At 48.6% G+C, this 70,312-nt stretch overlaps 2 protein-coding genes across 2 annotated transcripts; one reads left to right on the top strand and one right to left on the bottom strand.

Moving 5' to 3' along the window:
* Positions 1–46,864: 46,864 nt before the first annotated feature.
* On the top strand, positions 46,865–52,642 carry LOC142917875 (gap junction beta-1 protein-like). The gene is made up of 2 exons (XM_076062210.1): positions 46,865–47,294; positions 50,115–52,642. Exon 2 carries the CDS (start codon positions 50,200–50,202, stop codon positions 50,887–50,889), a length of 690 nt encoding a protein of 229 aa, XP_075918325.1. The 5' UTR covers positions 46,865–47,294; positions 50,115–50,199; the 3' UTR covers positions 50,890–52,642.
* Positions 52,643–55,496: 2,854 nt separating this feature from the next.
* LOC142917896 (cell division cycle protein 20 homolog) lies at positions 55,497–62,796 on the bottom strand. Its single transcript, XM_076062239.1, has 8 exons — positions 62,664–62,796; positions 62,144–62,275; positions 60,574–60,683; positions 59,980–60,069; positions 59,470–59,619; positions 57,783–57,956; positions 57,521–57,638; positions 55,497–56,765 (listed from the first exon to the last, which is right to left on the bottom strand). Exons 1-8 carry the CDS (start codon positions 62,743–62,745, stop codon positions 56,584–56,586), a joined length of 1,038 nt encoding a protein of 345 aa, XP_075918354.1. The 5' UTR covers positions 62,746–62,796; the 3' UTR covers positions 55,497–56,583.
* Between the last annotated feature and the right edge of the window lie 7,516 nt (positions 62,797–70,312).

The raw sequence follows: 70,312 nt of genomic DNA, 5'->3' as shown, positions 1-70,312 counted from the left end.
CAGCAGCATCAGTGCGTGTGTTAATCTGTCTGTTTGCGTCTGTGTGTGTCTCTGTGTATGTGTGTGTGTACAGAGTCACAGCAGACCCAGCTATACCAGCAGCATCAGTGAGTGTGTTAATATGTCTCTTTGTGTCTGTGTGTGTCTCTGTGTGTGTGTGTGTGTACAGAGTCACAGCAGACCCAGCTATACCAGCAGCATCAGTGAGTGTGTTAATCTGTCTGTTTGTGTCTGTGTGTGTCTCTTTGTATGTGTGTGTACAGAGTCACAGCAGACCCAGCTATACCAGCAGCATCAGTGAGTGTGTTAATCTGCCTGTTTGTGTCTGTGTGTGTCTCTGTGTATGTGTGTGTGTACAGAGTCACAGCAGACCCAGCTATACCAGCAGCATCAGTGAGTGTGTTAATCTGCTTGTTTGTGTCTGTGTGTGTCTCTGTGTATGTGTGTGTACAGAGTCACAGCAGACCCAGCTATACCAGCAGCATCAGTGAGTGTGTTAATCTGTCTGTTTGTGTCTGTGTGTGTCTCTGTGTATGTGTGTGTGTACAGAGTCACAGCAGACCCAGCTATACCAGCAGCATCAGTGAGTGTGTTAATCTGCCTGTTTGTGTCTGTGTGTGTCTCTGTGTATGTGTGTGTACAGAGTCACAGCAGACCCAGCTATACCAGCAGCATCAGTGAGTGTGTTAATCTGTTTGTTTGTGTCTGTGTGTGTCTCTGTGTATGTGTGTGTGTACAGAGTCACAGCAGACCCAGCTATACCAGCAGCATCAGTGAGTGTGTTAATCTGTCTCTTTGTGTCTGTGTGTGTCTCTGTGTATGTGTGTGTGTACAGAGTCACAGCAGACCCAGCTATACCAGCAGCATCAGTGATTGTGTTAATCTGCCTGTTTGTGTCTGTGTGTGTCTCTGTGTATGTGTGTGTACAGAGTCACAGCAGACCCAGCTATACCAGCAGCATCAGTGAGTGTGTTAATCTGTTTGTTTGTGTCTGTGTGTGTCTCTGTGTATGTGTGTGTGTACAGAGTCACAGCAGACCCAGCTATACCAGCAGCATCAGTGAGTGTGTTAATCTGTCTGTTTGTGTCTGTGTGTGTCTCTGTGTGTGTGTGTGTACAGTCACAGCAGACCCAGCTATACCAGCAGCATCAGTGAGTGTGTTAATCTGTCTCTTTGTGTCTGTGTGTGTCTCTGTGTATGTGTGTGTGTACAGAGTCACAGCAGACCCAGCTATACCAGCAGCATCAGTGAGTGTGTTAATCTGTCTCTTTGTGTCTGTGTGTGTCTCTGTGTATGTGTGTGTGTACAGAGTCACAGCAGACCCAGCTATACCAGCAGCATCAGTGAGTGTGTTAATCTGTCTGTTTGTGTCTGTGTGTGTCTCTGTGTGTGTGTGTGTGTGTACAGAGTCACAGCAGACCCAGCTATACCAGCAGCATCAGTGCGTGTGTTAATCTGTCTGTTTGCGTCTGTGTGTGTCTCTGTGTATGTGTGTGTGTACAGAGTCACAGCAGACCCAGCTATACCAGCAGCATCAGTGAGTGTGTTAATATGTCTCTTTGTGTCTGTGTGTGTCTCTGTGTGTGTGTGTGTGTACAGAGTCACAGCAGACCCAGCTATACCAGCAGCATCAGTGAGTGTGTTAATCTGCTTGTTTGTGTCTGTGTGTGTCTCTGTGTATGTGTGTGTACAGAGTCACAGCAGACCCAGCTATACCAGCAGCATCAGTGAGTGTGTTAATCTGTCTGTTTGTGTCTGTGTGTGTCTCTGTGTGTGTGTGTGTGTGTACAGAGTCACAGCAGACCCAGCTATACCAGCAGCATCAGTGCGTGTGTTAATCTGTCTGTTTGCGTCTGTGTGTGTCTCTGTGTATGTGTGTGTGTACAGAGTCACAGCAGACCCAGCTATACCAGCAGCATCAGTGAGTGTGTTAATATGTCTCTTTGTGTCTGTGTGTGTCTCTGTGTGTGTGTGTGTGTACAGAGTCACAGCAGACCCAGCTATACCAGCAGCATCAGTGAGTGTGTTAATCTGCTTGTTTGTGTCTGTGTGTGTCTCTGTGTATGTGTGTGTACAGAGTCACAGCAGACCCAGCTATACCAGCAGCATCAGTGAGTGTGTTAATCTGTCTGTTTGTGTCTGTGTGTGTCTCTGTGTATGTGTGTGTGTACAGAGTCACAGCAGACCCAGCTATACCAGCAGCATCAGTGAGTGTGTTAATCTGCCTGTTTGTGTCTGTGTGTGTCTCTGTGTATGTGTGTGTACAGAGTCACAGCAGACCCAGCTATACCAGCAGCATCAGTGAGTGTGTTAATCTGTTTGTTTGTGTCTGTGTGTGTCTCTGTGTATGTGTGTGTGTACAGAGTCACAGCAGACCCAGCTATACCAGCAGCATCAGTGAGTATGTTAATCTGTCTGTTTGTGTCTGTGTGTGTCTCTGTGTGTGTGTGTGTACAGTCACAGCAGACCCAGCTATACCAGCAGCATCAGTGAGTGTGTTAATCTGTCTCTTTGTGTCTGTGTGTGTCTCTGTGTATGTGTGTGTGTACAGAGTCACAGCAGACCCAGCTATACCAGCAGCATCAGTGAGTGTGTTAATCTGTCTCTTTGTGTCTGTGTGTGTCTCTGTGTATGTGTGTGTGTACAGAGTCACAGCAGACCCAGCTATACCAGCAGCATCAGTGAGTGTGTTAATCTGTCTGTTTGTGTCTGTGTGTGTCTCTGTGTATGTGTGTGTGTATACAGAGTCACAGCAGACCCAGCTATACCAGCAGCATCAGTGAGTGTGTTAATCTGCCTGTTTGTGTCTGTGTGTGTCTCTGTGTATGTGTGTGTACAGAGTCACAGCAGACCCAGCTATACCAGCAGCATCAGTGAGTGTGTTAATCTGTTTGTTTGTGTCTGTGTGTGTCTCTGTGTATGTGTGTGTGTACAGAGTCACAGCAGACCCAGCTATACCAGCAGCATCAGTGAGTATGTTAATCTGTCTGTTTGTGTCTGTGTGTGTCTCTGTGTGTGTGTGTGTGTACAGTCACAGCAGACCCAGCTATACCAGCAGCATCAGTGAGTGTGTTAATCTGTCTCTTTGTGTCTGTGTGTGTCTCTGTGTATGTGTGTGTGTACAGAGTCACAGCAGACCCAGCTATACCAGCAGCATCAGTGAGTGTGTTAATCTGTCTCTTTGTGTCTGTGTGTGTCTCTGTGTATGTGTGTGTGTACAGAGTCACAGCAGACCCAGCTATACCAGCAGCATCAGTGAGTGTGTTAATCTGCCTGTTTGTGTCTGTGTGTGTCTCTGTGTATGTGTGTGTGTACAGAGTCACAGCAGACCCAGCTATACCAGCAGCATCAGTGAGTGTGTTAATCTGTCTGTTTGTGTCTGTGTGTGTCTCTGTGTATGTGTGTGTGTACAGAGTCACAGCAGACCCAGCTATACCAGCGGCATCAGTGAGTGTGTTAATCTGTCTGTTTGTGTCTGTGTGTGTCTCTGTGTATGTGTGTGTGTGTACAGAGTCACAGCAGACCCAGCTATGCCAGCAGCATCAGTGAGTGTGTTAATCTGCCTGTTTGTGTCTGTGTGTGTCTCTGTGTATGTGTGTGTGTACAGAGTCACAGCAGACCCAGCTATACCAGCAGCATCAGTGAGTGTGTTAATCTGCCTGTTTGTGTCTGTGTGTGTCTCTGTGTATGTGTGTGTGTACAGAGTCACAGCAGACCCAGCTATACCAGCAGCATCAGTGAGTGTGTTAATCTATCTGTTTGTGTCTGTCTGTGTCTCTCTGTATGTGTGTGTGTACAGAGTCACAGCAGACCCAGCTATACCAGCAGCATCAGTGAGTGTGTTAATCTGTCTCTTTGTGTCTGTGTGTGTCTCTGTGTATGTGTGTGTGTACAGAGTCACAGCAGACCCAGCTATACCAGCAGCATCAGTGCGTGTGTTAATCTGCCTGTTTGTGTCTGTGTGTGTCTCTGTGTATGTGTGTGTACAGAGTCACAGCAGACCCAGCTATACCAGCAGCATCAGTGAGTGTGTTAATCTGTCTCTTTGTGTCTGTGTGTGTCTCTGTGTATGTGTGTGTGTACAGAGTCACAGCAGACCCAGCTATACCAGCAGCATCAGTGAGTGTGTTAATCTGTCTCTTTGTGTCTGTGTGTGTCTCTGTGTATGTGTGTGTGTACAGAGTCACAGCAGACCCAGCTGTACCAGCAGCATCAGTGAGTGTGTTAATCTGTCTGTTTTTGTCTGTGTGTGTCTCTGTGTGTGTGTGTGTGTACAGAGTCACAGCAGACCCAGCTATACCAGCAACATCAGTGAGTGTGTTAATCTGCCTGTTTGTGTCTGTGTGTGTCTCTGTGTATGTGTGTGTGTACAGAGTCACAGCAGACCCAGCTATACCAGCAGCATCAGTGAGTGTGTTAATCTGTCTCTTTGTGTCTGTGTGTGTCTCTGTGTATGTGTGTGTGTACAGAGTCACAGCAGACCCAGCTATACCAGCAGCATCAGTGAGTGTGTTAATCTGTCTGTTTGTGTCTGTGTGTGTCTCTGTGTATGTGTGTGTGTACAGAGTCACAGCAGACCCAGCTATACCAGCAGCATCAGTGAGTGTGTTAATCTGTCTGTTTGTGTCTGTGTGTGTCTCTGTGTGTGTGTGTGTGTACAGAGTCACAGCAGACCCAGCTATACCAGCAGCATCAGTGAGTGTGTTAATCTGTCTGTTTGTGTCTGTGTGTGTCTCTGTGTATGTGTGTGTGTACAGAGTCACAGCAGACCCAGCTATACCAGCAGCATCAGTGAGTGTGTTAATCTGTTTGTTTGTGTCTGTGTGTGTCTCTGTGTATGTGTGTGTGTACAGAGTCACAGCAGACCCAGCTATACCAGCAGCATCAGTGAGTGTGTTAATCTGCCTGTTTGTGTCTGTGTGTGTCTCTGTGTATGTGTGTGTACAGAGTCACAGCAGACCCAGCTATACCAGCAGCATCAGTGAGTGTGTTAATCTGTCTCTTTGTGTCTGTGTGTGTCTCTGTGTATGTGTGTGTGTACAGAGTCACAGCAGACCCAGCTATACCAGCAGCATCAGTGAGTGTGTTAATCTGTCTGTTTGTGTCTGTGTGTGTCTCTGTGTGTGTGTGTGTGTACAGAGTCACAGCAGACCCAGCTATACCAGCAACATCAGTGAGTGTGTTAATCTGCCTGTTTGTGTCTGTGTGTGTCTCTGTGTATGTGTGTGTGTACAGAGTCACAGCAGACCCAGCTATACCAGCAGCATCAGTGCGTGTGTTAATCTGTCTGTTTGCGTCTGTGTGTGTCTCTGTGTATGTGTGTGTGTACAGAGTCACAGCAGACCCAGCTATACCAGCAGCATCAGTGAGTGTGTTAATATGTCTCTTTGTGTCTGTGTGTGTCTCTGTGTGTGTGTGTGTACAGAGTCACAGCAGACCCAGCTATACCAGCAGCATCAGTGAGTGTGTTAATCTGCCTGTTTGTGTCTGTGTGTGTCTCTGTGTATGTGTGTGTGTACAGAGTCACAGCAGACCCAGCTATACCAGCAGCATCAGTGAGTGTGTTAATCTGTCTGTTTGTGTCTGTGTGTGTCTCTTTGTATGTGTGTGTACAGAGTCACAGCAGACCCAGCTATACCAGCAGCATCAGTGAGTGTGTTAATCTGCCTGTTTGTGTCTGTGTGTGTCTCTGTGTATGTGTGTGTGTACAGAGTCACAGCAGACCCAGCTATACCAGCAGCATCAGTGAGTGTGTTAATCTGCCTGTTTGTGTCTGTGTGTGTCTCTGTGTATGTGTGTGTGTACAGAGTCACAGCAGACCCAGCTATACCAGCAGCATCAGTGAGTGTGTTAATCTGTCTGTTTGTGTCTGTGTGTGTCTCTGTGTATGTGTGTGTGTACAGAGTCACAGCAGACCCAGCTATACCAGCAGCATCAGTGAGTGTGTTAATCTGCCTGTTTGTGTCTGTGTGTGTCTCTGTGTATGTGTGTGTACAGAGTCACAGCAGACCCAGCTATACCAGCAGCATCAGTGAGTGTGTTAATCTGTCTCTTTGTGTCTGTGTGTGTCTCTGTGTATGTGTGTGTGTACAGAGTCACAGCAGACCCAGCTATACCAGCAGCATCAGTGAGTATGTTAATCTGTCTGTTTGTGTCTGTGTGTGTCTCTGTGTGTGTGTGTGTACAGTCACAGCAGACCCAGCTATACCAGCAGCATCAGTGAGTGTGTTAATCTGTCTCTTTGTGTCTGTGTGTGTCTCTGTGTATGTGTGTGTGTACAGAGTCACAGCAGACCCAGCTATACCAGCAGCATCAGTGAGTGTGTTAATCTGTCTCTTTGTGTCTGTGTGTGTCTCTGTGTATGTGTGTGTGTACAGAGTCACAGCAGACCCAGCTATACCAGCAGCATCAGTGAGTGTGTTAATCTGTCTGTTTGTGTCTGTGTGTGTCTCTGTGTATGTGTGTGTGTGTACAGAGTCACAGCAGACCCAGCTATACCAGCAGCATCAGTGAGTGTGTTAATCTGCCTGTTTGTGTCTGTGTGTGTCTCTGTGTATGTGTGTGTACAGAGTCACAGCAGACCCAGCTATACCAGCAGCATCAGTGAGTGTGTTAATCTGTTTGTTTGTGTCTGTGTGTGTCTCTGTGTATGTGTGTGTGTACAGAGTCACAGCAGACCCAGCTATACCAGCAGCATCAGTGAGTGTGTTAATCTGTCTGTTTGTGTCTGTGTGTGTCTCTGTGTGTGTGTGTGTGTGTACAGAGTCACAGCAGACCCAGCTATACCAGCAGCATCAGTGCGTGTGTTAATCTGTCTGTTTGCGTCTGTGTGTGTCTCTGTGTATGTGTGTGTGTACAGAGTCACAGCAGACCCAGCTATACCAGCAGCATCAGTGAGTGTGTTAATATGTCTCTTTGTGTCTGTGTGTGTCTCTGTGTGTGTGTGTGTGTACAGAGTCACAGCAGACCCAGCTATACCAGCAGCATCAGTGAGTGTGTTAATCTGTCTGTTTGTGTCTGTGTGTGTCTCTTTGTATGTGTGTGTACAGAGTCACAGCAGACCCAGCTATACCAGCAGCATCAGTGAGTGTGTTAATCTGCCTGTTTGTGTCTGTGTGTGTCTCTGTGTATGTGTGTGTGTACAGAGTCACAGCAGACCCAGCTATACCAGCAGCATCAGTGAGTGTGTTAATCTGCTTGTTTGTGTCTGTGTGTGTCTCTGTGTATGTGTGTGTACAGAGTCACAGCAGACCCAGCTATACCAGCAGCATCAGTGAGTGTGTTAATCTGTCTGTTTGTGTCTGTGTGTGTCTCTGTGTATGTGTGTGTGTACAGAGTCACAGCAGACCCAGCTATACCAGCAGCATCAGTGAGTGTGTTAATCTGCCTGTTTGTGTCTGTGTGTGTCTCTGTGTATGTGTGTGTACAGAGTCACAGCAGACCCAGCTATACCAGCAGCATCAGTGAGTGTGTTAATCTGTTTGTTTGTGTCTGTGTGTGTCTCTGTGTATGTGTGTGTGTACAGAGTCACAGCAGACCCAGCTATACCAGCAGCATCAGTGAGTGTGTTAATCTGTCTCTTTGTGTCTGTGTGTGTCTCTGTGTATGTGTGTGTGTACAGAGTCACAGCAGACCCAGCTATACCAGCAGCATCAGTGATTGTGTTAATCTGCCTGTTTGTGTCTGTGTGTGTCTCTGTGTATGTGTGTGTACAGAGTCACAGCAGACCCAGCTATACCAGCAGCATCAGTGAGTGTGTTAATCTGTTTGTTTGTGTCTGTGTGTGTCTCTGTGTATGTGTGTGTGTACAGAGTCACAGCAGACCCAGCTATACCAGCAGCATCAGTGAGTGTGTTAATCTGTCTGTTTGTGTCTGTGTGTGTCTCTGTGTGTGTGTGTGTACAGTCACAGCAGACCCAGCTATACCAGCAGCATCAGTGAGTGTGTTAATCTGTCTCTTTGTGTCTGTGTGTGTCTCTGTGTATGTGTGTGTGTACAGAGTCACAGCAGACCCAGCTATACCAGCAGCATCAGTGAGTGTGTTAATCTGTCTCTTTGTGTCTGTGTGTGTCTCTGTGTATGTGTGTGTGTACAGAGTCACAGCAGACCCAGCTATACCAGCAGCATCAGTGAGTGTGTTAATCTGTCTGTTTGTGTCTGTGTGTGTCTCTGTGTGTGTGTGTGTGTGTACAGAGTCACAGCAGACCCAGCTATACCAGCAGCATCAGTGCGTGTGTTAATCTGTCTGTTTGCGTCTGTGTGTGTCTCTGTGTATGTGTGTGTGTACAGAGTCACAGCAGACCCAGCTATACCAGCAGCATCAGTGAGTGTGTTAATATGTCTCTTTGTGTCTGTGTGTGTCTCTGTGTGTGTGTGTGTGTACAGAGTCACAGCAGACCCAGCTATACCAGCAGCATCAGTGAGTGTGTTAATCTGTCTGTTTGTGTCTGTGTGTGTCTCTTTGTATGTGTGTGTACAGAGTCACAGCAGACCCAGCTATACCAGCAGCATCAGTGAGTGTGTTAATCTGCCTGTTTGTGTCTGTGTGTGTCTCTGTGTATGTGTGTGTGTACAGAGTCACAGCAGACCCAGCTATACCAGCAGCATCAGTGAGTGTGTTAATCTGCTTGTTTGTGTCTGTGTGTGTCTCTGTGTATGTGTGTGTACAGAGTCACAGCAGACCCAGCTATACCAGCAGCATCAGTGAGTGTGTTAATCTGTCTGTTTGTGTCTGTGTGTGTCTCTGTGTATGTGTGTGTGTACAGAGTCACAGCAGACCCAGCTATACCAGCAGCATCAGTGAGTGTGTTAATCTGCCTGTTTGTGTCTGTGTGTGTCTCTGTGTATGTGTGTGTACAGAGTCACAGCAGACCCAGCTATACCAGCAGCATCAGTGAGTGTGTTAATCTGTTTGTTTGTGTCTGTGTGTGTCTCTGTGTATGTGTGTGTGTACAGAGTCACAGCAGACCCAGCTATACCAGCAGCATCAGTGAGTATGTTAATCTGTCTGTTTGTGTCTGTGTGTGTCTCTGTGTGTGTGTGTGTACAGTCACAGCAGACCCAGCTATACCAGCAGCATCAGTGAGTGTGTTAATCTGTCTCTTTGTGTCTGTGTGTGTCTCTGTGTATGTGTGTGTGTACAGAGTCACAGCAGACCCAGCTATACCAGCAGCATCAGTGAGTGTGTTAATCTGTCTCTTTGTGTCTGTGTGTGTCTCTGTGTATGTGTGTGTGTACAGAGTCACAGCAGACCCAGCTATACCAGCAGCATCAGTGAGTGTGTTAATCTGTCTGTTTGTGTCTGTGTGTGTCTCTGTGTATGTGTGTGTGTATACAGAGTCACAGCAGACCCAGCTATACCAGCAGCATCAGTGAGTGTGTTAATCTGCCTGTTTGTGTCTGTGTGTGTCTCTGTGTATGTGTGTGTACAGAGTCACAGCAGACCCAGCTATACCAGCAGCATCAGTGAGTGTGTTAATCTGTTTGTTTGTGTCTGTGTGTGTCTCTGTGTATGTGTGTGTGTACAGAGTCACAGCAGACCCAGCTATACCAGCAGCATCAGTGAGTATGTTAATCTGTCTGTTTGTGTCTGTGTGTGTCTCTGTGTGTGTGTGTGTGTACAGTCACAGCAGACCCAGCTATACCAGCAGCATCAGTGAGTGTGTTAATCTGTCTCTTTGTGTCTGTGTGTGTCTCTGTGTATGTGTGTGTGTACAGAGTCACAGCAGACCCAGCTATACCAGCAGCATCAGTGAGTGTGTTAATCTGTCTCTTTGTGTCTGTGTGTGTCTCTGTGTATGTGTGTGTGTACAGAGTCACAGCAGACCCAGCTATACCAGCAGCATCAGTGAGTGTGTTAATCTGCCTGTTTGTGTCTGTGTGTGTCTCTGTGTATGTGTGTGTGTACAGAGTCACAGCAGACCCAGCTATACCAGCAGCATCAGTGAGTGTGTTAATCTGTCTGTTTGTGTCTGTGTGTGTCTCTGTGTATGTGTGTGTGTACAGAGTCACAGCAGACCCAGCTATACCAGCGGCATCAGTGAGTGTGTTAATCTGTCTGTTTGTGTCTGTGTGTGTCTCTGTGTATGTGTGTGTGTGTACAGAGTCACAGCAGACCCAGCTATGCCAGCAGCATCAGTGAGTGTGTTAATCTGCCTGTTTGTGTCTGTGTGTGTCTCTGTGTATGTGTGTGTGTACAGAGTCACAGCAGACCCAGCTATACCAGCAGCATCAGTGAGTGTGTTAATCTGCCTGTTTGTGTCTGTGTGTGTCTCTGTGTATGTGTGTGTGTACAGAGTCACAGCAGACCCAGCTATACCAGCAGCATCAGTGAGTGTGTTAATCTATCTGTTTGTGTCTGTCTGTGTCTCTCTGTATGTGTGTGTGTACAGAGTCACAGCAGACCCAGCTATACCAGCAGCATCAGTGAGTGTGTTAATCTGTCTCTTTGTGTCTGTGTGTGTCTCTGTGTATGTGTGTGTGTACAGAGTCACAGCAGACCCAGCTATACCAGCAGCATCAGTGCGTGTGTTAATCTGCCTGTTTGTGTCTGTGTGTGTCTCTGTGTATGTGTGTGTACAGAGTCACAGCAGACCCAGCTATACCAGCAGCATCAGTGAGTGTGTTAATCTGTCTCTTTGTGTCTGTGTGTGTCTCTGTGTATGTGTGTGTGTACAGAGTCACAGCAGACCCAGCTATACCAGCAGCATCAGTGAGTGTGTTAATCTGTCTCTTTGTGTCTGTGTGTGTCTCTGTGTATGTGTGTGTGTACAGAGTCACAGCAGACCCAGCTGTACCAGCAGCATCAGTGAGTGTGTTAATCTGTCTGTTTTTGTCTGTGTGTGTCTCTGTGTGTGTGTGTGTGTACAGAGTCACAGCAGACCCAGCTATACCAGCAACATCAGTGAGTGTGTTAATCTGCCTGTTTGTGTCTGTGTGTGTCTCTGTGTATGTGTGTGTGTACAGAGTCACAGCAGACCCAGCTATACCAGCAGCATCAGTGAGTGTGTTAATCTGTCTCTTTGTGTCTGTGTGTGTCTCTGTGTATGTGTGTGTGTACAGAGTCACAGCAGACCCAGCTATACCAGCAGCATCAGTGAGTGTGTTAATCTGTCTGTTTGTGTCTGTGTGTGTCTCTGTGTATGTGTGTGTGTACAGAGTCACAGCAGACCCAGCTATACCAGCAGCATCAGTGAGTGTGTTAATCTGTCTGTTTGTGTCTGTGTGTGTCTCTGTGTGTGTGTGTGTGTACAGAGTCACAGCAGACCCAGCTATACCAGCAGCATCAGTGAGTGTGTTAATCTGTCTGTTTGTGTCTGTGTGTGTCTCTGTGTATGTGTGTGTGTACAGAGTCACAGCAGACCCAGCTATACCAGCAGCATCAGTGAGTGTGTTAATCTGTTTGTTTGTGTCTGTGTGTGTCTCTGTGTATGTGTGTGTGTACAGAGTCACAGCAGACCCAGCTATACCAGCAGCATCAGTGAGTGTGTTAATCTGCCTGTTTGTGTCTGTGTGTGTCTCTGTGTATGTGTGTGTACAGAGTCACAGCAGACCCAGCTATACCAGCAGCATCAGTGAGTGTGTTAATCTGTCTCTTTGTGTCTGTGTGTGTCTCTGTGTATGTGTGTGTGTACAGAGTCACAGCAGACCCAGCTATACCAGCAGCATCAGTGAGTGTGTTAATCTGTCTGTTTGTGTCTGTGTGTGTCTCTGTGTGTGTGTGTGTGTACAGAGTCACAGCAGACCCAGCTATACCAGCAACATCAGTGAGTGTGTTAATCTGCCTGTTTGTGTCTGTGTGTGTCTCTGTGTATGTGTGTGTGTACAGAGTCACAGCAGACCCAGCTATACCAGCAGCATCAGTGCGTGTGTTAATCTGTCTGTTTGCGTCTGTGTGTGTCTCTGTGTATGTGTGTGTGTACAGAGTCACAGCAGACCCAGCTATACCAGCAGCATCAGTGAGTGTGTTAATATGTCTCTTTGTGTCTGTGTGTGTCTCTGTGTGTGTGTGTGTACAGAGTCACAGCAGACCCAGCTATACCAGCAGCATCAGTGAGTGTGTTAATCTGCCTGTTTGTGTCTGTGTGTGTCTCTGTGTATGTGTGTGTGTACAGAGTCACAGCAGACCCAGCTATACCAGCAGCATCAGTGAGTGTGTTAATCTGTCTGTTTGTGTCTGTGTGTGTCTCTTTGTATGTGTGTGTACAGAGTCACAGCAGACCCAGCTATACCAGCAGCATCAGTGAGTGTGTTAATCTGCCTGTTTGTGTCTGTGTGTGTCTCTGTGTATGTGTGTGTGTACAGAGTCACAGCAGACCCAGCTATACCAGCAGCATCAGTGAGTGTGTTAATCTGCCTGTTTGTGTCTGTGTGTGTCTCTGTGTATGTGTGTGTGTACAGAGTCACAGCAGACCCAGCTATACCAGCAGCATCAGTGAGTGTGTTAATCTGTCTGTTTGTGTCTGTGTGTGTCTCTGTGTATGTGTGTGTGTACAGAGTCACAGCAGACCCAGCTATACCAGCAGCATCAGTGAGTGTGTTAATCTGCCTGTTTGTGTCTGTGTGTGTCTCTGTGTATGTGTGTGTACAGAGTCACAGCAGACCCAGCTATACCAGCAGCATCAGTGAGTGTGTTAATCTGTCTCTTTGTGTCTGTGTGTGTCTCTGTGTATGTGTGTGTGTACAGAGTCACAGCAGACCCAGCTATACCAGCAGCATCAGTGAGTATGTTAATCTGTCTGTTTGTGTCTGTGTGTGTCTCTGTGTGTGTGTGTGTACAGTCACAGCAGACCCAGCTATACCAGCAGCATCAGTGAGTGTGTTAATCTGTCTCTTTGTGTCTGTGTGTGTCTCTGTGTATGTGTGTGTGTACAGAGTCACAGCAGACCCAGCTATACCAGCAGCATCAGTGAGTGTGTTAATCTGTCTCTTTGTGTCTGTGTGTGTCTCTGTGTATGTGTGTGTGTACAGAGTCACAGCAGACCCAGCTATACCAGCAGCATCAGTGAGTGTGTTAATCTGTCTGTTTGTGTCTGTGTGTGTCTCTGTGTATGTGTGTGTGTGTACAGAGTCACAGCAGACCCAGCTATACCAGCAGCATCAGTGAGTGTGTTAATCTGCCTGTTTGTGTCTGTGTGTGTCTCTGTGTATGTGTGTGTACAGAGTCACAGCAGACCCAGCTATACCAGCAGCATCAGTGAGTGTGTTAATCTGTTTGTTTGTGTCTGTGTGTGTCTCTGTGTATGTGTGTGTGTACAGAGTCACAGCAGACCCAGCTATACCAGCAGCATCAGTGAGTATGTTAATCTGTCTGTTTGTGTCTGTGTGTGTCTCTGTGTGTGTGTGTGTACAGTCACAGCAGACCCAGCTATACCAGCAGCATCAGTGAGTGTGTTAATCTGTCTCTTTGTGTCTGTGTGTGTCTCTGTGTATGTGTGTGTGTACAGAGTCACAGCAGACCCAGCTATACCAGCAGCATCAGTGAGTGTGTTAATCTGTCTCTTTGTGTCTGTGTGTGTCTCTGTGTATGTGTGTGTGTACAGAGTAACAGCAGACCCAGCTATACCAGCAGCATCAGTGAGTGTGTTAATCTGCCTGTTTGTGTCTGTGTGTGTCTCTGTGTATGTGTGTGTGTACAGAGTCACAGCAGACCCAGCTATACCAGCAGCATCAGTGAGTGTGTTAATCTGTCTGTTTGTGTCTGTGTGTGTCTCTGTGTATGTGTGTGTGTACAGAGTCACAGCAGACCCAGCTATACCAGCGGCATCAGTGAGTGTGTTAATCTGTCTGTTTGTGTCTGTGTGTGTCTCTGTGTATGTGTGTGTGTGTACAGAGTCACAGCAGACCCAGCTATGCCAGCAGCATCAGTGAGTGTGTTAATCTGCCTGTTTGTGTCTGTGTGTGTCTCTGTGTATGTGTGTGTGTACAGAGTCACAGCAGACCCAGCTATACCAGCAGCATCAGTGAGTGTGTTAATCTGCCTGTTTGTGTCTGTGTGTGTCTCTGTGTATGTGTGTGTGTACAGAGTCACAGCAGACCCAGCTATACCAGCAGCATCAGTGAGTGTGTTAATCTATCTGTTTGTGTCTGTCTGTGTCTCTGTGTATGTGTGTGTGTACAGAGTCACAGCAGACCCAGCTATACCAGCAGCATCAGTGAGTGTGTTAATCTGCCTGTTTGTGTCTGTGTGTGTCTCTGTGTATGTGTGTGTACAGAGTCACAGCAGACCCAGCTATACCAGCAGCATCAGTGAGTGTGTTAATCTGTCTCTTTGTGTCTGTGTGTGTCTCTGTGTATGTGTGTGTGTACAGAGTCACAGCAGACCCAGCTATACCAGCAGCATCAGTGAGTGTGTTAATCTGTCTCTTTGTGTCTGTGTGTGTCTCTGTGTATGTGTGTGTGTACAGAGTCACAGCAGACCCAGCTATACCAGCAGCATCAGTGAGTGTGTTAATCTGTCTGTTTTTGTCTGTGTGTGTCTCTGTGTGTGTGTGTGTACAGAGTCACAGCAGACCCAGCTATACCAGCAACATCAGTGAGTGTGTTAATCTGCCTGTTTGTGTCTGTGTGTGTCTCTGTGTATGTGTGTGTGTACAGAGTCACAGCAGACCCAGCTATACCAGCAGCATCAGTGAGTGTGTTAATCTGTCTCTTTGTGTCTGTGTGTGTCTCTGTGTATGTGTGTGTGTACAGAGTCACAGCAGACCCAGCTATACCAGCAGCATCAGTGAGTGTGTTAATCTGTCTGTTTGTGTCTGTGTGTGTCTCTGTGTATGTGTGTGTACAGAGTCACAGCAGACCCAGCTATACCAGCAGCATCAGTGAGAGTGTTAATCTGTCTGTTTGTGTCTGTGTGTGTCTCTGTGTGTGTGTGTGTGTACAGAGTCACAGCAGACCCAGCTATACCAGCAGCATCAGTGAGTGTGTTAATCTGTCTGTTTGTGTCTGTGTGTGTCTCTGTGTATGTGTGTGTGTACAGAGTCACAGCAGACCCAGCTATACCAGCAGCATCAGTGAGTGTGTTAATCTGTTTGTTTGTGTCTGTGTGTGTCCCTGTGTATGTGTGTGTGTACAGAGTCACAGCAGACCCAGCTATACCAGCAGCATCAGTGAGTGTGTTAATCTGTCTCTTTGTGTCTGTGTGTGTCTCTGTGTATGTGTGTGTGTACAGAGTCACAGCAGACCCAGCTATACCAGCAGCATCAGTGAGTGTGTTAATCTGTCTCTTTGTGTCTGTGTGTGTCTCTGTGTATGTGTGTGTGTACAGAGTCACAGCAGACCCAGCTATACCAGCAGCATCAGTGAGTGTGTTAATCTGTCTCTTTGTGTCTGTGTGTGTCTCTGTGTATGTGTGTGTGTACAGAGTCACAGCAGACCCAGCTATACCAGCAGCATCAGTGAGTGTGTTAATCTGTCTGTTTTTGTCTGTGTGTGTCTCTGTGTGTGTGTGTGTACAGAGTCACAGCAGACCCAGCTATACCAGCAACATCAGTGAGTGTGTTAATCTGCCTGTTTGTGTCTGTGTGTGTCTCTGTGTATGTGTGTGTGTACAGAGTCACAGCAGACCCAGCTATACCAGCAGCATCAGTGAGTGTGTTAATCTGTCTCTTTGTGTCTGTGTGTGTCTCTGTGTATGTGTGTGTGTACAGAGTCACAGCAGACCCAGCTATACCAGCAGCATCAGTGAGTGTGTTAATCTGTCTGTTTGTGTCTGTGTGTGTCTCTGTGTATGTGTGTGTACAGAGTCACAGCAGACCCAGCTATACCAGCAGCATCAGTGAGAGTGTTAATCTGTCTGTTTGTGTCTGTGTGTGTCTCTGTGTGTGTGTGTGTGTACAGAGTCACAGCAGACCCAGCTATACCAGCAGCATCAGTGAGTGTGTTAATCTGTCTGTTTGTGTCTGTGTGTGTCTCTGTGTATGTGTGTGTGTACAGAGTCACAGCAGACCCAGCTATACCAGCAGCATCAGTGAGTGTGTTAATCTGTTTGTTTGTGTCTGTGTGTGTCCCTGTGTATGTGTGTGTGTACAGAGTCACAGCAGACCCAGCTATACCAGCAGCATCAGTGAGTGTGTTAATCTGTCTCTTTGTGTCTGTGTGTGTCTCTGTGTATGTGTGTGTGTACAGAGTCACAGCAGACCCAGCTATACCAGCAGCATCAGTGAGTGTGTTAATCTGTCTCTTTGTGTCTGTGTGTGTCTCTGTGTATGTGTGTGTGTACAGAGTCACAGCAGACCCAGCTATACCAGCAGCATCAGTGAGTGTGTTAATCTGTCTGTTTGTGTCTGTGTGTGTCTCTGTGTATGTGTGTGTGTGTACAGAGTCACAGCAGACCCAGCTATACCAGCAGCATCAGTGAGTGTGTTAATCTGCCTGTTTGTGTCTGTGTGTGTCTATGTGTATGTGTGTGTACAGAGTCACAGCAGACCCAGCTATACCAGCAGCATCAGTGAGTGTGTTAATCTGTTTGTTTGTGTCTGTGTGTGTCTCTGTGTATGTGTGTGTGTACAGAGTCACAGCAGACCCAGCTATACCAGCAGCATCAGTGAGTACGTTAATCTGTCTGTTTGTGTCTGTGTGTGTCTCTGTGTGTGTGTGTGTACAGTCACAGCAGACCCAGCTATACCAGCAGCATCAGTGAGTGTGTTAATCTGTCTCTTTGTGTCTGTGTGTGTCTCTGTGTATGTGTGTGTGTACAGAGTCACAGCAGACCCAGCTATACCAGCAGCATCAGTGAGTGTGTTAATCTGCCTGTTTGTGTCTGTGTGTGTCTCTGTGTATGTGTGTGTGTACAGAGTCACAGCAGACCCAGCTATACCAGCGACATCAGTGAGTGTGTTAATCTGTCTGTTTGTGTCTGTGTGTGTCTCTGTGTATGTGTGTGTGTACAGAGTCACAGCAGACCCAGCTATACCAGCAGCATCAGTGAGTGTGTTAATCTGTCTCTTTGTGTCTGTGTGTGTCTCTGTGTATGTGTGTGTGTACAGAGTCACAGCAGACCCAGCTATACCAGCAGCATCAGTGAGTGTGTTAATCTGTCTGTTTTTGTCTGTGTGTGTCTCTGTGTGTGTGTGTGTACAGAGTCACAGCAGACCCAGCTATACCAGCAACATCAGTGAGTGTGTTAATCTGCCTGTTTGTGTCTGTGTGTGTCTCTGTGTATGTGTGTGTGTACAGAGTCACAGCAGACCCAGCTATACCAGCAGCATCAGTGAGTGTGTTAATCTGTCTCTTTGTGTCTGTGTGTGTCTCTGTGTATGTGTGTGTGTACAGAGTCACAGCAGACCCAGCTATACCAGCAGCATCAGTGAGTGTGTTAATCTGTCTGTTTGTGTCTGTGTGTGTCTCTGTGTATGTGTGTGTGTACAGAGTCACAGCAGACCCAGCTATACCAGCAGCATCAGTGAGTGTGTTAATCTGTCCGTTTGTGTCTGTGTGTGTCTCTGTGTGTGTGTGTGTGTACAGAGTCACAGCAGACCCAGCTATACCAGCAGCATCAGTGAGTGTGTTAATCTGTCTGTTTGTGTCTGTGTGTGTCTCTGTGTATGTGTGTGTGTACAGAGTCACAGCAGACCCAGCTATACCAGCAGCATCAGTGAGTGTGTTAATCTGTTTGTTTGTGTCTGTGTGTGTCTCTGTGTATGTGTGTGTGTACAGAGTCACAGCAGACCCAGCTATACCAGCAGCATCAGTGAGTGTGTTAATCTGCCTGTTTGTGTCTGTGTGTGTCTCTGTGTATGTGTGTGTACTGAGTCACAGCAGACCCAGCTATACCAGCAGCATCAGTGAGTGTGTTAATCTGTTTGTTTGTGTCTGTGTGTGTCTCTGTGTATGTGTGTGTGTACAGAGTCACAGCAGACCCAGCTATACCAGCAGCATCAGTGAGTATGTTAATCTGTCTGTTTGTGTCTGTGTGTGTCTCTGTGTGTGTGTGTGTACAGTCACAGCAGACCCAGCTATACCAGCAGCATCAGTGAGTGTGTTAATCTGTCTCTTTGTGTCTGTGTGTGTCTCTGTGTATGTGTGTGTGTACAGAGTCACAGCAGACCCAGCTATACCAGCAGCATCAGTGAGTGTGTTAATCTGTCTCTTTGTGTCTGTGTGTGTCTCTGTGTATGTGTGTGTGTACAGAGTCACAGCAGACCCAGCTATACCAGCAGCATCAGTGAGTGTGTTAATCTGTCTGTTTGTGTCTGTGTGTGTCTCTGTGTATGTGTGTGTGTGTACAGAGTCACAGCAGACCCAGCTATACCAGCAGCATCAGTGAGTGTGTTAATCTGCCTGTTTGTGTCTGTGTGTGTCTCTGTGTATGTGTGTGTACAGAGTCACAGCAGACCCAGCTATACCAGCAGCATCAGTGAGTGTGTTAATCTGTTTGTTTGTGTCTGTGTGTGTCTCTGTGTATGTGTGTGTGTACAGAGTCACAGCAGACCCAGCTATACCAGCAGCATCAGTGAGTATGTTAATCTGTCTGTTTGTGTCTGTGTGTGTCTCTGTGTGTGTGTACAGTCACAGCAGACCCAGCTATACCAGCAGCATCAGTGAGTGTGTTAATCTGTCTCTTTGTGTCTGTGTGTGTCTCTGTGTATGTGTGTGTGTACAGAGTCACAGCAGACCCAGCTATACCAGCAGCATCAGTGAGTGTGTTAATCTGTCTCTTTGTGTCTGTGTGTGTCTCTGTGTATGTGTGTGTGTACAGAGTCACAGCAGACCCAGCTATACCAGCAGCATCAGTGAGTGTGTTAATCTGCCTGTTTGTGTCTGTGTGTGTCTCTGTGTATGTGTGTGTGTACAGAGTCACAGCAGACCCAGCTATACCAGCAGCATCAGTGAGTGTGTTAATCTGTCTGTTTGTGTCTGTGTGTGTCTCTGTGTATGTGTGTGTGTACAGAGTCACAGCAGACCCAGCTATACCAGCGGCATCAGTGAGTGTGTTAATCTGTCTGTTTGTGTCTGTGTGTGTCTCTGTGTATGTGTGTGTGTGTACAGAGTCACAGCAGACCCAGCTATACCAGCAGCATCAGTGAGTGTGTTAATCTGTCTGTTTGTGTCTGTGTGTGTCTCTGTGTATGTGTGTGTGTACAGAGTCACAGCAGACCCAGCTATACCAGCAGCATCAGTGAGTGTGTTAATCTGCCTGTTTGTGTCTGTGTGTGTCTCTGTGTATGTGTGTGTGTACAGAGTCACAGCAGACCCAGCTATACCAGCAGCATCAGTGAGTGTGTTAATCTATCTGTTTGTGTCTGTCTGTGTCTCTGTGTATGTGTGTGTGTACAGAGTCACAGCAGACCCAGCTATACCAGCAGCATCAGTGAGTGTGTTAATCTGTCTCTTTGTGTCTGTGTGTGTCTCTGTGTATGTGTGTGTGTACAGAGTCACAGCAGACCCAGCTATACCAGCAGCATCAGTGAGTATGTTAATCTGTCTGTTTGCGTCTGTGTGTGTCTCCGTGTATGTGTGTGTGTACAGAGTCACAGCAGACCCAGCTATACCAGCAGCATCAGTGAGTGTGTTAATCTGCCTGTTTGTGTCTGTGTGTGTCTCTGTGTATGTGTGTGTGTACAGAGTCACAGCAGACCCAGCTATACCAGCAGCATCAGTGAGTGTGTTAATCTGTCTCTTTGTGTCTGTGTGTGTCTCTGTGTATGTGTGTGTGTACAGAGTCACAGTAGACCCAGCTATACCAGCAGCATCAGTGAGTGTGTTAATCTGTCTGTTTGTGTCTGTGTGTGTCTCTGTGTATGTGTGTGTGTGTACAGAGTCACAGCAGACCCAGCTATACCAGCAGCATCAGTGAGTGTGTTAATCTGCCTGTTTGTGTCTGTGTGTGTCTCTGTGTATGTGTGTGTGTACAGAGTCACAGCAGACCCAGCTATACCAGCAGCATCAGTGAGTGTGTTAATCTGTCTGTTTGTGTCTGTGTGTGTCTCTGTGTATGTGTGTGTGTACAGAGTCACAGCAGACCCAGCTATACCAGCAGCATCAGTGAGTGTGTTAATCTGTCTGTTTGTGTCTGTGTGTGTCTCTGTGTATGTGTGTGTGTGTACAGAGTCACAGCAGACCCAGCTATGCCAGCAGCATCAGTGAGTGTGTTAATCTGCCTGTTTGTGTCTGTGTGTGTCTCTGTGTATGTGTGTGTGTACAGAGTCACAGCAGACCCAGCTATACCAGCAGCATCAGTGAGTGTGTTAATCTGCCTGTTTGTGTCTGTGTGTGTCTCTGTGTATGTGTGTGTGTACAGAGTCACAGCAGACCCAGCTATACCAGCAGCATCAGTGAGTGTGTTAATCTGTCTGTTTGTGTCTGTGTGTGTCTCTGTGTATGTGTGTGTGTACAGAGTCACAGCAGACCCAGCTATACCAGCAGCATCAGTGAGTGTGTTAATCTGCCTGTTTGTGTCTGTGTGTGTCTCTGTGTATGTGTGTGTACAGAGTCACAGCAGACCCAGCTATACCAGCAGCATCAGTGAGTGTGTTAATCTGTTTGTTTGTGTCTGTGTGTGTCTCTGTGTATGTGTGTGTGTACAGAGTCACAGCAGACCCAGCTATACCAGCAGCATCAGTGAGTATGTTAATCTGTCTGTTTGTGTCTGTGTGTGTCTCTGTGTGTGTGTGTGTACAGTCACAGCAGACCCAGCTATACCAGCAGCATCAGTGAGTGTGTTAATCTGTCTCTTTGTGTCTGTGTGTGTCTCTGTGTATGTGTGTGTGTACAGAGTCACAGCAGACCCAGCTATACCAGCAGCATCAGTGAGTGTGTTAATCTGTCTCTTTGTGTCTGTGTGTGTCTCTGTGTATGTGTGTGTGTACAGAGTCACAGCAGACCCAGCTATACCAGCAGCATCAGTGAGTGTGTTAATCTGTCTGTTTGTGTCTGTGTGTGTCTCTGTGTATGTGTGTGTGTGTACAGAGTCACAGCAGACCCAGCTATACCAGCAGCATCAGTGAGTGTGTTAATCTGCCTGTTTGTGTCTGTGTGTGTCTCTGTGTATGTGTGTGTACAGAGTCACAGCAGACCCAGCTATACCAGCAGCATCAGTGAGTGTGTTAATCTGTTTGTTTGTGTCTGTGTGTGTCTCTGTGTATGTGTGTGTGTACAGAGTCACAGCAGACCCAGCTATACCAGCAGCATCAGTGAGTATGTTAATCTGTCTGTTTGTGTCTGTGTGTGTCTCTGTGTGTGTGTGTGTACAGTCACAGCAGACCCAGCTATACCAGCAGCATCAGTGAGTGTGTTAATCTGTCTCTTTGTGTCTGTGTGTGTCTCTGTGTATGTGTGTGTGTACAGAGTCACAGCAGACCCAGCTATACCAGCAGCATCAGTGAGTGTGTTAATCTGTCTCTTTGTGTCTGTGTGTGTCTCTGTGTATGTGTGTGTGTACAGAGTAACAGCAGACCCAGCTATACCAGCAGCATCAGTGAGTGTGTTAATCTGCCTGTTTGTGTCTGTGTGTGTCTCTGTGTATGTGTGTGTGTACAGAGTCACAGCAGACCCAGCTATACCAGCAGCATCAGTGAGTGTGTTAATCTGTCTGTTTGTGTCTGTGTGTGTCTCTGTGTATGTGTGTGTGTACAGAGTCACAGCAGACCCAGCTATACCAGCGGCATCAGTGAGTGTGTTAATCTGTCTGTTTGTGTCTGTGTGTGTCTCTGTGTATGTGTGTGTGTGTACAGAGTCACAGCAGACCCAGCTATGCCAGCAGCATCAGTGAGTGTGTTAATCTGCCTGTTTGTGTCTGTGTGTGTCTCTGTGTATGTGTGTGTGTACAGAGTCACAGCAGACCCAGCTATACCAGCAGCATCAGTGAGTGTGTTAATCTGCCTGTTTGTGTCTGTGTGTGTCTCTGTGTATGTGTGTGTGTACAGAGTCACAGCAGACCCAGCTATACCAGCAGCATCAGTGAGTGTGTTAATCTATCTGTTTGTGTCTGTCTGTGTCTCTGTGTATGTGTGTGTGTACAGAGTCACAGCAGACCCAGCTATACCAGCAGCATCAGTGAGTGTGTTAATCTGCCTGTTTGTGTCTGTGTGTGTCTCTGTGTATGTGTGTGTACAGAGTCACAGCAGACCCAGCTATACCAGCAGCATCAGTGAGTGTGTTAATCTGTCTCTTTGTGTCTGTGTGTGTCTCTGTGTATGTGTGTGTGTACAGAGTCACAGCAGACCCAGCTATACCAGCAGCATCAGTGAGTGTGTTAATCTGTCTCTTTGTGTCTGTGTGTGTCTCTGTGTATGTGTGTGTGTACAGAGTCACAGCAGACCCAGCTATACCAGCAGCATCAGTGAGTGTGTTAATCTGTCTGTTTTTGTCTGTGTGTGTCTCTGTGTGTGTGTGTGTACAGAGTCACAGCAGACCCAGCTATACCAGCAACATCAGTGAGTGTGTTAATCTGCCTGTTTGTGTCTGTGTGTGTCTCTGTGTATGTGTGTGTGTACAGAGTCACAGCAGACCCAGCTATACCAGCAGCATCAGTGAGTGTGTTAATCTGTCTCTTTGTGTCTGTGTGTGTCTCTGTGTATGTGTGTGTGTACAGAGTCACAGCAGACCCAGCTATACCAGCAGCATCAGTGAGTGTGTTAATCTGTCTGTTTGTGTCTGTGTGTGTCTCTGTGTATGTGTGTGTACAGAGTCACAGCAGACCCAACTATACCAGCAGCATCAGTGAGAGTGTTAATCTGTCTGTTTGTGTCTGTGTGTGTCTCTGTGTGTGTGTGTGTGTACAGAGTCACAGCAGACCCAGCTATACCAGCAGCATCAGTGAGTGTGTTAATCTGTCTGTTTGTGTCTGTGTGTGTCTCTGTGTATGTGTGTGTGTACAGAGTCACAGCAGACCCAGCTATACCAGCAGCATCAGTGAGTGTGTTAATCTGTTTGTTTGTGTCTGTGTGTGTCCCTGTGTATGTGTGTGTGTACAGAGTCACAGCAGACCCAGCTATACCAGCAGCATCAGTGAGTGTGTTAATCTGTCTCTTTGTGTCTGTGTGTGTCTCTGTGTATGTGTGTGTGTACAGAGTCACAGCAGACCCAGCTATACCAGCAGCATCAGTGAGTGTGTTAATCTGTCTCTTTGTGTCTGTGTGTGTCTCTGTGTATGTGTGTGTGTACAGAGTCACAGCAGACCCAGCTATACCAGCAGCATCAGTGAGTGTGTTAATCTGTCTGTTTGTGTCTGTGTGTGTCTCTGTGTATGTGTGTGTGTGTACAGAGTCACAGCAGACCCAGCTATACCAGCAGCATCAGTGAGTGTGTTAATCTGCCTGTTTGTGTCTGTGTGTGTCTATGTGTATGTGTGTGTACAGAGTCACAGCAGACCCAGCTATACCAGCAGCATCAGTGAGTGTGTTAATCTGTTTGTTTGTGTCTGTGTGTGTCTCTGTGTATGTGTGTGTGTACAGAGTCACAGCAGACCCAGCTATACCAGCAGCATCAGTGAGTACGTTAATCTGTCTGTTTGTGTCTGTGTGTGTCTCTGTGTGTGTGTGTGTACAGTCACAGCAGACCCAGCTATACCAGCAGCATCAGTGAGTGTGTTAATCTGTCTCTTTGTGTCTGTGTGTGTCTCTGTGTATGTGTGTGTGTACAGAGTCACAGCAGACCCAGCTATACCAGCAGCATCAGTGAGTGTGTTAATCTGCCTGTTTGTGTCTGTGTGTGTCTCTGTGTATGTGTGTGTGTACAGAGTCACAGCAGACCCAGCTATACCAGCGACATCAGTGAGTGTGTTAATCTGTCTGTTTGTGTCTGTGTGTGTCTCTGTGTATGTGTGTGTGTACAGAGTCACAGCAGACCCAGCTATACCAGCAGCATCAGTGAGTGTGTTAATCTGTCTCTTTGTGTCTGTGTGTGTCTCTGTGTATGTGTGTGTACAGAGTCACAGCAGACCCAGCTATACCAGCAGCATCAGTGAGTGTGTTAATCTGTCTGTTTTTGTCTGTGTGTGTCTCTGTGTGTGTGTGTGTACAGAGTCACAGCAGACCCAGCTATACCAGCAACATCAGTGAGTGTGTTAATCTGCCTGTTTGTGTCTGTGTGTGTCTCTGTGTATGTGTGTGTGTACAGAGTCACAGCAGACCCAGCTATACCAGCAGCATCAGTGAGTGTGTTAATCTGTCTGTTTGTGTCTGTGTGTGTCTCTGTGTATGTGTGTGTGTACAGAGTCACAGCAGACCCAGCTATACCAGCAGCATCAGTGAGTGTGTTAATCTGTCTGTTTGTGTCTGTGTGTGTCTCTGTGTATGTGTGTGTGTACAGAGTCACAGCAGACCCAGCTATACCAGCAGCATCAGTGAGTGTGTTAATCTGTCTGTTTGTGTCTGTGTGTGTCTCTGTGTGTGTGTGTGTGTACAGAGTCACAGCAGACCCAGCTATACCAGCAGCATCAGTGAGTGTGTTAATCTGTCTGTTTGTGTCTGTGTGTGTCTCTGTGTATGTGTGTGTGTACAGAGTCACAGCAGACCCAGCTATACCAGCAGCATCAGTGAGTGTGTTAATCTGTTTGTTTGTGTCTGTGTGTGTCTCTGTGTATGTGTGTGTGTACAGAGTCACAGCAGACCCAGCTATACCAGCAGCATCAGTGAGTGTGTTAATCTGCCTGTTTGTGTCTGTGTGTGTCTCTGTGTATGTGTGTGTACAGAGTCACAGCAGACCCAGCTATACCAGCAGCATCAGTGAGTGTGTTAATCTGTTTGTTTGTGTCTGTGTGTGTCTCTGTGTATGTGTGTGTGTACAGAGTCACAGCAGACCCAGCTATACCAGCAGCATCAGTGAGTATGTTAATCTGTCTGTTTGTGTCTGTGTGTGTCTCTGTGTGTGTGTGTGTACAGTCACAGCAGACCCAGCTATACCAGCAGCATCAGTGAGTGTGTTAATCTGTCTCTTTGTGTCTGTGTGTGTCTCTGTGTATGTGTGTGTGTACAGAGTCACAGCAGACCCAGCTATACCAGCAGCATCAGTGAGTGTGTTAATCTGTCTCTTTGTGTCTGTGTGTGTCTCTGTGTATGTGTGTGTGTACAGTCACAGCAGACCCAGCTATACCAGCAGCATCAGTGAGTGTGTTAATCTGTCTGTTTGTGTCTGTGTGTGTCTCTGTGTATGTGTGTGTGTGTACAGAGTCACAGCAGACCCAGCTATACCAGCAGCATCAGTGAGTGTGTTAATCTGCCTGTTTGTGTCTGTGTGTGTCTCTGTGTATGTGTGTGTACAGAGTCACAGCAGACCCAGCTATACCAGCAGCATCAGTGAGTGTGTTAATCTGTTTGTTTGTGTCTGTGTGTGTCTCTGTGTATGTGTGTGTGTACAGAGTCACAGCAGACCCAGCTATACCAGCAGCATCAGTGAGTATGTTAATCTGTCTGTTTGTGTCTGTGTGTGTCTCTGTGTGTGTGTACAGTCACAGCAGACCCAGCTATACCAGCAGCATCAGTGAGTGTGTTAATCTGTCTCTTTGTGTCTGTGTGTGTCTCTGTGTATGTGTGTGTGTACAGAGTCACAGCAGACCCAGCTATACCAGCAGCATCAGTGAGTGTGTTAATCTGTCTCTTTGTGTCTGTGTGTGTCTCTGTGTATGTGTGTGTGTACAGAGTCACAGCAGACCCAGCTATACCAGCAGCATCAGTGAGTGTGTTAATCTGCCTGTTTGTGTCTGTGTGTGTCTCTGTGTATGTGTGTGTGTACAGAGTCACAGCAGACCCAGCTATACCAGCAGCATCAGTGAGTGTGTTAATCTGTCTGTTTGTGTCTGTGTGTGTCTCTGTGTATGTGTGTGTGTACAGAGTCACAGCAGACCCAGCTATACCAGCGGCATCAGTGAGTGTGTTAATCTGTCTGTTTGTGTCTGTGTGTGTCTCTGTGTATGTGTGTGTGTGTACAGAGTCACAGCAGACCCAGCTATACCAGCAGCATCAGTGAGTGTGTTAATCTGTCTGTTTGTGTCTGTGTGTGTCTCTGTGTATGTGTGTGTGTACAGAGTCACAGCAGACCCAGCTATACCAGCAGCATCAGTGAGTGTGTTAATCTGCCTGTTTGTGTCTGTGTGTGTCTCTGTGTATGTGTGTGTGTACAGAGTCACAGCAGACCCAGCTATACCAGCAGCATCAGTGAGTGTGTTAATCTATCTGTTTGTGTCTGTCTGTGTCTCTGTGTATGTGTGTGTGTACAGAGTCACAGCAGACCCAGCTATACCAGCAGCATCAGTGAGTGTGTTAATCTGTCTCTTTGTGTCTGTGTGTGTCTCTGTGTATGTGTGTGTGTACAGAGTCACAGCAGACCCAGCTATACCTGCAGCATCAGTGAGTATGTTAATCTGTCTGTTTGCGTCTGTGTGTGTCTCCGTGTATGTGTGTGTGTACAGAGTCACAGCAGACCCAGCTATACCAGCAGCATCAGTGAGTGTGTTAATCTGCCTGTTTGTGTCTGTGTGTGTCTCTGTGTATGTGTGTGTGTACAGAGTCACAGCAGACCCAGCTATACCAGCAGCATCAGTGAGTGTGTTAATCTGTCTCTTTGTGTCTGTGTGTGTCTCTGTGTATGTGTGTGTGTACAGAGTCACAGTAGACCCAGCTATACCAGCAGCATCAGTGAGTGTGTTAATCTGTCTGTTTGTGTCTGTGTGTGTCTCTGTGTATGTGTGTGTGTGTACAGAGTCACAGCAGACCCAGCTATACCAGCAGCATCAGTGAGTGTGTTAATCTGCCTGTTTGTGTCTGTGTGTGTCTCTGTGTATGTGTGTGTGTACAGAGTCACAGCAGACCCAGCTATACCAGCAGCATCAGTGAGTGTGTTAATCTGTCTGTTTGTGTCTGTGTGTGTCTCTGTGTATGTGTGTGTGTACAGAGTCACAGCAGACCCAGCTATACCAGCAGCATCAGTGAGTGTGTTAATCTGTCTGTTTGTGCCTGTGTGTGTCTCTGTGTATGTGTGTGTGTGTACAGAGTCACAGCAGACCCAGCTATGCCAGCAGCATCAGTGAGTGTGTTAATCTGCCTGTTTGTGTCTGTGTGTGTCTCTGTGTATGTGTGTGTGTACAGAGTCACAGCAGACCCAGCTATACCAGCAGCATCAGTGAGTGTGTTAATCTGTCTGTTTGTGTCTGTGTGTGTCTCTGTGTGTGTGTGTGTGTACAGAGTCACAGCAGACCCAGCTATACCAGCAGCATCAGTGAGTGTGTTAATCTGTCTGTTTGTGTCTGTGTGTGTCTCTGTGTATGTGTGTGTGTACAGAGTCACAGCAGACCCAGCTATACCAGCAGCATCAGTGAGTGTGTTAATCTGTTTGTTTGTGTCTGTGTGTGTCTCTGTGTATGTGTGTGTGTACAGAGTCACAGCAGACCCAGCTATACCAGCAGCATCAGTGAGTATGTTAATCTGTCTGTTTGTGTCTGTGTGTGTCTCTGTGTGTGTGTGTGTACAGTCACAGCAGACCCAGCTATACCAGCAGCATCAGTGAGTGTGTTAATCTGTCTCTTTGTGTCTGTGTGTGTCTCTGTGTATGTGTGTGTGTACAGAGTCACAGCAGACCCAGCTATACCAGCAGCATCAGTGAGTGTGTTAATCTGTCTCTTTGTGTCTGTGTGTGTCTCTGTGTATGTGTGTGTGTACAGTCACAGCAGACCCAGCTATACCAGCAGCATCAGTGAGTGTGTTAATCTGTCTGTTTGTGTCTGTGTGTGTCTCTGTGTATGTGTGTGTGTGTACAGAGTCACAGCAGACCCAGCTATACCAGCAGCATCAGTGAGTGTGTTAATCTGCCTGTTTGTGTCTGTGTGTGTCTCTGTGTATGTGTGTGTACAGAGTCACAGCAGACCCAGCTATACCAGCAGCATCAGTGAGTGTGTTAATCTGTTTGTTTGTGTCTGTGTGTGTCTCTGTGTATGTGTGTGTGTACAGAGTCACAGCAGACCCAGCTATACCAGCAGCATCAGTGAGTATGTTAATCTGTCTGTTTGTGTCTGTGTGTGTCTCTGTGTGTGTGTACAGTCACAGCAGACCCAGCTATACCAGCAGCATCAGTGAGTGTGTTAATCTGTCTCTTTGTGTCTGTGTGTGTCTCTGTGTATGTGTGTGTGTACAGAGTCACAGCAGACCCAGCTATACCAGCAGCATCAGTGAGTGTGTTAATCTGTCTCTTTGTGTCTGTGTGTGTCTCTGTGTATGTGTGTGTGTACAGAGTCACAGCAGACCCAGCTATACCAGCAGCATCAGTGAGTGTGTTAATCTGCCTGTTTGTGTCTGTGTGTGTCTCTGTGTATGTGTGTGTGTACAGAGTCACAGCAGACCCAGCTATACCAGCAGCATCAGTGAGTGTGTTAATCTGTCTGTTTGTGTCTGTGTGTGTCTCTGTGTATGTGTGTGTGTACAGAGTCACAGCAGACCCAGCTATACCAGCGGCATCAGTGAGTGTGTTAATCTGTCTGTTTGTGTCTGTGTGTGTCTCTGTGTATGTGTGTGTGTGTACAGAGTCACAGCAGACCCAGCTATACCAGCAGCATCAGTGAGTGTGTTAATCTGTCTGTTTGTGTCTGTGTGTGTCTCTGTGTATGTGTGTGTGTACAGAGTCACAGCAGACCCAGCTATACCAGCAGCATCAGTGAGTGTGTTAATCTGCCTGTTTGTGTCTGTGTGTGTCTCTGTGTATGTGTGTGTGTACAGAGTCACAGCAGACCCAGCTATACCAGCAGCATCAGTGAGTGTGTTAATCTATCTGTTTGTGTCTGTCTGTGTCTCTGTGTATGTGTGTGTGTACAGAGTCACAGCAGACCCAGCTATACCAGCAGCATCAGTGAGTGTGTTAATCTGTCTCTTTGTGTCTGTGTGTGTCTCTGTGTATGTGTGTGTGTACAGAGTCACAGCAGACCCAGCTATACCTGCAGCATCAGTGAGTATGTTAATCTGTCTGTTTGCGTCTGTGTGTGTCTCCGTGTATGTGTGTGTGTACAGAGTCACAGCAGACCCAGCTATACCAGCAGCATCAGTGAGTGTGTTAATCTGCCTGTTTGTGTCTGTGTGTGTCTCTGTGTATGTGTGTGTGTACAGAGTCACAGCAGACCCAGCTATACCAGCAGCATCAGTGAGTGTGTTAATCTGTCTCTTTGTGTCTGTGTGTGTCTCTGTGTATGTGTGTGTGTACAGAGTCACAGTAGACCCAGCTATACCAGCAGCATCAGTGAGTGTGTTAATCTGTCTGTTTGTGTCTGTGTGTGTCTCTGTGTATGTGTGTGTGTGTACAGAGTCACAGCAGACCCAGCTATACCAGCAGCATCAGTGAGTGTGTTAATCTGCCTGTTTGTGTCTGTGTGTGTCTCTGTGTATGTGTGTGTGTACAGAGTCACAGCAGACCCAGCTATACCAGCAGCATCAGTGAGTGTGTTAATCTGTCTGTTTGTGTCTGTGTGTGTCTCTGTGTATGTGTGTGTGTACAGAGTCACAGCAGACCCAGCTATACCAGCAGCATCAGTGAGTGTGTTAATCTGTCTGTTTGTGCCTGTGTGTGTCTCTGTGTATGTGTGTGTGTGTACAGAGTCACAGCAGACCCAGCTATGCCAGCAGCATCAGTGAGTGTGTTAATCTGCCTGTTTGTGTCTGTGTGTGTCTCTGTGTATGTGTGTGTGTACAGAGTCACAGCAGACCCAGCTATACCAGCAGCATCAGTGAGTGTGTTAATCTGTCTGTTTGTGTCTGTGTGTGTCTCTGTGTGTGTGTGTGTGTACAGAGTCACAGCAGACCCAGCTATACCAGCAGCATCAGTGAGTGTGTTAATCTGTCTGTTTGTGTCTGTGTGTGTCTCTGTGTATGTGTGTGTGTACAGAGTCACAGCAGACCCAGCTATACCAGCAGCATCAGTGAGTGTGTTAATCTGTTTGTTTGTGTCTGTGTGTGTCTCTGTGTATGTGTGTGTGTACAGAGTCACAGCAGACCCAGCTATACCAGCAGCATCAGTGAGTGTGTTAATCTGCCTGTTTGTGTCTGTGTGTGTCTCTGTGTATGTGTGTGTACAGAGTCACAGCAGACCCAGCTATACCAGCAGCATCAATGAGTGTGTTAATCTGTTTGTTTGTGTCTGTGTGTGTCTCTGTGTATGTGTGTGTGTACAGAGTCACAGCAGACCCAGCTATACCAGCAGCATCAGTGAGTATGTTAATCTGTCTGTTTGTGTCTGTGTGTGTCTCTGTGTGTGTGTGTGTACAGTCACAGCAGACCCAGCTATACCAGCAGCATCAGTGAGTGTGTTAATCTGTCTCTTTGTGTCTGTGTGTGTCTCTGTGTATGTGTGTGTGTACAGAGTCACAGCAGACCCAGCTATACCAGCAGCATCAGTGAGTGTGTTAATCTGTCTCTTTGTGTCTGTGTGTGTCTCTGTGTATGTGTGTGTGTACAGTCACAGCAGACCCAGCTATACCAGCAGCATCAGTGAGTGTGTTAATCTGTCTGTTTGTGTCTGTGTGTGTCTCTGTGTATGTGTGTGTGTGTACAGAGTCACAGCAGACCCAGCTATACCAGCAGCATCAGTGAGTGTGTTAATCTGCCTGTTTGTGTCTGTGTGTGTCTCTGTGTATGTGTGTGTACAGAGTCACAGCAGACCCAGCTATACCAGCAGCATCAGTGAGTGTGTTAATCTGTTTGTTTGTGTCTGTGTGTGTCTCTGTGTATGTGTGTGTGTACAGAGTCACAGCAGACCCAGCTATACCAGCAGCATCAGTGAGTATGTTAATCTGTCTGTTTGTGTCTGTGTGTGTCTCTGTGTGTGTGTACAGTCACAGCAGACCCAGCTATACCAGCAGCATCAGTGAGTGTGTTAATCTGTCTCTTTGTGTCTGTGTGTGTCTCTGTGTATGTGTGTGTGTACAGAGTCACAGCAGACCCAGCTATACCAGCAGCATCAGTGAGTGTGTTAATCTGTCTCTTTGTGTCTGTGTGTGTCTCTGTGTATGTGTGTGTGTACAGAGTCACAGCAGACCCAGCTATACCAGCAGCATCAGTGAGTGTGTTAATCTGCCTGTTTGTGTCTGTGTGTGTCTCTGTGTATGTGTGTGTGTACAGAGTCACAGCAGACCCAGCTATACCAGCAGCATCAGTGAGTGTGTTAATCTGTCTGTTTGTGTCTGTGTGTGTCTCTGTGTATGTGTGTGTGTACAGAGTCACAGCAGACCCAGCTATACCAGCGGCATCAGTGAGTGTGTTAATCTGTCTGTTTGTGTCTGTGTGTGTCTCTGTGTATGTGTGTGTGTGTACAGAGTCACAGCAGACCCAGCTATACCAGCAGCATCAGTGAGTGTGTTAATCTGTCTGTTTGTGTCTGTGTGTGTCTCTGTGTATGTGTGTGTGTACAGAGTCACAGCAGACCCAGCTATACCAGCAGCATCAGTGAGTGTGTTAATCTGCCTGTTTGTGTCTGTGTGTGTCTCTGTGTATGTGTGTGTGTACAGAGTCACAGCAGACCCAGCTATACCAGCAGCATCAGTGAGTGTGTTAATCTATCTGTTTGTGTCTGTCTGTGTCTCTGTGTATGTGTGTGTGTACAGAGTCACAGCAGACCCAGCTATACCAGCAGCATCAGTGAGTGTGTTAATCTGTCTCTTTGTGTCTGTGTGTGTCTCTGTGTATGTGTGTGTGTACAGAGTCACAGCAGACCCAGCTATACCAGCAGCATCAGTGAGTATGTTAATCTGTCTGTTTGCGTCTGTGTGTGTCTCCGTGTATGTGTGTGTGTACAGAGTCACAGCAGACCCAGCTATACCAGCAGCATCAGTGAGTGTGTTAATCTGCCTGTTTGTGTCTGTGTGTGTCTCTGTGTATGTGTGTGTGTACAGAGTCACAGCAGACCCAGCTATACCAGCAGCATCAGTGAGTGTGTTAATCTGTCTCTTTGTGTCTGTGTGTGTCTCTGTGTATGTGTGTGTGTACAGAGTCACAGTAGACCCAGCTATACCAGCAGCATCAGTGAGTGTGTTAATCTGTCTGTTTGTGTCTGTGTGTGTCTCTGTGTATGTGTGTGTGTGTACAGAGTCACAGCAGACCCAGCTATACCAGCAGCATCAGTGAGTGTGTTAATCTGCCTGTTTGTGTCTGTGTGTGTCTCTGTGTATGTGTGTGTGTACAGAGTCACAGCAGACCCAGCTATACCAGCAGCATCAGTGAGTGTGTTAATCTGTCTGTTTGTGTCTGTGTGTGTCTCTGTGTATGTGTGTGTGTACAGAGTCACAGCAGACCCAGCTATACCAGCAGCATCAGTGAGTGTGTTAATCTGTCTGTTTGTGTCTGTGTGTGTCTCTGTGTATGTGTGTGTGTGTACAGAGTCACAGCAGACCCAGCTATGCCAGCAGCATCAGTGAGTGTGTTAATCTGCCTGTTTGTGTCTGTGTGTGTCTCTGTGTATGTGTGTGTGTACAGAGTCACAGCAGACCCAGCTATACCAGCAGCATCAGTGAGTGTGTTAATCTGCCTGTTTGTGTCTGTGTGTGTCTCTGTGTATGTGTGTGTGTACAGAGTCACAGCAGACCCAGCTATACCAGCAGCATCAGTGAGTGTGTTAATCTATCTGTTTGTGTCTGTCTGTGTCTCTGTGTATGTGTGTGTGTACAGAGTCACAGCAGACCCAGCTATACCAGCAGCATCAGTGAGTGTGTTAATCTGTCTCTTTGTGTCTGTGTGTGTCTCTGTGTATGTGTGTGTGTACAGAGTCACAGCAGACCCAGCTATACCAGCAGCATCAGTGAGTGTGTTAATCTGCCTGTTTGTGTCTGTGTGTGTCTCTGTGTATGTGTGTGTACAGAGTCACAGCAGACCCAGCTATACCAGCAGCATCAGTGAGTGTGTTAATCTGTCTCTTTGTGTCTGTGTGTGTCTCTGTGTATGTGTGTGTGTACAGAGTCACAGCAGACCCAGCTATACCAGCAGCATCAGTGAGTGTGTTAATCTGTCTCTTTGTGTCTGTGTGTGTCTCTGTGTATGTGTGTGTGTACAGAGTCACAGCAGACCCAGCTATACCAGCAGCATCAGTGAGTGTGTTAATCTGTCTGTTTTTGTCTGTGTGTGTCTCTGTGTGTGTGTGTGTACAGAGTCACAGCAGACCCAGCTATACCAGCAACATCAGTGAGTGTGTTAATCTGCCTGTTTGTGTCTGTGTGTGTCTCTGTGTATGTGTGTGTGTACAGAGTCACAGCAGACCCAGCTATACCAGCAGCATCAGTGAGTGTGTTAATCTGTCTCTTTGTGTCTGTGTGTGTCTCTGTGTATGTGTGTGTGTACAGAGTCACAGCAGACCCAGCTATACCAGCAGCATCAGTGAGTGTGTTAATCTGTCTCTTTGTGTCTGTGTGTGTCTCTGTGTATGTGTGTGTGTACAGAGTCACAGCAGACCCAGCTATACCAGCAGCATCAGTGAGTGTGTTAATCTGTCTGTTTGTGTCTGTGTGTGTCTCTGTGTGTGTGTGTGTGTACAGAGTCACAGCAGACCCAGCTATACCAGCAGCATCAGTGAGTGTGTTAATCTGTCTCTTTGTGTCTGTGTGTGTCTCTGTGTATGTGTGTGTACAGAGTCACAGCAGACCCAGCTATACCAGCAGCATCAGTGAGTGTGTTAATCTGTCTCTTTGTGTCTGTGTGTGTCTCTGTGTATGTGTGTGTGTACAGAGTCACAGCAGACCCAGCTATACCAGCAGCATCAGTGAGTGTGTTAATCTGTCTCTTTGTGTCTGTGTGTGTCTCTGTGTATGTGTGTGTGTACAGAGTCACAGCAGACCCAGCTATACCAGCAGCATCAGTGAGTGTGTTAATCTGTCTGTTTTGTCTGTGTGTGTCTCTGTGTGTGTGTGTGTACAGAGTCACAGCAGACCCAGCTATACCAGCAACATCAGTGAGTGTGTTAATCTGCCTGTTTGTGTCTGTGTGTGTCTCTGTGTATGTGTGTGTGTACAGAGTCACAGCAGACCCAGCTATACCAGCAGCATCAGTGAGTGTGTTAATCTGTCTCTTTGTGTCTGTGTGTGTCTCTGTGTATGTGTGTGTGTACAGAGTCACAGCAGACCCAGCTATACCAGCAGCATCAGTGAGTGTGTTAATCTGTCTCTTTGTGTCTGTGTGTGTCTCTGTGTATGTGTGTGTGTACAGAGTCACAGCAGACCCAGCTATACCAGCAGCATCAGTGAGTGTGTTAATCTGTCTGTTTGTGTCTGTGTGTGTCTCTGTGTGTGTGTGTGTACAGAGTCACAGCAGACCCAGCTATACCAGCAGCATCAGTGAGTGTGTTAATCTGTCTGTTTGTGTCTGTGTGTGTCTCTGTGTATGTGTGTGTGTACAGAGTCACAGCAGACCCAGCTATACCAGCAGCATCAGTGAGTGTGTTAATCTGTTTGTTTGTGTCTGTGTGTGTCTCTGTGTATGTGTGTGTGTACAGAGTCACAGCAGTCCCCGCTATACCAGCAGCATCAGTGAGTATGTTAATCTGTCTGTTTGCGTCTGTGTGTGTCTCTGTGTATGTGTGTGTGTACAGAGTCACAGCAGACCCAGCTATACCAGCAGCATCAGTGAGTGTGTTAATCTGCCTGTTTGTGTCTGTGTGTGTCTCTGTGTATGTGTGTGTGTACAGAGTCACAGCAGACCCAGCTATACCAGCAGCATCAGTGAGTGTGTTAATCTGTCTCTTTGTGTCTGTGTGTGTCTCTGTGTATGTGTGTATGTACAGAGTCACAGCAGACCCAGCTATACCAGCAGCATCAGTGACTGTGTTAATCTGTCTGTTTGTGTCTGTGTGTGTCTCTGTGTATGTGTGTGTGTGTGTACAGAGTCACAGCAGACCCAGCTATACCAGCAGCATCAGTGAGTGTGTTAATCTGCCTGTTTGTGTCTGTGTGTGTCTCTGTGTATGTGTGTGTGTACAGAGTCACAGCAGACCCAGCTATACCAGCAGCATCAGTGAGTGTGTTAATCTGTCTGTTTGTGTCTGTGTGTGTCTCTGTGTATGTGTGTGTGTACAGAGTCACAGCAGACCCAGCTATACCAGCGGCATCAGTGAGTGTGTTAATCTGTCTGTTTGTGTCTGTGTGTGTCTCTGTGTATGTGTGTGTGTGTACAGAGTCACAGCAGACCCAGCTATGCCAGCAGCATCAGTGAGTGTGTTAATCTGCCTGTTTGTGTCTGTGTGTGTCTCTGTGTATGTGTGTGTACAGAGTCACAGCAGACCCAGCTATACCAGCAGCATCAGTGAGTGTGTTAATCTGCCTGTTTGTGTCTGTGTGTGTCTCTGTGTATGTGTGTGTGTACAGAGTCACAGCAGACCCAGCTATACCAGCAGCATCAGTGAGTGTGTTAATCTATCTGTTTGTGTCTGTCTGTGTCTCTGTGTATGTGTGTGTGTACAGAGTCACAGCAGACCCAGCTATACCAGCAGCATCAGTGAGTGTGTTAATCTGTCTCTTTGTGTCTGTGTGTGTCTCTGTGTATGTGTGTGTGTACAGAGTCACAGCAGACCCAGCTATACCAGCAGCATCAGTGAGTGTGTTAATCTGCCTGTTTGTGTCTGTGTGTGTCTCTGTGTATGTGTGTGTACAGAGTCACAGCAGACCCAGCTATACCAGCAGCATCAGTGAGTGTGTTAATCTGTCTCTTTGTGTCTGTGTGTGTCTCTGTGTATGTGTGTGTGTACAGAGTCACAGCAGACCCAGCTATACCAGCAGCATCAGTGAGTGTGTTAATCTGTCTCTTTGTGTCTGTGTGTGTCTCTGTGTATGTGTGTGTGTACAGAGTCACAGCAGACCCAGCTATACCAGCAGCATCAGTGAGTGTGTTAATCTGTTTTTTTTTGTCTGTGTGTGTCTCTGTGTGTGTGTGTGTACAGAGTCACAGCAGACCCAGCTATACCAGCAACATCAGTGAGTGTGTTAATCTGCCTGTTTGTGTCTGTGTGTGTCTCTGTGTATGTGTGTGTACAGAGTCACAGCAGACCCAGCTATACCAGCAGCATCAGTGAGTGTGTTAATCTGTCTCTTTGTGTCTGTGTGTGTCTCTGTGTATGTGTGTGTGTACAGAGTCACAGCAGACCCAGCTATACCAGCAGCATCAGTGAGTGTGTTAATCTGTCTCTTTGTGTCTGTGTGTGTCTCTGTGTATGTGTGTGTGTACAGAGTCACAGCAGACCCAGCTATACCAGCAGCATCAGTGAGTGTGTTAATCTGTCTGTTTGTGTCTGTGTGTGTCTCTCTGTGTGTGTGTGTGTACAGAGTCACAGCAGACCCAGCTATACCAGCAGCATCAGTGAGTGTGTTAATCTGTCTCTTTGTGTCTGTGTGTGTCTCTGTGTATGTGTGTGTGTACAGAGTCACAGCAGACCCAGCTATACCAGCAGCATCAGTGAGTGTGTTAATCTGTCTGTTTGTGTCTGTGTGTGTCTCTGTGTATGTGTGTGTGTTCAGAGTCACAGCAGACCCAGCTATACCAGCAGCATCAGTGCGTGTGTTAATCTGTCTGTTTGCGTCTGTGTGTGTCTCTGTGTATGTGTGTGTGTACAGAGTCACAGCAGACCCAGCTATACCAGCAGCATCAGTGAGTGTGTTAATATGTCTCTTTGTGTCTGTGTGTGTCTCTGTGTGTGTGTGTGTGTACAGAGTCACAGCAGACCCAGCTATACCAGCAGCATCAGTGAGTGTGTTAATCTGCCTGTTTGTGTCTGTGTGTGTCTCTGTGTATGTGTGTGTGTACAGAGTCACAGCAGACCCAGCTATACCAGCAGCATCAGTGAGTGTGTTAATCTGTCTGTTTGTGTTTGTGTGTGTCTCTGTGTATGTGTGTGTGTACAGAGTCACAGCAGACCCAGCTATACCAGCAGCATCAGTGAGTGTGTTAATCTGTCTGTTTGTGTCTGTGTGTGTCTCTGTGTATGTGTGTGTACAGAGTCACAGCAGACCCAGCTATACCAGCAGCATCAGTGAGTGTGTTAATATGTCTCTTTGTGTCTGTGTGTGTCTCTGTGTATGTGTGTGTGTACAGAGTCACAGCAGACCCAGCTATACCAGCAGCATCAGTGAGTGTGTTAATCTGCCTGTTTGTGTCTGTGTGTGTCTCTGTGTATGTGTGTGTGTACAGAGTCACAGCAGACCCAGCTATACCAGCAGCATCAGTGAGTGTGTTAATCTGTCTGTGTTTGTGTGTGTCTCTGTGTATGTGTGTGTGTACAGAGTCACAGCAGACCCAGCTATACCAGCAGCATCAGTGAGTGTGTTAATCTGTCTTTTTGTGTCTGTGTGTGTCTCTGTGTATGTGTGTGTGTACAGAGTCACAGCAGACCCAGCTATACCAGCAGCATCAGTGAGTGTGTTAATCTGTTTGTTTGTGTCTGTGTGTGTCTCTGTGTATGTGTGTGTGTACAGAGTCACAGCAGACCCAGCTATACCAGCAGCATCAGTGAGTGTGTTAATCTGTCTGTTTGTGTCTGTGTGTGTCTGTGTGTGTGTGTGTACAGTCACAGCAGACCCAGCTATACCAGCAGCATCAGTGAGTGTGTTAATCTGTCTCTTTGTGTCTGTGTGTGTCTCTGTGTATGTGTGTGTGTACAGAGTCACAGCAGACCCAGCTATACCAGCAGCATCAGTGAGTGTGTTAATCTGTCTCTTTGTGTCTGTGTGTGTCTCTGTGTATGTGTGTGTGTACAGAGTCACAGCAGACCCAGCTATACCAGCAGCATCAGTGAGTGTGTTAATCTGTCTGTTTGTGTCTGTGTGTGTCTCTGTGTATGTGTGTGTGTGTACAGAGTCACAGCAGACCCAGCTATACCAGTAGCATCAGTGAGTGTGTTAATCTGCCTCTTTGTGTCTGTGTGTGTCTCTGTGTATGTGTGTGTACAGAGTCACAGCAGACCCAGCTGTACCAGCAGCATCAGTGAGTGTGTTAATCTGTCTGTTTGTGTCTGTGTGTGTCTCTGTGTATGTGTGTGTGTACAGAGTCATAGCAGACCCAGCTATACCAGCGGCATCAGTGAGTGTGTTAATCTGTCTGTTTGTGTCTGTGTGTGTCTCTGTGTATGTGTGTGTGTGTGTACAGAGTCACAGCAGACCCAGCTATGCCAGCAGCATCAGTGAGTGTGTTAATCTGCCTGTTTGTGTCTGTGTGTGTCTCTGTGTATGTGTGTGTGTACAGAGTCACAGCAGACCCAGCTATACCAGCAGCATCAGTGAGTGTGTTAATCTGCCTGTTTGTGTCTGTGTGTGTCTCTGTGTATGTGTGTGTGTACAGAGTCACAGCAGACCCAGCTATACCAGCAGCATCAGTGAGTGTGTTAATCTATCTGTTTGTGTCTGTCTGTGTCTCTGTGTATGTGTGTGTGTACAGAGTCACAGCAGACCCAGCTATACCAGCAGCATCAGTGAGTGTGTTAATCTGCCTGTTTGTGTCTGTGTGTGTCTCTGTGTATGTGTGTGTGTACAGAGTCACAGCAGACCCAGCTATACCAGCAGCATCAGTGAGTGTGTTAATCTATCTCTTTGTGTCTGTCTGTGTCTCTGTGTATGTGTGTGTGTACAGAGTCACAGCAGACCCAGCTATACCAGCAGCATCAGTGAGTGTGTTAATCTGCCTGTTTGTGTCTGTGTGTGTCTCTGTGTATGTGTGTGTACAGATTCACAGCAGACCCAGCTATACCAGCAGCATCAGTGAGTGTGTTAATCTGCCTGTTTGTGTCTGTGTGTGTCTCTGTGTATGTGTGTGTGTACAGAGTCACAGCAGACCCAGCTATACCAGCAGCATCAGTGAGTGTGTTAATCTGTCTGTTTGTGTCTGTTTGTGTCTCTGTGTATGTGTGTGTGTACAGAGTCACAGCAGACCTAGCTATACCAGCAGCATCAGTGAGTGTGTTAATCTATCTGTGTGTATCTGTGTGTGTGTCTGTTTAGTCCGTCAAAACAACCCCCTACCTCCTCGCGGTGCCGGACGGGCAACTCTGTCGTGGACAGTGCTGTGGGGGAGGGCCAATTCCGATTGGCTCCTCCCCTCATGGCGTCTGTGACCACCACAGAGGTTAAATGGGGGCTCTGGACGGGTGCGAGGGGCTGGTAACCCCTCCACCTTCAAAAACGTACCACTAAACCACGACTGAAATATGTGACTAATAAGCTTGTGCCGGAGGCCCTGGGGGGACAGGCGTCTATGACGTCTCCTGGCCAAACCCCAATTGGCGGAGCCAGGAGATTGAATCTCTACCCTCGGGACACCTCCAGAAACAACAAAAAGTCACTTCGTGTGGCCACGTGGAATGATCGAACACTCACTGCGGAGGAGGGGCTGCCACTCCTCTGTCGGGAGCTGGACCGGTACCACCTGGATCTCTGTGGCATTCAGGAGGTCCGGTGGACCAGTTCTGGCTCCTGCCACCGTAAGGGGTGGACAGTCCTCTCCTCAGGGCAGCAGACTGCCAAACATCAGGGTGTCGCTCTTCTTTTGAACAAAAGAATGAAGGGGGCGTGGGAGCATGGCGGTGAGGTGTGGGAAGCGGTAAGCCCCAGGCTACTTTGGGCTCGCCTTCCCATCAACCGGAGGCGAGGAGTGGTGGTCGTGGTTACTTATGCCCCTACCGAAGACGAACATTCATGGAGGCATGCAGGCAAATCAGATGAGTCAGATGCCTTCTATGACCTGTCACAGGTGCTGGCTAAAGTGGCCCCTCGGGATAGAGTCATCTTGTTGGGTGACTTCAATGCCCGAGTTGGTCATGATGCTGGCACCTGGTCTGGAGTGATTGGAAGGCATGAGCCAGATCAGCTCAATAACAACGGTAGGAGGCTGCTAGATTTGTGTGCAGCCCATGGGCTTGTAATTACCAACACGCTCTTCCGGCATCGGCGCATCCACACAATATCATGGATGCATGCCGGGTCCAAGCAGGACTACATAGTGACAGACCAGCGGATGCGAGCCCATGTCTATGACACCAGGACCTCCCGTGGAGCTGATCTGCCCTCTGACCATCGACTAGTCATCTGTAAGATGCGCCTGCCATTCTTCCACTCCGGTGATGGGTGTACACCCAGGACCCCATTCCAACCTAAAGTGGCCTGGTCTCAGTTATCTGATGAAAGTTGCAAGCGAGAATTTCATCATCGCTTGCGGCTGGGGTTGGCATCGTCCCCCACTCCTCCTGATGTCGAGGGTAAATGGGCGAGGTTAAGGACTGTGACTCATGCAGCTGCAATGTCTGCTTTGGGTACGCGGTCCAGACCTCCCCAGAGACCCTGGCTGACAGAGGAGGTGTTCAGGATGGTTGAGCAAAGCGACAGGCCCACTGTCATCGGCTACAAAATCCTACGTCAGAGAATGAGGAGGCTTACCGCAGCCTTCGCTCGGAGGTTCAGAGAGCCGTGAGGCGCTGCAAGGATGGGTGGTGGTCGCGGGTTGCTGAGGAGATGGAGTCTGCCTCCGTGGCCCGTGATCACAAATCTCTATTTAACTCCATCAAAAAAGTAACCTGCAGCGCCACACCTATTACCATCATTAGGGGAAAAAATGGTGATCCAATTTCCAACCCCCAGGAACAGGTTTGCAGATTTGCTGAGCATTTCTGTGAGGTCCTGGGGGAGGGGAAATCCCTCAGCCAAGAAAACATCGTGGCACAAAGTGGGGATGACCCTGGTGAGGCTGCAGTGCCTCAAATATTGGAAGTCACCCCCTGTGAGTGGCTGGCTGAGGTGCCATCTGTTGAGGAAGTACAGAAGGCGATCTGGAGTCTTGAGACCAGTAAAGGCACCGGGTAGAGATGATCTCCCAAGCGAAATGCTGAGGGAGGGTGGCGTTTGTGCACAGACTGCCCTATATGACATCATAACAACAGTCTGGACCACTGGACGAGTTCCGCAGGATTGGAAGGATGCCCCTGGTGGTCCCCCTCTTTAAGAAGGGGGACCGCACAGACTGTAACAACTACAGGGGCATCTCACTCCTCAGTGTTCCGGGAAAGTTCCTGCAAGGATTATTCAACATCACCTTGCCAGGCACGCTGAGGAGAGGCTTGCGGAGCCCCAATGCGGTTTCAGGAAGGGGCGGTCCTGCACAGATGCCATATTTTCTGTCCGTCTGCTACAGCAGAGGTGTAGGGAATTCCAACAAGACCTACATCTCTGCTTTATTGACCTGGTCAAGGCCTATGATACCATCAGTAGGCCTGGGCTCTGGGTTGTTCTTCGTGCTTTTGGAGTACCTGACCCTCTGCTCACGATCATTAAGGACCTTCATGATGGTGAGCGGGCCCGGGTAAAACTCCGTGGCCGGGAGTCAGAGCCATTCCCTGTACACCTTGGGGTGCGACAGGGATGTCCTCTGGCTCCCACATTATTTAACATCTATTTTGACCACGTAGTTCATGAAGCCTTCAATAGCTGTACCAGGGGAATCTCCATTTGGTACAGATATAATGGGAGGCTGATCGATGCCCGGGTGCGGTCAAGGGATGGCGTTATGTATGCAGATGATTTGGTAATAGCTGCTCATTCAGAGGAGGAGTTGGAGATGCTGCTGCTGAGACTAGAGCATGCCACTAACAGATGGGGCCTTACCATCAGCCTCACCAAAACTAAGCACCTGCCTGGGTATTTTGTACCATCGGACACTCCACCCCCACAACTCCCAATTGGTGATGGGGCAGTTGTGGAGAGAGTGGAGAGTTTCCCATACCTGGGCAGTGTGCTTATGACCGGCTCCAGTTTAACAGCAGAGGTCTCACTCCGAATCAGTCGAGCGGCAATATCTTTTCATCGGTTGCGTAACGCTGTGTGGAAGCTACCTGGTCTATCTCTCCGCACTAAGCTTCAGGTCTTCTCGGCTTCGGTCATTCCTTCCCTTCTCTATGCTTGCGAAACGTGGACCCCCCTAATGGAACATCTTCGCCGGTTAGAAACATTTAGGCTAGCCTGCCTACGATCCATCTTGGGTTTAACCAGGCTGGATTGTGTGAGGAGCTCACATATCCTTGAAAGATCTGGGCAAGGTCCCATCGGTGAGCTCCTCCGGCAGACAAGGCTGCGTTGGCTGGGTCATGTAGCCTGCATGCCCAGCCACCGCATGCCGAAACAGCTTTTGTTTAAACGGATCGAGGGGGCTAATCGGGCGTGGCACGTGCTAGAGAAGAGATGGAGTGATGTGGTACAGGAGGACGTGGAGCTGAGTGGACTTGCCGATGACTGGTACCAGCGGTGTCAAGATCGGACTCTATGGAGGAGGCTCGTGAAGGACGCTGCTACTGGGCAGTTGGAGGCAGTCGCCCTCCAACAACAACGGAGGGCGGAGGAGCGACGCTCACAACAACGAGCGGAGCGCCGGGTGGCTAAAGCACAGCAGATTGGCACAGTAGGGGACGCAGGTGGTGCATCAGCCAGTCATCTCAGTCATCTCAGTCAGCCGACCCGTGGCACCTGGATCTGCCCCGTGACCTCCTGCCCGCGGGCATTCGACACTTCACGTGGCCTCAAGGTGCACATGGTCTGGCACAAGCGTCGTGGTGACGTCACCGCCACTTAGTGGCGAATGGCGGTTGTTGTTGTTGTGTGTGTGTGCACGTGCGTGTGTGTGTGTGCGTGTGGAAAAAATGTACGATACGATTATGGTGGATATTATTACAGAATATCGTAGTATCGCCATATCGAGATAACTTTTGGAGTTAATAACTTTAAAAATATTGTACAATTCTGGAAGAGCGTTCCGAACTTTGTAAGCGTTTGCATTGTGTGAACGTCATAATTTGGAACGAACCAACTTACCGCTTTAAATTGGGGGGGTCACAGACGCGATATATTTTTAATATATAAATATATACATCTCCAACAGCAATACAATGACAAAGCGACCGTGAATATCTAATATATATTTCATAGTAGATCATTCAGCATATATTGTTCGAGTAAATATGATTCCAATTATGTGATGGAAGTGAAAGTATAAGATTAATATTCTTTGGTTCTTTCGGTAAAGTCACGTAGAATGAGAATAAAATAATAAATTGATAAAATAAAATAACACAATAATATTCTCACGACGTTTCGGCCACAACACAAGCGGCCTTCATCAGGTGAAGGGAGCGAGACTGTCTGGTAGGACAGCGCTGGAGTGAGAGAGCCACGTTCAGATCACGGCTTTTAAGCTGTGTGAGAGGAACAAAGAGCCTTGACGAAGGAATTAGCATAAAATTTAGCATTGAAATGGCTGAATGATTAGCTTGTGACTGGTCACAGAAATAGCTATGTTAAAAGTTAAAGCATACACATCCGCAGAGGCACCCATTGTTAAAAGGAATTAGCATAGAATTTAGCATTGAAATAGCTAAATTAAGGCATTCGCTTGTAACTGCTACAGAAATAGTTACGTTGAAGTCAGAGCATACACATTCACCGAGGCACTTAGTACAAATCAAAACAGGAGAATTTAGCATTGAAATAACTAGGCGAATTTAGCATTGAAATAACTGGGTGATTTGCTAGTGACTGGTCACAGAAATGACTACACATCTGAGCTATTCACAGTACTATATAGTGAACCAATAAAAACTAAAATATAAATTACCTTCATGTTATCAATAAACTCTATATTCTCCAATCAGCTAAGCTACCAACCATAAGTCGTTATATATCACAATGCTATATGGCGAAAAAATGGGTGGATTCTTACCCTCAAATTTCCGTACCACGGATAGCTACGGGCCCCGTTCAGACGGACGAGTTCGTCCATGGTCGGAACAGAGGAGTGGGAGAGAGACAGCTGCGAAGCCCTAGTATACTCCATGTTGTAAACCATACCATTAACCGTGGTGTGAGAGGTATTAAGAGGCAATGCTGGCGAAAGAGCTGCGGTCTGAAGGTCATCGTAAAATTACAATTAATTAAGAACAGAAATGATTTAACACATCTTTCCAGTGGTTACTAAGCCTGAATCCATCTTCTCAGTTGAAATTGTCTCTGTGCTTGTATATGTGAATGGCCTCATGAACGAATCTCTCATGGTAGCCAGTTGGTTTGCAAAGAACCTCCGTCTTGGAGAAGTCAATGTCATGTGAGCCCACTGAATTGTAACAGTGATCTGCCACGGCAGAGGAGTTCGTCTTACCGTGTTTCAAGTCTGCTTTATGTTCGCGGATGCGGTCCGAGATATGTCTTTTGGTTTCTCCAATGTAGCTACTACCACAGAGGCACTTTAGTTTGTAAACGCCCAGGTGCTGCATGTCTGGAAGATCATCTTTTACAGATGGAACTAAATCACGGATTTTGTGTACTGTGTTGAATCGGACCTGGATCTTGTGTTTATTCAGGATTTTGGAGATCTTTTTAGTGACCCCTGCAATGTAGGGTAAGGTGATGGTTTTGAGTGGCTCCACAAGAGGATCCTTCTTCATGACTGGAGTGATGGCTTTGCGGATTGTGTAGTCGGAGTAGCCATTAGCCCTGAGAGCCTGGTGTACGTGCTTGAGTTCACTGGTAATGTGTTCCTGGTCGGAAATGCATTGGGCTCTATGGTATAGAGTCTTGATGAGGCAGTTCTTCTGGGATGGATGGTGGTGGGAATCCGGTTTCAAGTAAGCATCTGTATGGGTAGCTTTCCTGTAGACAGAGTGGCTCATTGAACCATCATGTCTCCTTTTAATTAAGACATCCAGAAAGGGTAGTTTGCCATCTTTTTCGACCTCCATGGTAAATCTGATGGCTGGGTGTATGGAATTGATGTGGTCGCGGAATTGGTCTAGAGCAGGCTGGCCATGTGGCCAGATGACAAAGGTGTCATCAACGTACCTCTTCCATAAGGTCGGGCGTAGAGTGGCAGTCTGGATGGCGTCAGTTTCAAAATTTTCCATGAATGCGTTGGCTACAACCGGAGATAGGGGGGAGCCCATTGGGGTGCCCTCAGTTTGTTTGTAGAAAGTTCCATTCCAGGTGAAGTATGTGTTGGTTAAGCAATGTCTCACCAGGGGGGGTACATCAGTATGCAGTCCTTGATGAACCAGGTCTTCAATGATAGCGATGGTGTCAGGTACCGGGACTTTGGTGAACAAGGACACCACATCAAAACTGACAAGCAGGTCGTTTGGGGACAGGGAAATGGCTTTGATTGTCGATACCAGGTGAGTAGAATTTAGTACCACAGAGGTGGTTTTTCCAGTGAAAGGTCGCAGTATATCAGCCAGAAAACGTGCCAGTTTGTAGGTGGGGGAGCTGATAGTAGAGACGATGGGACGAAGGGGTGTATCTTCTTTGTGTATCTTTGGAAGGCCATATAATCTTGGTGGTCTGGCAGCAGAGGGTTTCAACAAGAACTGTTTGTTCTCATCAATTAATGCTGTTGAATCAGAGATAATTTTGTTCGTTTTGGTGACCAGGCTGTTGGTGGGATCTCTTTTTATTTTTGTATAGCTGCCATCGTTGAGTAGTTCTTGAATTTTGTTGTTATATTCTGTTTTGTCCATGATGACAGTGGCATTGCCTTTATTCTCCAATCAGCTTAGCTGATTGGAGAATATAGAGTTTATTGATAACATGAAGGTAATTTATATTTTAGTTTTTATTGGTTCACTATATAGTACTGTGAATAGCTCAGATGTGTAGTCATTTCTGTGACCAGTCACTAGCAAATCACCCAGTTATTTCAATGCTAAATTCGCCTAGTTATTTCAATGCTAAATTCTCCTGTTTTGATTTGTACTAAGTGCCTCGGTGAATGTGTATGCTCTGACTTCAACGTAACTATTTCTGTAGCAGTTACAAGCGAATGCCTTAATTTAGCTATTTCAATGCTAAATTCTATGCTAATTCCTTTTAACAATGGGTGCCTCTGCGGATGTGTATGCTTTAACTTTTAACATAGCTATTTCTGTGACCAGTCACAAGCTAATCATTCAGCCATTTCAATGCTAAATTTTATGCTAATTCCTTCGTCAAGGCTCTTTGTTCCTCTCACACAGCTTAAAAGCCGTGATCTGAACGTGGCTCTCTCACTCCAGCGCTGTCCTACCAGACAGTCTCGCTCCCTTCACCTGATGAAGGCCGCTTGTGTTGTGGCCGAAACGTCGTGAGAATATTATTGTGTTATTTTATTTTATCAATTTATTATTTTATTCTCATTCTACGTGACTTTACCGAAAGAACCAAAGAAGATGAATCATTGCAGTCACGAAAGCTTTAAATCGAAATATAAGATTGATAGTTTGAGCATCAACCCTTTGCTGGGAGTGGTAGCTCCCAAGTGCAAATGGCTGACGCCTCAAGCGCGGCTCCCAGGACGCTTCGAAACTGTTCAGAACATAACGACTCCCCCCCCCCCTAAACTTGCACGAACAATTTCTCTCGCCCCATAAAACTTTGAGCAGGATTGAACTCACGCGAACCGGTAAGTGGGTGTTTTGGTTTAAAATTTTGACCAAAAAAAAATCCGGTGTTGTGTGACCCCGTGCGGTGGTGACACCGCAGGCTGTGGTTGCTCCCCGCCGGGGAAGGCGTCTCCTCGGTAGGCAATCCAGGCCATTCAGGCCCTCCCTGGCATCTCGGGCCTAGTCTGTCACAAAGAATTAGACATGCTTTGTGGAACTGTTTTCAAAGTAAGATACACAGGCAGCAGTCGTAAGAAAAAAGGCCGAAAGACAATCGTCAGTAACAGAGGTGTTATGAAAAAGGGCCATTGCCCGATTATGCACTACAGTATTTTTAAGTACAGTGTTATTGGTAAATATGTAGGGGTTTTTCTCTCGTGATATACCCATCTTTGTGTTTGTCCTCATGCTTTGGGTTTCGGGCTGTTCCACGCGAGTTTGAAGCCTTTGGTTAAACGAGGTAACACAACGACGGGTTAAGTTATCTTTTGATGCATCACAGCTGTCAACCCATACGGTTTACCCCGTATTCTTGTACAGAGACATTGAGTTTTCACGGCCATTCGGGGTACAGCCGTTTCAATACGGGCAAAAAAACATGCTTTGGTAACATAATTTTGTCTATTTGTTTGTGTTTCTACATTGTGATGGGACTCCGTAGGATGAACGTTGATACTGGTAGGAACGAAGTTGTAAACTGAGTGTACCAGCCTGCAATAGATTAATGTGTCCGTCCGTCCATCCCCCTTCAATAGACAGCGCAGAGACTTGTCCTACCAGCCCACCCTGCAGGGACCTGTTATTTATAAAGACACGTGGTGGCCAATATGGTCTGAATTGATCTGTAATAAGGTAGGGCACTGATATGGGGTTGACAGCTACGTGGTGGTGAGTGTACTCGTAGTGATTGTCTATTTGTGTGTTTTTCCCTTGTGATGGGACGTTGTTGTTGTAGGCAGCTGCGGGACTGTGCAACGTTGGTGAGTGGCAGACATCCATTGTAGAGTACAATGTTACTATGCTCCCACGTTTGCGCTACCCTCCTCCACCAAGCCACACGGACTAGCGTGGTGAAGTATGGTCAAATCGCGACCCGGGACGGCGTGGGGAGTCCCTCGTCCAGCAAAAGATTAACAAAATGGCTCCAACTGTATATATTTAAAATAAGTAACATTTAAAAATACGTTTTTTTTTTTAAACACGCTTCGTTGAAATGTACCGTACGAGTAATGGCAGAACTCCACGACTCCAGGAAGTGGCCCCGAAGCTTGCCACAACGTAAGGGGCCCGTGGTGATTTACAGCCAACGTCAGTTGAGCAGTGGACAATTAGACCCTAGCCTAAACGTAAGATATATAAAAGATTGCTTCAACATATCTATTTTTTATGATAGAATATCGTATTGCAGTCGATACGACATTGGGAAGTGGGTTAAAATTGAGTTACAAGATTTGAGGATACAACATAGTTGAGGATACGACAGACAAGAGTGAGTTAAATAAAAGCTTGTAATAATAAAATACATCTCCTGCTGTAGTTAGAATTTGGTGATGCTAAAATGGCGCAGCCATGTTTAAGGTGTGTGACAGTTTCACTAATGCCACACGGACACATTCTGTGTCAGCTGTAGTAGACACGTGTGTTGGAATATTACAGTCCACTTCCACACAGCATTGGAGTAGTTTCTCTTTCCACGTGACAAGTGCCGTCTCAAAGACGTTGGGGATTATGGCCTTCCTCTTTAGCGCTGTCCATGATATTCAACTCAAGAATGTTGCATTGGACACTCCCAGTTGTATACATTTGTTCAAATTGCTTACGTGGCTTAATTAATGACACAAATGCACACCACGGTTTCTCATTGAAAAATTGGTAAATTTCTCAATATCACTGTCCTGGGCACAAAAGCAAAGTTTGTGGGGAATAATAGCCATTTTCTATACTTTTGAGGCAAAGGCAATTATAAAATAACACTTTACTACCCGGGAACAGAAATCGTGTTACATAGTGATATAATCACGCGCAAGTGACGTCCTCCACATCGACCAGCTCCCCTCGTTAATAATCATGAGCAGGTGACGTCACTCCACATGGAGCACCCTCCCCCCTCATTAATAAGCATGAGCAGGTGACGTCACTCCACATGGAGCACCCTCCCCCCTCATTAATAATCATGAGCAGGTGACGTCACTCCACATGGAACAGCCCCACTCAATAATAATTATAAGGTGACGTCCTCCAAATGGACACCCCCCCCCCCATTCATAATAATTAGCGGCTGACGTCACTCCACATGGGGGGGGGGGGGGCGAGGTGCCTCAGCGTCAATTTACAACCCTCACGACAAAGGCGGAACCCTCACGTCACGCGATCTCCGTAACGCTGTTGTTGAGACATCAAAGTAAGAAGGACGTCACGATGAACAAGGAATTATAACCTTTACACGAAATAGGTCTGTGTCACCACGCCCTTACAAATTGCACACGCATTGATGTAACGAGTGAGACGTCGCGGTCAGCTTTTCGCTTGCAAGTTTCACATTTATCGCAATGCACCCGTCACTGGATGGGCGAAAGGCGAGTGATTATTTACAGCCCTTCTTTCACTCCACTGTTAGATGAAGGTGAACCCAGGCCACGTATGCCGTTGGGGATATTTGACCGCGTTTCACCACTTTGATCGATGACGTGGAAATGGGGATCCTCGACGTGGGAGCATAGAAGTAGAGTACAACAATGCAGTTTGCTGAACTGCCTTGGGCTTGGTGTTTGCCGATCCAAGCACTGTGAGTGGCGCAACTCTGCAAAGTTGAAACTGGAGCACCTAGAGAACCCACGCGTGTGAAGGGGGCAACGCTCTATCCCATGCAGATGGAATAGATGGAATCCACATATCATGGGACCTTTTTTTGCCAGTATCTAAGTATGAAGGTATGAAACGTAAAAATAGATGGAGTCCACGTTTGCTGCACCGCTTTCTCCTGATGAGCCAGAGTTCGGCAACCTCCCCGAAGCACACGGCAAGGAAGTTTCACAACATTTGTGTGATCCACCAACCCACGCTGCCTCCACGGTTCTGGACTAGAGGCCATGTGCAGTATAGCCATCACCGGCCAACTGGTCAGGTAACGAGGGATCATATTGTTAGAATTCAAGTTCACAATCTAATTCAGTCATCTGTCCTTTTGGTCTCGTTTGTATTGTTTCTCAAATGTGCGTGTCTCGCTATTGCAGTGTCGCTTGCTCCGGTAGTCTACATCAGTGATTCTTCACCTTTACTGCAGCCTTGCACCCCTTTGGCTCTCAGTTATTTAACAAAATGTGCAATGTTAATAAATACATGGAGGGTTTTATGAAACAAAGTAGGTTGTGCGTACGTGCCCGTGCTTAATTTGTGTTCGGATGATTTACCTTCTAAAAACATCGAGCCATTTCTCGCACCACCAGATAAAGGGCATCTCGCACGCCCAAGGGGTGCGTGCATCACAGGTTTAAGAACCACTGCTCTAGAGGTATTGAAGTGGTTTGGTTCACAAGGACAGACGAAGTGCGGCATGTTACACAAAAATGGGGCAGGACGAGATGGGAAATGCACGACTGTCAATTCCTGGATTGGAGGTGACACACGATGATGACTTCGCACATCATTAAAGTTTTAAACAGTCGTTTATCACACCCATTGTTCGATGCACGTGTCCGGAACGCGTAAAAATCTATGGTAATCGATGACTCGACGTATCCCTGCGCACGATAGATTAAAAACTCCTTAACTCGTTTATCTCCATTTCTGTCTTTGAACAGGGAACGGGAGAGTGGAACCGAGTAAATTCATCAACCCAAGCCCCTTCGCTCAGCACCTGGCAGCAAGACGAGGCCGGCTGGCACCATGAACTGGGCCGGCCTCTACGCGGTGCTGAGCGGCGCCAATCGCTACTCCACGTCCATCGGCCACGTGTGGCTCTCCGTGCTCTTCATCTTCCGCATCATGGTGCTGGTGGTGGCGGCCGAGAGAGTGTGTGGCGATGAGAAGTCCGGTTTTGTGTGCAACACGCTGCAGCCGGGCTGCCAGAACGTGTGCTACGACCACTACTTCCCCATCTCGAAAGTGCGCCTCTGGGCCCTGCAGCTCATCTTCGTGTCGACGCCGGCGCTGCTCGTGGCCATGCACATCGCTCACCGCCACCGCAGGGCCAAGCGGAAGACGCGGCGGTGCGGGCGGCCCTGCGACGTCGCCATATTGAAGCCGCCAACCGACGGCGTGCTGCTGTGCACGTACGTGGTGAGCGTGCTCTTTCGCGTCGTCTTCGAGTGCTCTTTCCTCTACACGTTCCACTTCATCTACAGCGGCGTTACGATGCCGCGGCTCCTCAAGTGCGACGCGTCGCCCTGCCCCAACACCGTGGACTGCTTCGTTTCGCGCCCCACCGAGAAGACCATCTTCACCATCTTCATGCTGGCCGCGTCGGCCGTCTGTCTGTTGCTCAACCTGGCCGAGCTGCTCCACCTGCTGGCACGCTACTGCAGCCACGTTTGCCGGCGCGGCTCAGAGCGCCGCTCAGGCGGAGGGAGCGGCTAGCGCGGCCGGTGGAAGAGGCGGGAGGGGGGCGCGTCGACGAGCGAGGGGGGCGTCGGGGTGCCCCCCGGGCCAGCGGAAGGGCGACGGCGAGAGGGGACGCAGTCGGTCGAGGACGCCGGAGCCGGGCAGTGGCGGCGGTGGTGACTGCAGGGCCGGGCAACGGCGGTGGCGGTGGTGCCCGCCCAGCTGGGAGGAGGCCTGAGCAGACATCCTTTGTGGGTGCCTCGCCCGACTCCACACGGTGTATACGTGAGCAAGCGATGTAACGTAATTATGTCGTGCGCAGTTTTTTGCGATGGAATGAAGGCAATGGACTAATTTCACTATTAACATTATGTTCACATTGTTATTAGAATTACGTTTTATATATGTAAGAATCTGAATTCGAGGTGTTTTGTTTGGTGCACCACATTAATGGTGTCATTCCTCCAGGGCCCGTCAAGCCACTGGGCACACACACCTTTGCATGGTTTGCTTACACCGAGCGTTGCCACTGTCCATTCGCGAGCCAAGCGGCTTCCCTGAGCCCGCGGTGGAAATCTCACACGACCGTGACGGGGGTCCGCTCTCTATAGAAGATGACTGCTGTTGACTTCCCACAAAGCCATGCCCGATTTCACCGACCACGGGAAGGATGATGGACCGAGTGGACGCCCACACTGACGGGGATTTGAACTCCGCAGATTCTCGACCCGGGCGGCTTCGTTCACAGCGCCACACGGCGTGGGACTTTATTAACTTTATTTCTAAACGATTGTTTAAAATAATACGCAACAATAACGATGGCAATAACTGCTATCTCAATAAAAAAGTCACCAAGAACAATAATTTGATCTTAAGTGGAGAGGGGTGGTGACTGCCAGGTTCTTACATTGTTTACAGCCATTGTAATTAAAGCCGAACTAACAAAGGTGTCAAGTCTCGACTGGATACAGAGTGAGTTCAGTATTGCTCATTGGGTGCTCTTGAAAGCCAAACGATAGCAATAAAAAATTAATTCAAAACAAGATTGGACATCACAGAGCAAGAACCTTCATCAACAAATACTCTAATATACAGAACTGTATTTTATGCATATCTTAAAAAAACATATGTAAAAACACATGTTCACAGATTTATGTTAAAGGCAGTGGGAGCTTTACTTGGTTAACGCTCAGGGTATGTTTTATAAGTTAGTCCAGAAAAACATTTACAATCACACTGCGCCGTGTAATACACGCAAAACACACGTGGGTTTAAGCTCTGTCACACTTGAGAAAGAGAGATATTTTTTTACAGAATTTTGTGTCTTGTCACAAATCACCAAACCAATGCAAATTGAGATTTCGGATAGGTCTACGCACACACGGGACACAATGCGTTTGTTAAAACTCCCCTTATCACCGCAAAGCAAACCACACTGTGGGTTTTATAATAGACTCTCCTTTTGCCGATCCAAGGGACGGGTGTATTGCAATAAGTCTGAAACTTGCAAGCGAAAAGCAGATCGCGACGTGATATATTCATTGCGTCAATTTGCGTTCAATCAGTAAGGCTGCAGTGACACAGACCAATTTCATTTAAAAGTTATAATCCCTTGTTCATCATGACGTCCTTTTTACTTTGTCTCAACATCGTTACGGAGATCATGTGACGTGAGGGTTCTGCCTTTGTAGTTAGGGTTATAAGGGGCCATCCATTTAGTACGTACGCATGGAGGGGGGAGGGGGGATTAACCCAAATGTGTACGCTTGCGTATGGGGGGTCTACTGACAATGTACGCATAGGAAACGGGGGGGGGGGGGGGTGGGGGGGTGAAGCCTCGATAATAATTTGTCTACATTGTCCTTCAAATGAGTTAGGGGCCGTCCATAAATGACGTCAAGCGATTTTGGACGATTTTTGACCCTCCTTCGTCACATGGCGTCACAAAAAGTCAGACCCCCCCCCCCTCAAATATGACCTCACAAAGTTCTGCCCCCCCCCCCCAAAAAATAAAACATGCTTCAAATCGCTTTAAACTCTTGTCATTGTAGTGCGTATTTTAATGTGGCGCTGCACTCTGATGTAGTAGGAGAAAATATTTAAAGTTGCGCATTTTGATGTGACGTCACATTTCTCAACCCCCCCCACCATCATCACACATCGTCACAAATGTCTGACCCCCCCTCTCCCTAGGTGCGTGACGTCATTTATGGACCGCCCCTTAAGAGAAAAATAGGCGTTCATAAGAGAGTACTTGTTCAACCGTTTGCCAGTCCCATTGCTGGCTGAAGGCCCCTCCCCACACTGTCGGTCACTGGAGTAGTTTTTGCCGCATGAGTGGTGATGCTGCAATGGGCCTAATGGGTTGCGTCTCCAGCAGCTCTCTCCGTCTCTGGCCGCGTGACCTCGTCGGCGTCGATAGTGAAGATTCTGGCACGGGCCACGGTTCTTCGTGCAGAAAGGTGTTATGGAGGCTCAGTGGCCCTCCCGGGTGGGCCCTTGCTACCGATAACCCGGCGGTTAAAATCCGAAATGCCGATGCAAAATGAGTTCACGAGGCTTCGCTCCGGATGACAGTTGCACTTCCAAATTCAGGAAATGTTGAACTTATTTCGCACCGTACTTTAGCCAACCGTGTGTAGTGGGTTATTTTATGGAGACGGAGACGTTGGGGGTAGAGGCAACACGGCGTGTTTATTTCTAACTACAGCAACTCCCTTACGCCCCCTATCTGGGGAGGTACGGCCTCCGGGCTATCGGGGCCTAAACACCGCCCCCTGCTGGCTCCCAGCCCTCCGGCTAGCAGTGTCCTACGGGAGGCTACCTGACCCGACCCAGCCAAGGTACGGGTCCCCGACCACTGGTCCAAGCTCGACCCGGCCCTTACAAGGGCAGCGGGTTCGAGGTCCCAGGGTCCTAGTCTAGCTGCTCTTCAGTCTTCGTAACTCTGCCCCCAACCTGTGTTGAGGTCCGGCTTTTATACACCTCTCCGGTGTGTCAGCCTCTGGCCACGCTCCCTTTCCAGGAGGGGGGGGGGGGGTCCCGGGGGATCCCAGAACACCCCCGCAGCCCCCTCCCGGGCTGGGGATCGTCACGACCTGCCCGCCGGCTCGAGACACCGCCCCTGATGGGCTGCACTGTCCACCATTGGGGGTAATTGCAGCACATCGACAGCGCTGCACATGCGAATCGGAGGTGTGTGAAGGCAGCCTCCGGTCGACAACGTGTTACAATCACACAGCAGACACATGCCATTGCCGGGCTAACGGATTATGTACGTAAACTTCATATTCTTTCACTCCTTAAGGCGTTCCAGTTAACCAGTAGAGTTGCAGCACACATCATCTTCTACTCTCCGGCTCTCTCTCTCTCTTCTTGCTCTTGTATTATCCCGCACCAGACTTCTCTCAGACACACCGGCATATTCCACACCTCCGGTTAGTACGGATGGCTCGGTACGGTGTGAAAGAAGTTCAACGTACGTAGATACATGCCTCTTCATCTTCGCTGCATCATCCGCACGAATATTTCACTCTGCCGCTTTCTCTTCCGTTTCCTTCATCTTTCTTGGTTACATGCTGAATCCCCCCCCCCCCCCATCTCTCCATCATCTTTGTCCATAAAACCATCGCTATTTATCGCATATTTCACCTCTAGCCCTTCTGTCTCACTACGACATCATCCTTTCTCTGACAGTTTCTCTGCTTCTTGCAATAGAAATGCCGTCACACCACTCATTCTACAAAATAGCTGTTTCCCGTTCAATCCATCGCCTCGAAAGACGTTTGCCATGCACTTTGAAGGCATGTGCGTTATAAGCAAGAGACTGTAAAGTTTTGTAACGATTAGGAAGGCTCGTGGCAAGCGTATGTTGAGTGAACTGCAGTTCAATAACGTTGAAGAAATCGCAATTCATGCGTGAAGATAACGGACGCGTGTGGCTCGGACGAATTAAGCGATATCAATGTAGTTCCAGTTATCGTCATCAGAAGTGACATCGGCACCATCAGTAACAGCGGAACCATCGACAGCAGAACCATTGTATCCATAGGTTTTTTTTCTGGGTTAGATTGCGTAAATGTCGTTAAGACCCGCCACCACCCGATACAGCCAACTAGCAAGGGTTGTCACGAAAACAGAAAATGCCAATTCGTCGCTAGTTGGGTTTTGACGACACATTTCTATATTTACGCGATCTAACCCCAAAAAAACCCTCTTATGGATACTGGTCGCGAAAGCCTACGTGTTTAACAACCATTGTCGTTAATAGCGGCAGCACTCATAGCCAACACCGCACGCCAATGGGCCCACTGTGCACGATTATCAGTCTGTCGTTAGCTGAAGACGGTGGTTGGTGTGCTATGAAGGCCCATTGCGAGACGCAGGATTTGAATTTGTGGCACAGAACGATGGCGTGGATCACAGTGCATCTTTTGGTCATCGACACCTCATTTGACATCTCTGCCTCCGTGTACATCTCTTCTCTTTCACTCATCCATAACCTTTTCATTCATCTCATTATTTCTACACCTATATCACTCATCCACGTCGCCTTTCATTGATTCCATTGCGTGTTTTCTCTTTTCTGCATCACTTCTCACATGACTAGATCTCTCATCGGTTTGCTCAAAACATCTCTTGCTAGTGACTGCAGATCCTTGGCTGGGCATACATTTCATGACATCACATTAATAGTGGTGTGTAAAACTACACGCAAGCATAGGCACGCTTCACTGCGCTGGTGGATTTTCTGGGGACCCTCATCAGCGGTTCCTCTTGGTTGAACTCTGACGTCATGCCAGGGATATGAAACCTAACACCCATCCAGATCCTTCACCTCACGTCTCCTTTCCTCTCCACGCGCCTCCCTTCACGTCGCGTTCATTCGCCCCTACATTTCTCTTCACATCCACGATGCTACCAAGGCTCCTTTCTCCTGCCAGTCTCCACCTCCCCATGCCACTACCGTAACCGACTCGCCCTTCCAGCAGATCAACATTTGGAATTTATTATTTAAAATAAACACCTCCACATGCAAACACGCGAACGAATTTTCCCCATATGACGTTCAACAGACTGCTGTAGCAAGTGTTGTTAGCGAGCACCTATTAAGATTGACACAGAACACATGTGCACGCATACACGGGGGACATGGGAATGCTTGGCGGCAGGAAGTAAGAGTCAGGGGGTTGTTGTAGTTAACTTTCAGGGGTAGATGCAAGCAGGGGCGGAGCCAGGGGGGGGGGGGTGACAGGGGTGACATCATGCGTATAAATCCTGGCTCCGCCCCTGGATGCAAGGCTGTGGTGATGCCCGGAGGACGGATTAGGCTCGGTGGTTAGGCTAAGGCAGTTTAGCAAATGACACTTGCCAGCCACAAAAGCATTTTAACATTTCGTTATTATTCGTTGACGTAACAATTAAAATAACACTGCACATACCTGATGATTGATGAACAATAGATGTGAACGAGCACACCGATTGAAAAAAAACGCTCCACTGGCGATTTGTAATGGACATTTTTAAATCATTAAGCACGTTTACAAGGACACGATTTGTATCTGAATGGTGAATAGTGATCATTGCAGATCTACACACTGTGGTGAGCAGGGGGGGGGATTAAGAGCGGGGCTAATTCTGGCAATATGACATTAGCGTCCTCTCTATGATCGAACAGGCGAGGGAGAATGTTGATAAGAGTTGTTGCCAGTGGGATGTTGGTAAGGGGGGCTAGCGCAAGCAGTTCTGCGAGAGCCTCCCCGTATTGGCGCCTTCCAGCTGCTGCTGCTTCTTCTTCCGCGACTTGTCCTCCTGGAAGCAGCGCCACAGGCGCAGGCTCTCATCAGCACCAAGTGACATCACGGAGGATCCGTCGGGGCTTGCAGCAACCTGCAGCACGCGGCCAGTATGGCCTGCGGGGTATGGAGAGACATGGCGGGGGGGGGGGGGGGAAAGACACATGGGGGAGGGAGAGACACGGTATAGTCACACAAGGTGGAAGAGACAGGGACACAGGGGTTAGACATGGATCATGGGGAAGGGATGGGGACGAGGGAGAGACATACGCGAGAGAGAAAGACAATTTGGCGGTGTGGTTGTTTGTATCCTTTAATAAACCAGATGAGATTAACCCACGGAGTCACGTGAAACATCATTGGCTTTCTTTCAAGGACGACCTGGGATATGTAGTTGTGTCCCCCCATGACCAGTGTCCCCGTGTCCCAATACTCAGTAGTTCTGCGGTGAATGCCAGTGGCCGGATGCACGACCAGTGTGTATCCCCCTATGCTCCTGTGCGTCCCGTCTTCGTATGCCCCTATTTTGCCTCGTGTGTCACTTACTCTTTAGCTCGATGCTGGACATCATTGATGGGTAAACTCTTCAGCACCATGTACCCCCATGTCCCTGTGTATCCCCATTTGTCTGAGGTTATTCCAATGCTCATCTCACGAATGGGCATGTATGTATGATGGACTTCTTTCATACCATATGTAGCCAACCGTGCTAATCAGAGGTGCGGGGAAGGACAAACTAAACACAAAAAGCAGTTCTAAACAAAAAATCAGTTATACAGAAATCATGAACAGGCACATTTACATTGTCCCTCCACCTCATGTTGCCATCTCCACATTTGTCCTTGTGCCTGTGTGTTCGTGTGCCCCCATACCTAAGAGCTCGGCGATGGGCACCATCTCTGGGTAGGCCCACAGTGCGAGTTGGTTCCTGGGGTAGCCATGGGCGGAGAGCAGCTCCTTGTGCTCGCTCGACCACAAGACGGAGCACACCTGGGCGGGGGAAAGAGTCGTGAACACGCGTCCGCGTGTCTTCGTGCCCGAGACACGCAATGTCCACGGCACTGAGACATTGCTAACCGTGTCTCGTGTCCCCCATTCTCGCAGAGCATCTCACTCGTGTCTGTGTGTCCATGCCTGAGACACAGCGTCCACTGCCTTGAAGCAGATTCCCGTGTTGACATTCCACAGGCGAATGTGGTGGTCGTTTGCTCCACCCCCACTCGCCAGCAAACTCGCTTGCCACGGACACCACGCGAGTGCCTGTGTAGTGGGTTCACGGGACACCGAGACAGTGGAGTAGAGGTAGCACTATTTATTCAAGCTTGGCAGAGTTACACTGAGAAGGGGTAACGGCCCCTTCACCCGTATACACGCTGGGACACCTCCTAGGCTATCAGCCTAACCACTATACTCCCCGTTCCTCCGCTACAGGCGCTAGAGGAGGCTATCTGACCTGGCCCTGGTCATGGCACAGGTCACGGCACCCCACCAGACAGACCGACCCTTAAAATGGCTCCGGCTCTGAGGCTCTGTGGCCGCACCATTGGCTTGCCCTGCCGGCCCTGAAAAGGGAAGCGGTCAGGGTAGTCCCAGGGTCTATCTAGCCGGCCTTCCTTCTTCACTGGTTCTTCACTCTTGGCCCCAACACTCTGCCCCGAGCCCTCTGGCTCCCCGCCCTTTATACCCATACACCACTGAGGGGCGGGGCTGTAGCGGACGTGGTTGTAGCCACCACTGTGTAACCGTGTGTTCCCTTCCCGCAACACCCCTACACCTGTCTACAAAAAGACAGAGACAGACACGAAGAGACAGACAAAACAGAAGAATATTCTTCATTTACCCTCTCAGATTGTTGAGGCCAGTCCCAACATCGCACACCTATTAGGTCTAACACGGCACATCACGCCAGCCGCCTTTGTCTCCCCATTGCTGATGTTCAGACACCGCACCAGGTAGGCATGGAAGGGCTAAGTTGACTACGAGGAGCTCAGGACCAATTCAGATATCACTTGCAACCGATGTTAGCTATGGCCGGGAATCGAACTCGGGATGCCGGGTTTGGAGCGCAGTGCGCTTTGCAATGCATGACTGCTCAAACAGAAGCACAGGGATAGCGCGTCAGTGAACGTCACGCACTCGGCGTGCACACGTTGCACACTGTGGCTCATGCGGTGGAGTCGGGAGGGCAGGTGCTCCGTCTTCCAGTTCTAAGTTAACCCATAACACCTCGGACCTGTGCCAAGATCTCTTGCCAGCAAGCCTTCAACACTTCACATGACCTGCAAAATGCACAAAGGCCATCTGTGCTTTTTATACGTTTCTGCACTATTTTTCTGTTTTGATGGGGGGTTTTTTCAGACGAACACTGCGGTGACGTTTCCGCTGTTTAGCGGCCGTTACAGTAATTGGCTCGGCACACGTCGGCGAGCGCCTGTGTCAACGTGTCTGTTGTGCCAGCACGTCACTGCGTGCATGTCCCTGCCTTGACGGCGGCCGTGTGCTGCCGGAGGGCGCGGAGGGGTGCCGAGGATGTGATGCCGTTGGCCCACAGGAGGAGTTTTCTGTCATTGCTTCCACTGGCCAGGAGGCGTCCGCAAGGGGACCACGCCAAGCCGCACACCTCCTGGGAGTGGCCACTCAGTGTGGCGACGTGATGCTGCATCATCCGCACGTCATCGTGGTGGATCTGACCCGAGCGGGACCCACTACAACAACCGCCGCCATGACCGCAGAGTTTACAAAAAAACCACAACCGCCACGGCCGCAACAAGGAACGGCGATGAGAGCCACAACCCGTCACTACAACACCAGTGTCAACCACCACAACCACAGTGTTAACCACCACAACAAGTGTGTGTGTGCGCTTAAGCACTTGCCTTGACAGGAGGTGTCCGTTCCAGGACAGGGAGCTCACACGCCCCATGTGGCCCTGCATACTCCTTAAACACTTGTTTCGCTCCACGTCCCAGATCTACACGTGCAAACACACACACACGGAGACCCACACGAGGATAGGCACGCGCCCCGCACACGCACGGGGACACAGACGCACACGCGGAAATATACAATGGGGAGACACAGGCACACACGCACAACGACATAGACACGTACAAGGACATACAAGTCACGGCACCAATAAAGAGCCCAACTGTTCACTTCCCATAATCCTCTGCTCTCCACTCCTTACCCCGGAAGTCTCACATTTGTGGCATTTTCCCCATTAACCCCTTCTCCCCCACCGGTCACTTGCTCCACACTCCCCTTCCAGAATGCCCTGCTCCTTGAAATATCCCAGGCTCCAGGCCCCTTACCAGAATGCTGTGCTCATTACCTGCACGGTGTTGAAACTTGTTCCTATGGCGAGGATGTTGCCTCTAGTTGGTACCCATGAGAGGGACGAGGGGTAATACCGCCCCTCCATCTGATACGCGGGCAAAGACACAGCGCACAAACACAGCACGGCCTTAACACCTTTCTCACGCTCAAATTCTCGGTGTGCATTTTGCTGCCTCAAGGCACCCTGTCTGCTTTTCACAAGAACACAACACTGACCCCGTATCCCCATGCATCCATGAATGAGCCTGTTTTCCATTTGTCTGTGCGTGTTTGCATTCCAGCGTGTCTGCATGTCTGTGTGGATCCCTGCATGTGTTCCAGTATGAGGAACGGTCGTGTAGTGATTAGCGGGCTGCGTTATAAACCGGGGGACCCAAGTCCAATTTCCGCTCACCGTTAACACAAGTGACAATTCTCCGAACCAATCACGCGCCTCCCCTAAGCAGACTCAACATCAAATGAGTACCTGGTGCTCATCACCCATGGGGAGACAAAGGCGGCCAAGTCAGGTACTAGTCACCCACCCCCTTGTGTGCCAAGGCTATATGGGGGGATCTTTGTATTTTTGTCCCAGTATCTCTCCGCATGCCTTCATGTGCTGGGTCACATTCCCCGTTTCTGCGTCCCACAGATACGTCCCAGCGTGGCCCAGCGCCACACACACGACGTTGTCCACACTCCAGTCCAGCGGGTTTAGGTCTGCGCGCACGGGGGTACGGGGTCGCAGGTCAGGATAAGGGTTTAAACTTTTAGTTGAGGACGAAATTTGTGTTGTGCGTATATATGCATCTATATTACACGTATACACGGGTAAATATGGATTTTATACGATGCCGGTTTTGCGATTCAGGAAAGGTCTAGATTTAATAACTGGTTAATAACTGCCGAGTCCAGCGGTTCTCAACCCATGGGTCATGCCCCCGACGGGAGAACAAGGCCTTAGTTGTGGCGGGGAGGGCGGTGGTGTCGCAGGCTGCAGCAGAGTGGATGCTGTGCTGGATAACTGTAGAATCCATGAGGAGAACGTCGGTGCCACATTGTGGCGACAAAAACACTAAACCACAACGTGAAGCAAAATGCCAAACTCACACTGCATTGACGAGGTGCGTGGACGTCATCTCAGTATTGTGGCCTTAGTCATTGGTCAGGGTGGGCGCGTGGGGTGACCAGCGGTCTTGATTGTGGGGGGGGCACTCGTATCTAAAAATATTCATTTGCTGCTATAAATTTCTACGTGATGAGCCACTTTGTTGAGCTATTATTTGTGTGGCCAGGTTGCTGCTGAAAGAATAAGTTAATAGCTCAGCGGGCTTTAAGACCTGGTAACCTTTACTCATGTTATATATAGTGATTTGTTTACCTTATCTATACATTGCACTCCTTTCGTGTTTTTATATTGTTTGTTGTAACATTCTGACCAGTCCCTACTGGACATCTTTAAAAAAACAGCTGCATAGCTCATTGGATTCCTCCAGGATGAATACATATTTAGATTCTGATGTTGAGATGTAAATTATGGGCCATATTCTTAGTCCCGGATCAGCTCTGGCTTGAGGCGCTGATGTTTCTTTCAAACGTGGATCAACGGCTCAGCCTCGTCTCGTCGAAATCCTGAGCATGCTGGGACCATGCTCAGAGCTGGCTCAAGTTAAGCACGCTCACTTTAGCCAAGGCTGAGCTGAGCAGAGCTCTGGTCGAGGGGTTTATTCTGACCAGAAGGAACCAGGGTATCTATGTTAACGATGATGAGTTATTCACATATGCCTGCGTATATGTGTATGCACGTGTGTGTGTGTGCGTGTGTACGTGCGCGCGTGTGTGGGTGCGCGTGTGTGTGCGTGTGTGCGTGCGTGTGTGTGCGTGCGTGTGTGTGCGTGCGTGTGTGTGGGTGTGTGCGTGTGTGTGCGTGCGTGTGTGCGCGTGTGTGCGCGTGTGTGCGTGTGTGCGTGCGCGCGTGTGTGTGCGTGTGTGTGTGTGCGTGTGTGTGTGCGCGTGTGTGTGTGCGTGCGTGTGTGCGCGTGTGTGCGTGTGTGCGTGCGCGCGTGTGTGTGTGCGCGTGTGTGTGCGTGTGTGCGTGTGTGTGTGTGCGTGCGTGTGTGTGCGTGTGTGTGTGTGCGTGTGTGTGCGCGTGTGTGTGTGCGTGCGTGTGCGTATCTCACAGAAGTCATTGCGAACCGCCGGCGCGTCGAGCACACGCTCGGGCCACGTGAGTATGCGTCGCTTCCTCTTGAGCAGGGAGAGGTGTGTGTAGCCCTGCTGGGAGTGCAGCACCTTCTGCGTGTCACCGTAGCCTTAGGGGACAACCACAACAACATTAACCACGGCAAATGCCGTGACCACATTCACCACGAATGCTACGAACGCAGCCCTGGAGGGAGTACAGCAACTTGCCTGCGTCGATGTCCCAGGGGGAACCACTCACAGCCACATACACAGTTCCCTTCTCCCCCACCACGTGTCTACGTCTATCTGTATCCCCCTGTACCCCAGTCTCCCCCACGTCCTTCCCTCCATTTTCATGTCTCTGCCTTGCCCCGACACCTTTACCGTCCCCATGCCTTGTCTATCCTTCAAGTTCTCTCTCCCACTACGCCCCTGTGTCCCCACCAACGCATCAAAGCCACTACTCAACTGCAGATCCCCGTGTCTTCCACTCTCTCTCCGTGTAGCCTGTCTTACCCTCGGGTACAGGTGGCGCCGGTCCCCGGTAGCATAAGATTCGTGCTTTCTCCACATCCACGCCGCTCAGCAGATGCATCATCGCCGCCTGCTTCTCCTACACACGGAAAAATAAACACGGAGCAGCGTTCCCTCGTCCCCACCCTCCGTTGCTGTACGGGTGTCTCCTGTTCTCCCTTACGTGTCCCCAGGGCGTGGAGGAATGAAGCAGACTCGTCAAATACACGAGGCCGATTGCCTGCCACCTCCGAGCATCCTCGTGTGTCCCGTGACCGTCAACGGGGTAGAGACACCACTGTCGCATCTTGAGACCAGGTAGCTTGACAGATCCACGTGTTTATATGACTCCGTGATGACTCCGTGCTTCCCACGTGTCTCTTTGAGACGCGTGGGAAGTAGCCTGCCACCTCACTTACAGAGCGTGATCCCGTGTCTGTCTCTTTGAGACACAAAGTAGCTTGTTACCTCCATGTGTCTATGCTCTGTATACCTAGTGAGTCTTAGTGTGTCACCGTGTGTCACCGTGCCTTCAGTGGAGATGCTGTTTCTTCTCGAGTCACGAGGTAGCTCGCCACCTCCATAGCTTTGCTGTTGCGCACGGGGATGAATCGGTCACAGAACTCGCCATGGGGAATGCGGCGGACACGACCTGGAGTTTGGGCACACACAGCGGGCATTCATGGCAAATGTGCACACAGCAAAGTATATACAGAGAGAATACATATATATGGCGATGCGTACGCAAGCGTGCATACAGACCACACGCCGCACGTTCCACACATTCAAACACCACAATCATCACACACCGTGTGCACAAAACCGCAGACTATACATATTGGACTTCTTTTGCACCGTACGTAGCCACATCACTCACCGGGCGGGCTCTTGCCCTTGGCCCTGGGCATTTTCTGGCACTTGGATGCGCGTCCTGGCGTGCGGCTGCTGCTGCTATTGGTGTGGCGAGTGCCTTTCATTGGTGACACTGTCATTACGCTGCTGTTGTTGTTGATGCTGCTGTTGCGGGCGTCAGGGGTGGCTGGCATGCCCAAGCTTCTTCCCACCGTGCTCGTGATCGCGGACGCCGCCTTGCGCTGCCGACGCGGCTGGGGGCTCCAGGGAATGGGGGCTTCCAGCTTCAGCGAGTGACTCACGCCACTCTCAAACTGCGACATCCTGAGATACGCGCGGTCATGCAGCGAGACGTTGGACGCGAGCGGCGATGTACAGATGAGCTCTCAAGATTTCAGCAGGACATGGATCTTTCTCTCAAAGGGTACTCCTGGGACATCCTCAGATAGACGGGAGATGCACAAGGACACGCGGGCAATTACTTATCTCTGAGATGACAAAAAAAAGTTTTACGTCTTCGGACGGACAGGCAAATACGGAGACGTAAGAAATCTCAAACAAAGGCCGGCACGGCACCGCACTGCCTACCGGGTAACTCGCGTGGCAGAGTCGACCTCGGGAGCGTTTCGGATAATTACCACCACTGGTGCTGCCTGTGAATTCGACTCCTGCAATGTTCAATAGAAGATCCCGATTCGAAACGGGGTCTACGGCTTCGTAGCTTTCACACAACCAGGCAGCGGCCCACAGCCATGGCAAATACAAACCCACGATCACAACCACCACGCAATGACACCGACCACGATAATACTACAAGCGAACCCACTGCGATAACCACAGCACGCAAAAACATCACCACACAATCAGATCAACCACAACACAACCACAGCAAAACAAAACATCCTCACGATGACAACTACTGCAACCACCATCAGACAATCCTCCTCACCTTCTCAAGAGACGGACGCTGTTGACACGCCGTGTTCTGTCTCTCTCTGTCTCTGTACTCTGTCTCACCCTGTCACTCTCTGTCTCACACTCTGTCTCTCTCTGTCTCACTCTGTCTCTGTCTCACTGTCTCTCTCTGTCTCACTCTGTCTGTCTCTGTCTCTCTCTGTCTCACTCTGTCTGTCTCTCTGTCTCACTGTCTGTCTCTGTCTCACTGTCTCTCTCTGTCTGTCTCTCTGTCTCACTCTGCCACTCTCTGTCTCTCTCTGTCTCTCTCTGTCTCACTCTGTCTCTCTGTCTCACTCTGTCGGTCTCTCTGTCTCACTGTCTGTCTCTGTCTGTCTCTGTCTCACTCTGTCTCAGTCTGTCTGTCTCTCTGTCTCACTCTGTCTCTCTGTCTGTCTCTCTGTGTCACTCTGTCTCTCACTCTGTCTGTCTCTCTGTCTCACTCTGTCTCTCTCTCTGTCTGTCTCTGTACTCTGTCTCACCCTGTCACTCTGTCTCTCACTATGTCTCTCTGTCTCACTCTGTCTCTCTGTCTCACTGTCTGTCTCTCTCTCACTCTGTCTCACTCTGTCTCTGTCTGTCTCTGTACTCTGTCTCACCCTGTCACTCTCTGCATCACTCTGTCTCACTCTGTCTGTCTCACTCTGTCTCTGTCTCTCTCTGTCTGTCTCTGTACTCTATCTCTGTACTCTGTCACTCTCTGTCTCACTCTGTCTCTCACTATATCTCACTCTGTCTGTCTCTCTGTCTCACTGTCTGTCTCTGTCTCACTGTCTCTCTCTGTCTCACTCTGTCTCTCTCTCTGTCTCACTCTGTCTCACTGTCTCTCTCTGTCTCACTCTGTCTCTCTCTGTTTCACTCTGTCTCACTATGTGTGTCTCTCTGTCTCACTCTCTCTGTCTCTCTGTCTCACTCTGTGTCTCTCTCTCTGTCTCACTCTGTGTGTCTCTCTCTGTCTCTCTGTCTCACTCTCTCTGTCTCTCTCTGTCTCTCTGTCTCACTCTGTGTGTCTCTCTCTCTGTCTCACTCTCTCTGTCTCACTCTGTGTGTCTCTCTGTCTCACTCTGTGTGTCTCTCTCTGTCTCACTCTGTGTGTCTCTGTCTCACTATGTGTGTCTCTCTCTGTCTCACTATGTGTGTCTCTCTCTGTCTGTCTGTCTCACTCTGTCTGTCTGTCTCACTCTCTGTCTCACTCTGTGTGTCTCTCTCTGTCTCTCTATCTCACTCTCTCTGTCTCTCTGTCTCACTCTGTGTGTCTCTCTCTGTCTCACTCTCTCTGTCTCTCTGTCTCACTCTGTGTGTCTCTCTCTCTGTCTCTCTGTCTCACTCTCTCTGTCTCACTCTGTGTGTCTCTCTCTGTCTCTCACTCTCTCTGTCTCTCTGTCTCACTCTGTGTCTCTCTCTGTCTCTCTGTCTCACTTTGTGTGTCTCTCTCTGTCTCACTCTCTCTGTCTCACTCTCTCTGTCTCACTCTGTGTGTCTCTCTGTCTCACTCTCTCTGTCTCACTCTGTGTCTCTCTCTGTCTCTCACTCTCTCTGTCTCTCTGTCTCACTCTGTGTCTCTCTCTGTCTCTCTGTCTCACTTTGTGTGTCTCTCTCTGTCTCACTCTCTCTGTCTCTCTCTCTCTCACTCTCTCTCTCTGTCTCTCTGTCTCACTCTGTGTGTCTCTCTCTGCCACTGTCAATCTGCACTTGCGATGCCTCTCCACGTTAACGGTCGCTTCGCGCTGATTGGCCGCGCATTTTGCGAAAATGGCGGCTCTCGATTGGTCAAGGACTCCGAGGACCCCGCCCCGCCCCGCCCTCCGCCCTTGGTTTAGGTGGCCACGGAGAACGCCTGACGCGAGCAGCGGTCGCCACGGCAACCGCCGGTGTTGCGGTTTCTTAGGGTTCAGTTCAACACGGAGGAGGGCTGTTGCGTCCAATATAATCGATAATAGAGGTTTACTGGGGAGGGGGGGGGATCGGGTTAGATCGCGTAAATATATAAAGTGTCGTTAAACCCGCAATCACCCGACACAGGTGATTAGTAAGGTTTGTCACGTTAAACAGTCTGTTAAGGCTACACGCAGCTGGGGGAGGCTTCGGTGTTGATGTATAGTTTTGTTAACAGTGAAATTTAGCTCATGTACCGTAAAGCAAATCTTTTCGTGCGACCGGCTGTGTGAGGTGGGGGGGGGGCACGCGGACTCGCCTGAGAATAATGAGAACGCCGTTCCCACCTGAGGGCTGCGGCGTCACCGCCTTTGTCTCTCTCCCAGTCGCCGACTTTCCTTCCTTCCACGTGAAGAATGAACAGCAGAGACTGAAGTGAACCACCCCCACCACCACCATGAACGCATCCACGCTGTGTCCACACGCTTCGCGTGCGTGTGGCATCGCAAGGCGGTATGCACCGATTAAAATGCGAATCGCCTTGTTGCACTCGGTTTGAACCTCGTGCTTTCTGAACACGAAGCGATAACTCATCTCCACTGCTCATCTCGTTGGAAATTTGTCAAAGTTGCACATTCCCAAGGCAGGGTGAGGTCTCTTTATCCTCTTTTACGGAACCCGACACTTGCATCGAGTTGAAGGTTTCCAGCGTGACCACGAGTGCTGCGTAGCAGGATGATCCCCCGATTGCTCTGCAATACGTTACGTGACACTGGGGGTTGTTTTGTGAAGCACATCCAGCGAGGATGCTGCCGCCACCGGCGTCACGGATCGATTCGCAAAATCGACTAGCAATCCAGGCAGACGTCGCCCAATGTGGCGGTCTAGACAACGGTGCAATATTCATAATCTTGGTTCTTTCGGTAAAGTCAATATTCGTCAATCCCCGGCCCCAAGCCAGCGGTCTGAATGAGCCCCGCCGCGGCGAGCTGATGATCGGCAGCGTCATGTGTGGCGGTGGGCTAACGGTGTGAGACAGTTACCATCTCTCCAATATGCCTGGCCAGCGTGGAAGAGTAGGCCAAGATCAGCGTTCTAGGAGTTGGCTGCCTTCGAGCTCAGTCTTCCCCGCAGGCTCTTCCGTTTCGCCGGCAGTGGCCCGAACCGTGCACGCAACGATGGATCTGCTCGACTCAGTCGGGGCGAATTTTTCGATTTAAATCTTTCGTGACTGCAGGGATTCATCTTCTTGGTTCTTTCGGTAAAGTCACCACCACGTAGAATGGAAACAATAAAATAATAAAAATGAAACGTATTAAATTTCTCACGATGTTTCGGCCACAACACAAGTAGCCTTCTTCAGGTGAAGGAACCTGAAGAAGGCTTCGTGAAGAAGGCTACTTGTGTTGTGGCCGAAAAGTCGTGAGAAATTTATTTTATTATGTTTTATTTTTATTATTTTATTTCCATTCTATGTGACTTTACCGAAAGAACCAAGAAGATCAGTCGGGGCGTTCGGGGGGGGGGGGGGGGGGGCAATTGACGGGATCGGTTGGAATTGATGCTGGTTGGTGAAGCAGCTTGATGAGGGGTAAGCTCTCGTGAGTGAGCAAGTTTGTTTGCTTCTCTCTTTTGGTTGTTTTTGCGAAAGGCGATTCGGATTTCAGCAGCAGAGCTCTGAGATCAGGTGATGAACAACAAGAGGTTCACACTTTTCAGCAGTGTTACAGTTTGTGCATTTGTGTGCATGACTAAGCTTGTCTTGGGTACGTGATGCACACATGCATTTCAGTGCCAGCCATATATATATGGTGTACATACATATATGGTTTATATATGTGCTATACGGAAGTACCCGGCGTTGCTCGGGCGAAAAATATCATTCAAAACTTATCTTAAAAACCTTACATACACAGATACTACGGTATTGTGAAAGCCCTGTGGGCCATTTGTCCATTTCTCCACCAACAAAAGTATAAGAGGCTTGCACAAGTCCAGAGAGTTGTAGAAAGTGGGGGGGGAAATAGTTGATCTACAAAGTTTCCGAAAATTGTCAACCCCCCCCTCAAAAAATATCTTTACCCCCGCTTTCACTACAGCAGTGCATACTGACTGTGGTGGTATCCTGCAATGACTACAGCAGTGCACACTGACTGTGGTGGTATCCTGCAATGACTACAACAGTGTATACTGACTGTGGTGGTATCCTGCAATGACTACAGCAGTGCAGACTGACTGTGGTGGTATCCTGCAATGACTACAGCAGTGCACACTGACTGTGGTGGTATCCTGCAATGACTACAGCAGTGCACACTGACTGTGGTGGTATCCTGCAATGACTACAGCAGTGCATAGTGACTTTCGGTTTACTTTTGGTTTTGGCCTAAAGTAAATTTTTAATTTTCGGTCTGGTTTCGGTTTTGGCCGAAACTGATATTGACTTTTGGTCGTCATGCGTCAACCGAATATCTATTTTTAGAATATAATGCGCGTGCTACATCTATTACTCTGCCTATCGGCCGGTCAGTCGGCGCTAGGCAATCCTATGCGATAGGCTGCAAACACACACACACACACACGTCAGCAGCAGCTTGGGAGCGAGGTTCCAGCCGCAACCATGGTCTGCTAATGTATATACGACCGGTTGTAGTTTCTTAACTACAACATTCGTTTGTTTGGATATAATTACTAAGTAAGTAACAGATAAAGATTTGATATTTAGCGACTCTTACTGTAGGTTCTGAATGATTAGTTCTAGATTTTTTTTTTATTAAAGTAGTATTGCTTTATGACATATTTCATAAATCTTGTGTTTGGTTACTACGGTTATATACCTTTCTGTTTCGGTATCGGTCGAAAGTTAAGTTTAACTTTCAGTTTCGGTTTCGGCCGAAAGTAAATTTTTCACTTTCGTTCTGGTTTCGGTTTTGGCCGAAACCAGAAATTCAGTTTCGGTCGGCCTCTTGTGTGAGAGTGTGTGTGTGTAAGAGAGTGTTTGTGAAAAACAACCCCCTACCTCCTCGCGGTGCCGGACGGGCAACTCTGTCATGGACAGTGCTGTGGGGGGAAATCCAATTTTGATTGGCTCCTCCCCTCATGGCATATATGTCCACCACAGGGGCTAAACGGGGGCTCTGGACGGGTGCGAGGGGCTGGTAACCCCTCCACCTTCAATTAATTACCACGAAACTACGAATTAAACTGAAATATGTAACTAATAAGCTTGTGCCGGAGGCCCCGGGGGGCCAGGCGTCTATGACGTCTCCTGGCCAAACCCCAATTGGCGGAGCCAGGAGATTGAATACCTACCCTCGGGGCTACTCCAGAAACAACGAAAAGCCACTACGGGTGGCCACGTGGAATGTTCGAACGCTCACTGCAGAGGAGAGGCTGCCACTCCTCTGTCGGGAGCTGGACCGGTACCGCCTGGATCTATGCGGCATTCAGGAGGTCCGGTGGACCGGCTCTGGCTCCTGCCACCATGAGGGGTGGACAGTCCTCTACTCGGGGCAGCAGACTGCCAAACAACAGGGTGTGGGTCTTCTTTTGAACAAAAGAATGAAGGGGGCGTGGGAGCGTGGCGGTGAGGTGTGGGAAGCTGTAAGCCCCAGGCTACTTTGGGCTCGCCTTCCCATCAACCGGAGGCGAGGAATGGTGGTCGTGGTTATTTATGCCCCCACCGAAGATGAACATCCGTGGAGGGATGCAGGCAAAGCCGATGAGTCAGATGCCTTCTATGACCTCCTGTCACAGGTGCTGGCTAAAGTGGCCCCTCGGGATAGAGTCATCATGTTGGGTGACTTCAATGCCCGAGTTGGTCATGATACTGGCACCTGGTCTGGAGTGATTGGAGGGCATGGGCCAGATCAGCTCAATAACAACGGTAGGAGGCTGCTAGATTTTTGTGCAGCCCATGGGCTTGTAATTACCAACACGCTGTTCCGGCATCGGCGCATCCACACAACATCATG

This window comes from Petromyzon marinus, unplaced genomic scaffold (genome assembly GCF_048934315.1).
Source record: "Petromyzon marinus isolate PM22_M1 ecotype Great Lakes invasive population unplaced genomic scaffold, UKy_Petmar_22M1.pri1.0 PM_G_Scaffold_54, whole genome shotgun sequence".
In the NCBI taxonomy this organism is placed as follows: Eukaryota; Metazoa; Chordata; class Hyperoartia; order Petromyzontiformes; family Petromyzontidae; genus Petromyzon; species Petromyzon marinus.
Note: the sequence above shows the minus strand (reverse complement) of the source record. Positions and strands in the feature narration are given on the sequence as shown.

Excerpts from the sequence above, each read along its gene's own strand:
- LOC142917875 (XM_076062210.1), top strand. The coding sequence starts at position 50,200 with ATGAACTGGGCCGGCCTCTACGCGGTGCTGAGCGGCGCCAATCGCTAC.
- LOC142917896 (XM_076062239.1), bottom strand. The coding sequence starts at position 62,745 with ATGATGCATCTGCTGAGCGGCGTGGATGTGGAGAAAGCACGAATCTTA. Across the intron at positions 62,276-62,663 it reads GGCGCCACCTGTACCCGAGG|GCTACGGTGACACGCAGAAG; the intron begins GTAAGACAGGCT and ends TTGTCCCCTAAG. Across the intron at positions 60,070-60,573 it reads ATGTGACCCAGCACATGAAG|ATGGAGGGGCGGTATTACCC; the intron begins GCATGCGGAGAG and ends CCCGCGTATCAG.